Genomic DNA, 54,781 nt, shown 5'->3' with positions numbered 1-54,781 from the left:
GTCTGTGTGCGAATATTTTCAACTCATGGACGGTTGACTCCATGGATGAAGAATCTGTGGATACATAGGACTGGCTGTACTATAACCACTTGGAGATCCAATCACCCAAAGAAATATTGGCATATCCGAAGCAGCTGTCAATCTGGATCTACCATGAAATAATTTAAACTAAACATCTTTCAATTAAATTATTTTTAATTAAAGGAAATTTAAAAGATAAACACTTCCGCTTTGACAAGATTGACTATTCGGGTCCAAGTGTGGGGGGCAGTACTCATCTCTATTACTAAGCTGAGGAAGCCAGCTTTGTTGAAGACGACTTCCATGGTCAGGTGGCCAACATGATTGAACAGAACACTGTTACTTTCCCACTGAAGTGGTATCATCTACCTGCACTTTTACAGGCTTTGAAACTGCTAGGTTGGCAGAAGCTTGGGCTAGTGATGGGAGCTCAGCCCATCATGCAACGCTTGGGTCTCGAACTGCAGACCTGTTGGCACTGTCATAATCAGAGTCAGTGTTTTAACTGCTGAGCCACTGCATCTCCTTCAATTAAATTAGATTAATTCAAAGACCCTCTTCAATCCCTCTTATTCTTTCTAAGAGCAGCTTACCATTCTTTGTAGGAGGATCTATCTGCTTCCTGAAAGTTGTTGAATGACATTTTATTGAATGCGTAGGTCACAATGTTCCCAATGAGAATATCTTCTCTGGAGCCAAGGATATTGCACTGGAGCGAAGGACATTGCCAGTTGCACATGGAGCCCAAACTCTTGCTGAAGGTACCAGGCAAGATGAAAAGGAAGAATAGCCACATGTCTGCCAGTGGCTTTTTGTTTTGCATCCAGACGCATCTGGATCTGTGCATTTTCCCCAACACACTATTGCTGTGATTTCCTGCAGTATCGATCTCCAGAAAACCAAAGGCTCCAAATTAATCTCTGGCACTCAGTGATGAGGTATCCAAGTTAGACAGGGTGCCCTGCCACCTCAAGTAGATATCGTCTTAAAAAGAATCCTTATAGACAGCATGAAGCCCAAGAGAATTCAGTTAGAAAGCTGTGTTTGGTGAGCAGTTGCAATTCCACAGGTATTCCAGGTTAATCACTGCAATTGTGATAATTATGGGGCAAATAATTATCATTCAGAAAGTTCATGCACAACTGGAAAAATAACAAGTGCAATCCAAGGCCTAGTAAAATCCCATGACCGTAGAAAAGCATGGTATAGATTAAATGAATGAATGAATGAATGAATGAATAAATAATCATTCAGAAAGTTCATGGACAACTGGAAAAACAACAATTGCAATCGAAGGAGTAGTAAAGCCCCATGACAGTAGTTGCTCCATAACAGCAGAAAAGCATGGTATGAAATGAATAAATGAATGAATGAATGAATAAAGATCATGTGACACACACATAGGGGTCATAGTGAATCCTGGGTACTAGTGGCATGACTTTTGAAACAGGTGTCAATAAAAGTGTGTGGAAAAGGCTGCCCATTGGAAAATCCAGATTCAGTAGTGAATCACACTGTGAAGCAACACTATGAGATCATAAAGTCTTTAGCATGTCAACACTGCCAAAGACTCTTGAAGCCAAAGTAAGGAACCGCTGTACCATGGTATCTCCCATTTTCCCATGGCCTCTCACCTCCTCTATTTCTCCTCTTCCATCAATCAATGTAGCTTTCTGAAAGCCTCACAGCAGACTGGTGGGGCAATGGAGTGGTTGGGCGGATGAATGATCCTGAATATGGAAGCGATAATAATCTTTTCTCTGTGCAACACTCCTGCTACTTTTACAATGAGCTCCTCCTCCTTCTTGCCAATTCTCTCATTGATCGTAATGCATACCTCCCAACATTTCACAGATTTTTACACTGGGGCATAGATGACCAAGCAATATGAGAGTGTTGTCAGGATGACAAAAGTTATTGATGAGTACGAACACGTGAAGCTACAGGGAAGGTCAAGATTCTGTCTGTTCCTTCCTGTCCTCCCCTCCACTATGAGCTAATTGATGCAAATCTACTTTTCTATTGCTCCAACCATTTACCTAACTTCTAGGCACTTAGTTCATTGGGCTTCATCCAGACGTGTCGGTGTTAGCTGCCTCTTGCTGACACTTCAAACTCTCAGATTCCCAAAAGACCTCATCCAGTAGTTTCATCTTGATGTTAAATTACACAGCAGATAAAAATGGTAGTCAGTGCAATCTTAGACACCATTTCTAAGGAGCTCAACAAGAATCCAGAGCTACGCCTTCTAGAAATTGTCTCGTTATGCAGGATTGGAACTACTGGAACTACTGCCTGAGTGAATGCGAGTTAAGGAGGACAACATACCCTCTCGATCCTTGCCCATCATGGTTGACCGCCCAGGGAGGGGATGCTGTGAAAATATTACTATAATCTATAATCAATGCATCCTTCAGGGAGAGTAAATTGCATCAAAATTAGCAGTGGTAAAACCACTCTTTAAAAAGCTCTCCATGAACCCCCTGGTGAGAAACAATTACAGACCGGTCTCCCTTTTACCATTCTTGGGCAAAGTGATCGAGAGGGGCAGTTGCCTTCCAACTCCAGGCTTTCTTGGATGAAGCCGACTATCTGGACCCATTTCAAACCAGCTTCAGGATGGGATATGGAGTGGAGTTGGCCATGGTTGCCTTAGTCGATGATCTCTGTCTGGACATCGACAGGGGAAGTGTGACCCTGCTGGTGCTCTTGGACATCTCAGTGGCCTTTGATACCATAGACCAGGGGGCGGCAACCTCTGGCCCGCGGTCCGGATGCGGCCTGCGGAGGCCTTTCGGCCGGCCCCTGCACAGTCCTGCCGCCGATTGCCGCCCCACTTCCTCGCCGCTCCAGGCGCCATTTTGTTTTTCAAAATGGCGGCCAAAGTCTAGCGTGACCTTTCCTGTCGCGGGGCATGGCGGGAAAGGTCACATGAGACTTTGCTGCCATTTTGAAAAACAAAATGGCGGCGGGCCTCTAGGAGGCCCGGTGCGCTCGCCGGAGTCCTGTTGGAGGGCTCCGACAGCTGCATCGGGCCTCCAGGAGGGCCAGTGCACTCGCCGGAGCCCTGTTGGAGGGCTCCGACGGCTGCATTGGGCCTCCAAGTGGGCTTCGGTGGCCGCATCGGGCCTCCTGCTTTTCCCTCCCTTCCCACAGCTGTGACAGCCGCGGAGAGGAAGGGAAAGGGGTGGGGGTCCTCCTCCTCCTTCCCGCCCTACCCACGGCTGCCCTTCTCGCGGGGGAAGAGGAGGAGGAAGAGAAGGAGGAGGGAGAAAGGAAGGAGCAGGAGGAGGAGGGAGGAAGGAAGGAAGGGTGGAAGGAAGGAAGGAAGGAAGGAGGAGGAGGAAGAGGAGGAGGAAGGAGGAGGAGGAGGAGGGAGGGAGGGAGGAGCAGGAGGAAGAGGGAGGAAGGAAGGAGGAGGAAGGAGGAAGAGGAGGAGGAGGAAGAAGGAGGGGGAGGAGGGAGGAAGGAAGGAGCAGGAGGAGGAGGAGGAAGAGGAAGAAGAAGAAGACTCTTTCTGAAGGTGAGACAGTGTGACTTTCCAAAGTGCATTTCTGTGTATTTTTGGTGCTTTTAACCCTAAAAGGTCTGCTTTAACAATGATAGTGGTGATGATGATGATGATGATGATGATGATGATGATGATGATGATGATATCAGTCAGTTTCTGAGACATGCACTCACTCCTTCTGAAAGTGAGACAGTGTGACTTTCCAAAGTGCATTTCTGTGTATTTTCGGTGCTTTTAATGCTAAAAGGTCTGCTTTAACAATGATAGTGGTTTCGGCCAAAGGGAAGAGCCGAAGGGAATGGTCTGGGATGGGTGCCCAAGCCCTTCCCTTTGGCATCCCTCCCCTTGGAGCCTGTTCGGCCGAAGGAAGGGGCTGTCATGCCCAGCCTGGAAGATGGCTTGGAGGACTCAGAGGATGAGCTAGAGCCTCTGGGATCTGAACCTATAACGGAGGAGCCAGAGCCCCAGGGGCTTGAACCTGTAATGGAGGAGCCAGAGGCTGGCCCTAGTTATGCTGGAGCAGAGTCTGTGGCCCCTCCAGAGGTTCAGCAGTCAAGTTTGCCTGGTGCCGAGGCTGTGGACATGGAGGAGGATCTGGGCAGTGTGCCTACCTTCAATGAGCGTCGAGCAGAAAGAGAGGGCCTTCGAAGATCTCGGAGGCTTTATCAGAAGCGTCTTCGCAATCAGGCACAGCTGAAGGCCAGCTCCTTGCCTTTATAAACACCTGGAGCATGTGTGGTTCTTTGCCAGTGGATATCTGACTCTTTTAGAGGAAAGACTCTGTCTCTGGCTCCTTGGCTTCTTGTCTTGAATACCCGGAAACCTTGACCTTGGACTGCTTCATCGACCTGCCTATCTGTTGCCCTGAACCTCGGACTGTCTGACAATTCTCTTGGTAATCCCTTTTGGTAAAGCTACTGCATCTCTCTAGGACTGACTTTGCTGTGCTGGGAAAGAACCACACATGCTCCAGGTGTTTATAAAGGCAAGGAGCTGGCCTTCAGCTGTGCCTGATTGCGAAGACGCTTCTGATAAAGCCTCCGAGATCTTCGAAGGCCCTCTCTTTCTGCTCGACGCTCATTGAAGGTAGGCACACTGCCCAGATCCTCCTCCATGTCCACAACCTCGGCACCAGGCAAACTTGACTGCTGAACCTCTGGAGGGGCCACAGACTCTGCTCCAGCAGAACTAGGGCCAGCCTCTGGCTCCTCCATTACAGGTTCAAGCCCCTGGGGCTCTGGCTCCTCCGTTATAGGTTCAGATCCCAGAGGCTTTAGCTCATCCTCTGAGTCCTCCAAGCCATCTTCCAGGCTGGGCATGACAGGGGCTGAGGAGGAGAGGGCGGGTGCACGCCTCCTCCTCCTCCCCGCAGAGCTTCGGCAGACCTGAGGTGTCCTTCGGAGGACACCTCAGGCGTGGCAAAGTCCCGAGGAAAGGAGCAGGGGCCGCACGCCTGTTGCTCCTGCCCCTCACGGGCCCTTACTGGTCCCCAGCTGTCTCTGAGAGGCAGCTGGGGGCCAAGGAAGGGCAGGAGGAGCAGGTGTGGGCCTGTCACTCCCTCTCCCAATCCCTCCCCACTTCTAGCTGTCTCTCAGACAGCTGGAGGTCAGGAAAGGGAGCATAGAAAGCCTCGCCCCTGGAGGGTAGAAGCTCCGCCCCGGGAATGCGGCTCCGCCCCCGGAGGGTGGAAGCTCAACCCCCGGCACGCGGCCCCGCCCCCGGAGGGTAGAAGCTCCCCCCTGGCTTCGGCCCCCCAGTTGTCTGAGAGACAGCAACCCGGGCCCTGGCTCAAAAAGGTTGCCTACCCCTGCTATAGACCATGGTATCCTTCTGAGGGAGTTAGGAATTGGAGGCAATGTGCTCCGGTGGCTCCATTCCTACCTCTCGGGCAGATTCCAGATGGTGATGCTGGGGGACAGTTGCTCTTCTAAGAGAGAGCTGATATCTGGCGTTCCTTGGGGAATCATTCTGTCCCCCATGCTGTTTTACATTTACATGAAGTCGCTGGGAGGGATCATCCAGAGACATGGGCCATGGTGTTATCAGTTCACTGATGACACCCAAATATGTTTCTTTTTGCCTCTGACTGCTGCAGTGACTAAGGATGGCATCTCTCCTCTGAATGCCTGCCTTGAGTCGGTAATGGGCTGGATGAGGGGAAACAAACTCAAGTTGAATCCAAAGAAAACGGAGGTACTTGAGATAGGTACCCCAAGTCCAGGGACAGAATTTTTCAACCTGTCCTGGACAGGATCACACTTCCCCTAAAGGATGAAGTTCACAATTTGGAAGTACTCCTGGATCTGTCTCTCCAGTTGTCATCTCAAGTAGATACGGCTACTAGAAGAGCTTGGTACCAACTTCAGTTGATATGCCAACTGCGTCCCTACCTGGACTGAAAAGACCTTGAAGCAGTGGTACATGCTCTGGTAATCTCTCATCTTGATTTCCGTAATGCGCTCTACTTGTACCTAGTTCAGAAGCTTCAATTAGTTCAAAATATGGCAGCCAGGTTGGTCAACGGCTCTTCAAGGATTGACCATATAACACCAGTTTTAAAATAACTTCACTTGCTGCCAATTTGCTTCTGGGCACAATACAAGGTGTTGGTTATTACCTTTAAAGCCCTATATGGCATGGGCCCGAGTTCCTTGCGGGAACGCCTCTCCCTACATAATCCTCCGCACACTCTCAGAATATCGTGGAAGAACTTGCTGGAATTAAAAACAACTAGACTAGCCTCAATTTCCCAAAGAGCTTTCACCATAGTCGCTGCAAGACTGTGGAACAGTCTCCCGGAAGAGATCCGTCTTACTACCTCCTTGGAGACCTTTAAGAGGGCAGTTAAGACATATCTCTTCCAGTGAGCATACCCACTGATCTTGTATAAGATACATGGATCCTTCTCTTTGATCAGGATTGGAATATCTTTATCCCACTGTTGCTTTTTGATAGCTTGTTTTTAATTGTTAAGTGCTTATGTATTTTATTGCTTATGTATTTGATTGTTGTGCTTTGTATTTGTATATTTATGACAGGTTGCAATCCTGCCTGAATCCACCTGGGAGAGGTGGGAAAATATAAATAAAAATTATTATTATTATATAGCTACAAACAAACACTCTACCTACGATATTAAACTTATAAGAGGAAGACACTGGGAACCCCAACCCTTGTACATTTAGGGAAAATGTAAAAGGGTGCAAGCAGGACAGGTGTAATTGAGGAGGGGCCTTCTATAAGGGCGAGCTAAAAGGTAACCTCAATGCATATAAAGAGGGCCATGTCACAATGCCAACCAGGGAACTGGGTCCAGAATTCCTATATGTTCCAGAAGCCTTCTGGACAAAGCATACAATGACGACTCCAACACATGACTCTTCATCTCACCTCAGTCCTGCCACAATCATTTTGTTTAAATAAATAGAAACATACTAGACTTGGGTTTTCTTTCTTTCTGATCACACCTCTTTTCAATAGTGTGATGGGAGCCACTGACAGTTCCACACTTTGTGTTTCTCATTCCCTTTTAACACCACCTAGCTGCTCCATTCCCCAGCCAGCATGGTTTACTTTTATTTATTTACTTTTAAAAAATTTAACACATTTCTGGAGTAATGAGAACATGAAATAATTTTTTAAATACGAAAAAGGAGAAGAAAATAAAATAAAAGAAAGCGAGGAGCAATGAAAGAAAACAAGATGCTTAGAAATAGCAAACAGAAAGGTGAAAGTGGATAAGGAGGAGACTGACACTGTGTGACTCCCAAGTATCGGAACTGCCACAGAATGTCACTATTGTACTTGTAGAGTAATGGTGTGGCAGCGTGGTTGGCTTTTCATTGATGGATTTTCCCAGGAATGAAAAGATGCCCTTGGACAACACTTCAGAGTCACAGTAGCATCAGATTGGAGGCAAGGTTGTGCAACAGGTACTGGTAAATGTTCTTTTCTCTTGTTACAATTCCAGTTCAGAATTTGCATGATATAAAGTCCTCAACTAACATGTTGGGAGGCTGACAGATTGAAACTATAGACGCAGTTGATGGTTCAGGGAGATTTATGCAATCCATCCCATCCTTGCCCCCCAGACTGGCTTCATAAATACCCTAAATATCATGATGTACCATTTCTGTCCTTGCCCTCAAAGGGACACAAATGTGCACCAGACACTGCAGCAGCCACATAGCCATTCTCAGATTCCCTATCTAATTTGTTTAGAGCTATGCATATACAGCTGTTGGTCATCTGTGTTCTCAGTTGCTCTCCATTAACCCTGTAATGGTTATTAACCCTATAATGGCTCAAGTGTAGAGCTTGTTACTGTTCCAATAATATTGAAGTGGCAAAATGAATGAAATGGTGATTAAAAATTAGATGATGGTCATTCATTACATCTGCAGCCTTGAGCTATTTTTGAACACTTCTGTATCGGGTCCTCTTATTTAAAAAGAATCAGGAAAATTAAACAGGCCATGCATAAAATATAACAGAGAACTTTGCCGAATTGTCACTTCTTTTTCCTGATCAGCTGCTCTCTTGTGTTCAGCTCAGGTCTCCATAAAATAATGTAGCATTTAGGGAAGAACATGCAAGACAGTAAGCCAAAAGTTGAAACCAAGATAGAGAAGACTTCCACAGCCACCATATATTTCCCTTTAGTGCTCAGGTAACTTGGCACAAAGGAAATCCAAACACTGCAGAACACCAACATGCTGAAGGTGATCAGCTTGGCTTCATTGAAACTGTCAGGCAACTGCCTGGCAAAGAATGCAATAGTGAAGCTGGTGAAAGACAGAAGTCCCATGAAGCCCAGGACAAGGTAGAACATGAGGTCTGAGCCCTCATTGCATTGCAATATAATCTCTGCTGGCTGAGAGTGACTGTCAGCCTCTGGAAATGGTGGAGAAGTTGTCAGCCACACTGCACCAATGCCTATTTGAATGAGAGAGCAAAAAAGAATGACCAATATTGCCAGCTTCATCCCTACATATTGCCTAACTTTGTTCCCTGGCTTTGTAGCCATAAAGGCCAGCACAACAATGATGGTTTTGGCCAACATGCAAGAAACTGCAATAGTGAAAATGTTACCAAAGACTGTTTGCCGGAGTATGCAGGAGACTTTTGTAGGTTTACCAAGGAAAAGAAAGATGCACAGAAAACAGAGCAACAGTGAAGTGAGCAGAACACAGGTGACACACCAGTTGTTGGCTTTAACTATGGGAGTGATCCTGTGATAAATGAAAATCCCCATTATCACAATGATGATTGCGCAAAAGAAAAGAGCAAAGGAAGCCAAGGTTGCTCCTAGGGGTTCTGTGTAGGACAAGTAGGTAACCACTTTGGGGATGCATTGATTTCTTCTTTTATTTGGATATTGATCTTCTGGACATTTTTCACATTCGTTTGCATCTAAAATTCATATCAAAAGTCTCAGTATTAGCATTTGTTAAGAATCATCATTTTTTTATAATTAGACATTTAGAAAACAATCTGTTTCTCATCAAAGAGACTTATGGATGTGTTCACACATAGTCCCATCATTCCTGTTTCTTAGTCCATTTGATACTACCTATGTTTTTTTTATTTACTTAGATTAGTCTTCAAAATAGACTAGAATTGGCCTTCCTTATCCAAGCATTCTGCATCCATGGATGCAACGAGCCACAACCTGATTTTTTATCAAAAAAACAAATCCTTACATCGTATGTTGATTTTACCACATTATGTAAAGGACACTATTTTACTGAGAAAATGTATATAATGGGACTTGAGAATCTATGGATTTTGGTATCTACAAGGGCATCCTGGAACCAAACCCCAACAACATATCAAGGTCCTATTGTATTAGATTATGTTCTTTTCCTTACCAAAGTGGATGGAAATCCTTCCAGAAGCACAAGAAACACAGTCATAACAACACCTGTGGTTCCCCTGTTGAACAATCCTGTTGTATCCAGGATGGCATTCCTGAACACATCTGCCTTGGGGTAGCATCTAAATGGAAGCAAAAAAGATGGATTCTAAAGTCAATTATGTAGTAATATCTTTATTGTGATATACAGGATGGAAACACCCTCACTTTCCTCAGGGTTATTATGTCCAGCTTCAGTTGCTTTTACCCAAATTATCCGCTCTCTCACCATTGGGAACATAGTTTTCAATCTCAGAGAGAGTGACCCATGGGGGGGGGGTGGCAGGCATAGTGGGACAGGTGTGTAGGCAGCCACCCAGCATCACACTGGAGTGCCCAGGTAATGGGGGGAGATTTGGAGCAGCTTCCAGACTGGAATACTTTGGGATCAGCCCAGAGAATTCTGGCCTTTAGTGTTCCATGGAGAGTAATGGAATAATGTTATGTCATCTAATTTGGTCGGAAAACTCAAGTCTGAAAGGAAGATAATTTTTCCTTATCTTACAAAGATGCTCCAACATGTTTTGAGTGGCTGTTAAGTTTTTGGGGCCAAAGTTAATCTCTGCATCAAATATGATCCCTAGCTGGAATCAGACTTTGGATACTCAAGAATATCACATCCCTTATATTTTCCCTTTTTCTTTAAATATCCTCACCCCTTCAAATTTGTCATTCCACATAATATTGCTTCCATTGATGGTGAACCTTTTGCCCACGGGAGCCTGTGGATCCATACTTCCAACTTGGACTTTCTGGAAAGACTGATTAGGGAATGTGACCAAGTTGATAATGTCAAAAGCAGATGCCAGGTCTCCATTCTCATCAAAAAATATTTCTTCCCCAGCACTGTTATTAAAACGGATGTATCTCAAAAGTGTGCGAAGCTGAATGACAGAAGAAATGGTTGATAAATTGGGTTAGCTGGTGGGAAAGGGGATTTGACTAGCAACCTATCAGTCAGTTAATCAATCAATCAATGAATACTTTCTTGGTAGTGCAGGAACTACCAAAATGAAATACATCTCAAACAAATCAGACATAGCATTAAATAGCAGTTAAACAATGCAAACGTGTATCATATTAAAACTAAGCAGTGAATTAAAACAGTTGCAGAGTGCTTAAATGAGTTTCATACATTTTCCCACCAAATATAATGATGGAGGGACTGAGAGAAAGGTTTAATATCTCAAGCAATTGAAATTGGGAGATATGGCCATTGAGATAGTCTGGACTGAAGCTACAGAAGGCTCTGTATGTTATGACCAGGACTTTGAAATGTGATAATAAGCACATTTAACGAAGAGTTCCATGTTTTCAACTTTTTCTTTTTTTCCCAAATAGCAATTGTAAATATCTCAACATCTTAGCAAACAAGTAGTTGGTCCATCCAGGCTGTGAGTTAAGAGACCCAGCATGGCTCCTCTGGCTTTGCTTCACCCTGGAGCAGGGCAAAAAAGGACCCCACCATTCCTCTTTGAGTGCCAAACTACATGCCACACCCACCCACCACACCCAAGATCTCTCATTTCCCGCTTGTCTTAGTTAGTTAGAACAAGCCAGTTAGCCAAGGCAAAAAGAAAAGGAGGGGAATAGATGTGCACAATCTGTCTTCTTTCTCCCTTGCCTTGGCTAGCTAGCATGGGGGCGGGGGGGGGGGGGCTAGGGTTGTCACACAAGAAAAAAAGGGGGTGATGGGCTGAAAAAGTTTGGGGACTACTGCTTTCATGCATGACAATTGTCTTCCTGAAGGAGATGTATGTAAAAGCATGTCTTTTGTCACACTATTTGGCAGAAGCATACTTTTCTTATCATCTCCCTCTGAAAGGAAAACACGATAGCATGCAGAGTATCAAGGACAAAGCTACTTGTGTCTTCTTGCATGTTGGTTTTCTTTTGTCATGAGATAAAGCTGCCGGAGAAACTGACCAAGTAGATTGTGGCCCGGTACAAATGGGCTGGAAAGGGTCGACTGGAGCCACTTTCATTGCTGCACAGCAGCGCCACAGCAACTAAATTGTGTGGCATTTTTGTGCAGCAAAAAAGGAGTGCTAAAAAGCAGCTCCTTTTTGCACTGCCGCAAGCAGCCTGCGGCAGCATGACCACATCACTGCTGCATCACTCCATTTGGAATCAGTCCAGCAGCAACATCATCACTGCATGCACCTTCTATACGGCGCTGCACAGCGATGATGCCCTAGTCATATGCTAGGGTTGCAGGGCCTATGGGCACTCTGCCACGAGGCAACCGTAGCACATAATGAGGGTGTCATTCAGAGCCCGTTTGTACTGGACCAATATTAGGCTTCCCTCAGGCTTTATCTCAGCATTTAAACTTCAGGACATCTGTATAAAGAACGGAAAGTGAAATTGCAGCCCATGGCCCTCATGCAGCCTCCAAAGTCCTTATCGTATCCCTTAGGGAGCACCAGGGATCAATTATTTATTTATTGTTTGGTTTTTTTGACCATAAAAGCTTTGTAGTGGAAATGGGGAGGGGGGGCATGTAACATTTTAGTCCTATTCCCCAGGCCATTTTTCAGCACAGGCAAAGGCTTTCTAAAAGCAAGAAGTAAAGTCTTGTCCTAGAAGTTGCCTTGCATCCTGAGCTGGGAAAAAGGCCAGCTACTAAACAAATACACAAACTGAAAGTGATTTTTGAGTCACTTGTGTTTTTTACTTTGTTTTAAAGCCCTCTGAAGGGCATGATGTAGCCTCCCCCCCCCCCCCAAATGAAGTGAGAATAACCCTCAATTTTTGAAGCTTTTGGGTGCAAATTCATTTTAATTTTATTTTAAACATTGTGGGATGACTATGTACCCCTTCACGTTCTCATGGAAAGACAACATGGCTCCCACACCTTGACAATTGCACACCCCTGGCAGATATCCTGTGCAAATACACTAGAACCTTGGATTTTGTATATGAATAAAATTGCTTCAGTAAAGCAATGCATCACGCTTCCTAAGAAATATTAACTTGCCTGCCAGGGCTGAACATTCAGAAGGTTCCACTTCTTCTCAGTCACTGGTGCTTTCTGCTTCACATGGAATGAATATGCAGCATGAAGCGCATGAGCTACAGCATAGACAGCATTGTAGATATTGTAGCTCTGACCAGACATCCTCATTTCAAACAAATGTCCAGAGAGGGTGCTGAGTTTCTCTTCACCAGTGCAATTGCTTGCATTTGGGAAATTCAGGTTATATAGTGGAAATGAACAAGTAAACACACTACACCAGAACAGATGTATTTGATGAATCTCCAACCGAAATGGATTTATGTTCTGCAGAAACTCCTGGAATCCAGGCACCTCATTGGAGTGTAAGGCAAAGGCCAAGGTGCCATTGAAGGATGTTACTGCAAACCTTCCCCCACCAAAAACAGTTGTGACATCCCACTGAGCAGTTGTGATCCAAACCCTCTCCATGGACAACTTGTGATCATATTCCAAACCTTCAAGAATTGACCGTAAACCCTCCATAGAATGAGCATTCCCACTGACTAGGATCACATTAATCTTGTATGACCTGAGAACATTTAAAACAGTATTCATTTTTTTTTTAACACTTGGTATGTAATCTGTCACTGTAGGTATGGATTGGGTAAAAGAAATACAAATATCTCTCCCCTGGATGCTGGCACTGAAGGTTCGAAGAAATCTTTCACCGCTTGCATCTTCTGGAATGAGGAGGCCTATCCAATTCCACCCAAAATATTCAAGGAGCTGAATAATGCCAGAATTCTGAGAGGCTTCATCTGGAACCATCCGGAAGAAAGAGGGAAACTGGGTTTTATCACTTAGAGCAGGATCAAAAGATCCACTGCTGATCTGAAAAAAGGGCAAACCAAAATATTTTTAAAATTGAAAAACGGAATTCTTTGATATTGAATAAATATTTTCTTTTCCTAGATTTTAGTGTGTCATCTCAGAGAAACGTGTATCTTGAAAGCCAGAGTGGATTACTCATTTTATGTTGGAGGAAAGAGAACGGCTGGATATTTCTCTTTCTCCTTTTGTGTCATGTCTTTTTAAATTGTAAGCCTAAGTCACCAGTGGCTTTCATGACCAAGCAGGGAATTGAACTGTTGTCTCCAGAGTTGTGTCCAACACTGAAACCACTGCACCTGACTGTCTCCTTAAGAAGAAACCTACCTGTGGAATTTTGTAGCTATTTAAGATGTTGGCCATCTGGAGAGAATTCTGGGAGCTGAACCCAGTGATGAAGGCCTTGAGTCTCTTGTCCCAGACACACTTGTAATTGAGGAAATTCATTTGTCCCATGAACAAAAAGATCAGTGTGGACTCAATGGCTCTCCAGGAACTAAATCCATTGTTATTAATTTTGGATCCCAGTGTGATGTTGGGTAACAACTTATCATTCTCATTGATCTCGTGAATGGCAAAAACAAAGGCAAGAACAAGCTGATAGTTCTTAGGTAACACCCTGCATTGAGAATTGCGATACATCATACATAACTGAATCGCATTTACTTACTTTCTATAAATGAAATATAGACAGGATATAGCAGGAGAAAATGGATATGAACCTTTTGGTATGTTTTTTAGCTTGATCAATAGACAAACCTATAAAGATATACGCTCAAAACACATAACACATGTAGAGTGAAATATTTTGAGAACAGAGTTGTGGTTTGGTATCAGAAGTGATAACTGTCCATCTATTTCAAGAATATACTGCAGAGGGGAGGGAGTAATGTTGTTGTTGCTAGTAATTGAGAGTAAATATTCCTTGGCTATTTGCTCCAAATATATTGGTGAATTGTAATCTACCTTCTTCTTTCCTTAGTCTAAAACGTTCATAACATACAGTAAGAAAGATTTTAATATCAAAGGATTTCTTATCTGTTCCTTGGACACTTGAGAATTCTGCAGTGAAACTTTCTGGTCCTTGGAAATTAAATTGTCTTTCTGGTGGTGGTGGAATTTGTCAAAGCTAATGTTCACATTGCATGGGGTCTGAAAAATCAGTTTTGTCAAAGGCAAAGCCAGTTTGAATTTCTTGAAGAGCCTCCTACCATTTCTTTCATAGATTAAGCACTAAATGAAAGCCTGTTGCTTTATTATTTCCTCCACATCTATCACTGAGAACTTGGCAATAGAATGATTGACTTGGGAAGATATATTTTAATGACACTGGGAACAAGGATGTAGCGGTACTTACAGCCACTGCATAATCCATGGATGCCCAAGTTGCATTATAAAGAAAGACATAGTAAAATGGTGTCCTTTATATGAAATGGCAAAACCAAGGTTTGCTTTTTGGCGATTTGTTTGTGTCTCTGTGTGACTATTTTCAAGTAATGGACAATTGACTCCATGGATGAAGAATCTGTGGATACATAGGACTGGCTGTACTATAACCACTTGGAGCTCCAGTCATCCAAAGAAATATTGGCATATCTGAAGCAGCTGTCAGTCTGAATCTACCATGAAATAATTTAAACTAAACATCTTTCAATTAAATTATTTTTAATTAAAGGAAATTTAAAAGATAAACACTTCCCCTTTGACAAGATTGTCTAGTCGTGTCTGATTGTAGGGGGCAGTGCTGTTACTAAGCTGAGGAAGCCAGCTTTTTTGAAGACAACTTCCATGGTCAGGTGGCCAACATGACTGAACAGAACACTGTTACTTTCCCACTGAAGTGGTATCTACTTATCTACCTGCACTTTTACAGGCTTTCAAACTGCTAGGTTGGCAGAAGCTGGGACTAGTGATGGGAGCTCAGCCCATCCCGTGACTCTTGGGTTTCGAACTGCAGACCTGCTGACCTTGTGATCATCAGAGTCAGCATCTTAACTGCTGAGCCACTGCATCCTTTTCAATTTAATTAGACTAATTCAAAGACCCTCTTCAATCACTCTTATTCTTTTTAAGAGCAGCTTACCATTCTTTGTAGGAGGATCTATCTGCTTCCCGAAAGTTCTTTATTGACATTTTATTGAATGCATAGGTCACAATGTTCCCAATGAGAATATCTTCTCTGGAGTCAAGAATATTGCACTGGAGCCAAGGCCATTGCCAGTTGCACACAGAGCTCAAACTCTTGCTGAAGGTCCCAGGCAAGATTAAAAGGAAGAATAGCCAAATGTCTGCCAGTGGCTTTTTGTGTTGCATCCAGCCACATCTGGATCTGTACATTTTTCCCAACACACTATTGCTGTGATTTCCTGCAGTATCAATCTCCAGAAAACCAATGGCTCCAAATTAATCTCTGGCACTCAGTGATGAAGTATCCAAGTTAGACAGGGTGCCCTGCCACCTCAAGCAGATATTGTCTTGAAAGAGGTCCTTATAGACAGCATGAATCCCAAGAGAATTCAGTTAGAAAGCTGTCTTTGGTGAGCAGTTGCAATTCCACAGGTATTCCAGATTAATCACTGCAATTGTGATAATTATGGGGCAAATAATTATCATTCAGAAAGTTCATGCACAACTGGAAAAACAACAACAAGTGCAATCCAAGGAGTAGTAAAGTCCCATAACAGTAGTTCCTCCATAACAGCAGAAAAGCAGGGCATAAATTGAATGAATGAATGAATGAATGAATGAATGAATGAATGAATAAAGATCATGTGACACACACATAGGGGTCATGGTGAATCCTGGGTACTAGTGGCCTGACTTTTGAAATAGGTGTCAATAAAATTGTGTGGAAAAGCCTGCACATTGGACAATCCAGATTCAGTAGTGAGTCACACTGTGAAGCAACACAATGAGATCATAAAATCTTTAGCATGTCAACACTGCCAAAGACTCTTGAAGCCAAAGTAAGGAACCTCTATACCATGGTATCTCCCATTTTCCCATGGCTTCTCACCTCCTCTTTTTCCCCTCTCCGATCAATCAATGTAGCTTTCTAAAAGCCTCACAGCACAGCAGACTGATGGGACAATGGAGTTTTTGGGTGACTGAACGCTCCTGAATATGAAAGCGATAATAATCTTTTCTCTATGCAACACTGATGCTACCTTTAAAATGAGCTCCTCCTCCTTCTTGCCAATTCCTTCACTGATCGTAATGCATACCTCCCAACATTTCACAGATTTTCACACTGGGGCACAGGTGACCTAGCAATATCAGAGTGTTTTCAGGATGACAAAAATTATTGATGAGTAGCAACACATGAGCTGGGAGAAGCTATAGCAGTTTCCTTTTGCCTGAAGCTACAGGGAAGGTCAAGATTCTGCCCCTTCCTTCCTGTCCTCTCCTCCACCATGAGCTAATTGATTCAAATCTACTTTTCTATTGCTCCAACCATTTCCCTAACTTCTGAGCACTTAGTTCCTTGGGCTTCATCCAGACGTGTGGGTGTTAGCTGCCTCTTGCTGACACTTCAAACTCTCAGATTCCCAAATGACCTCATCCAGTAGTTTCATCTTGATGTTGAATGACATAGCAGATAAAAATGGTAGTCTGTGCAGTCTGAGACACCATTTCTAAGGAGCTCAACAAGAATCCAGAGCTACGCCTTCTAGAAATTGTCTCATTATGCAGGATTGGAACTACTGGAACTATTGGCTGAGTGAATGCTAGGTAAGGAGGACAACCTGCCCTCTCGATCCTTGCCCATCATGGTTGACCACCCAGGGAGGGGATGCTGTTAAAATATTACTACAATCTATAATCAATGCATCCTTCAGGGAGGATAAATTTCCATCAAAATTAAAATTAGCAGTGGTTAATCCTGTGGGTAACACTGCTGGTGCTCTTGGACATCTCAGTGGCCTTCAATACCATAGACCATGGTATCCTTCTGAGGGAGTTTGGAATTGGAGGTACTGCGCTCCGTTCCTACCTGTGGGGCAGATTCCAGATGGTGATGCTGGGGAACAGTTACTCTTCTAAGGTAGAGCTGACATCTGGCATCCCTCAGGGTGCCATTCTGTCCTCCATGGTGTTTTACATTTATATGAAGCTGCCGGGAGAGAACATCCAGAGACATGGGGCACAGTGTTATCAGTTAACTAATGACACCCAAATATGTTTCTCTTTCCCTCTGACTGCTGCAGTGACTAAGGATGGCATCTCTCCTCTGAATGCCTGCCTTGAGTCGGTAATGGGCTGGATGAGGGGAAACAAACCCAAGTTGAATCCAGAGAAAATAGAGGTACTTGCGATAGGAACCTCAGGTCTGGGGAAGGAAATTTGAGAGCCATTAGGGCTGAAGGGCGGGATATAAATACCTAAATAAATAAATAAATTTGTCAACCTGTCCTTGACAGGATCAAACTTCCCCTAAAGGATGAAGTTTGCAATTTGGGAGTACTCCTGGATCTGTCTCTACAGTTGTCATCTCAAGTAGATGTGACGGCCAGGAGTGCTTCATACCAACTTCGATTGATATGCCAACTGCATCGCTACCTGGACTGAAAGGACCTTGAAGCAGTGGGAGGGATCATCCAGAGACATGGGGCATGCTGTTATCAGTATGCTGATGACACCTTTAAAGCCCTATATGGCTTGGGCCCAAGTTACTTGTGGGAACTCTTCTCCCAATATAATCCTCTGCACAGAATATTGGGGAAGGGCTTGCTGGAATTAAAAACGACTAGACTAATCTCAACTTCCCAAAGAACTTTCACCATAGTGACTCCAAGACTGTGGAACAGTCTCTCAGAAGAGATCCATCTAACTACCTCCTTGGAGACCTTTAAGCCCCAATGTCCTGGTTGGGGCCGTCCTCTGCCCTGATTGGTGGGCTGGGCGGAAGGGCCCGCCCCTTCCACGCGTGCCGCTCTATAGGGGCGGAGGAAGCCTCTATGGTGAGGCCAACCAATGAGCTGCCCTGGAAGAGGAGCCTCACCATGGGGTGAGGAGGCGGGGCCTTGCCCTATATATATAGGCCTTGGGGCCAGGCCCCGCAGCCATTTGCTGCTCAGCTCTCCCACCTACCCTCCTCTAGGGTGCTGGGTTTTCTGTCACAATTTGGGGCGGCAACATAGGCCAGGATCTGGTTGGTTTGGTTACCAGGGCTATGGAGAACTGGTTTGGGAGTCAATAGGGGGCGAGCTGGGCATGCGTTGTGGCCATTGCGGGGGCCACAACATGGTTAAGCCACCTGGTGAAAAGGGGCTATGAGAACAAGAGAGTGCCTGGTGTGATGGCAGCTAGTTGGCGTTCCTTAGCCCCTAGATCATCCCAACGGTATGCTGCTTATCGATTAACCGTGGGGTTATTCGATGCTTCACTACCTGACCTTATGCTTTGTGCCAACCCTTCTGTTCTGGTTTGCTGTTGCTAATAAAGTTGTGGCCTTTCATCCAATTTAGTTTCATGTGGTTTTTTTGCGCGGGCCTCCCAGACAATGGTGATTAAAAATTAGAAGATGGTCATTCGTTACATATGCAGCTTTGAGCTATTTTTGAACACTTCTGTATCAGGTCTTCTTGTTTAAAAGAATCAGGAATATTAAACAGGCCATGGATAAAATATAACAGAGAACTTTGATAAAGTGTCACTTCTTCTTCCTGATCAGCTGCGCTCTTGTGTTCAGCTCCGGTCTCCATAAAATCATGTAGCATTTAGGGAAGAACATGCAAGCCAGTAAGCCAAAAGTTGAAACCAAGATAGAGAAGACTTCCACAGCCACCATATATTTCCCTTTAGTGCTCAGGTAACTTGGCACAAAGGAAATCCAAACACTGCAGAACACCAACATGCTGAAGGTGATCAGCTTGGCTTCATTGAAACTGTCAGGCAACTGCCTGGCAAAGAATGCAATAGTGAAGCTGGTGAAAGACAGAAGTCCCATGAAGCCCAGGACAAGGTAGAACATGAGGTCTGAGCCCTCATTGCATTGCAATATAATCTCTGCTGGCTGGGAATGCAGGTCAGCCTCTGGAAATGGTGGAGAAGTTGTCAGCCACACTGCACTGATGCTAATTTGAATGAGAGAGCAGAAAAGAATGATCAATATTGCCAGCTTCATCCCTACATATTTCCTCATTGTGTTTCCTGGCTTTGTAGCCACAAAGGCCAGCAAAACAATGATGGTTTTGGCCAACATGCAAGAAATGGCAATGGTGAAAATGTTACCAAAGACTGTTTGCCGGAGTATGCAGGATCCTTTTGTAGGTTTACCAAGAAAAAGAAATGCGCACAGAAAACAGAGCAACAGTGAAGTGAGCAGAACACAGGTGACACACCAGTTGTTGGCTTTAACTATGGGAGTGATCCTGTGATAAATGAAAATCCCCATTATCATAATGATGATTGCGCAAAAGAAAAGAGCAGAGGAAGCCAAGGTTGCTCCTAGGGGTTCTGTGTAGGACAAGTAGGTAACCACTTTTGGGATGCATTGATTTCTTCTTTTATTTGGATATTGATCTTCGGGACACTTTTCACATTCGTTTGCATCTGAAATTCATAACAAAAGTCTCAGTATTAGCAAAATGTGCATTTGTTCAGAATCATCATTTTTTATGATTAGGCATTTAGAAAACAGTCTCTTTCTCATCAAAGAGACTTATGGATGTGTTCACACATAGTCCCTTCATTCCTGTTTCTCAATCCATCTGATACTACATGTGTTTATTTTAATTACTCTCAAAATGCACATTTTAATGCATTTTTGAGTTGAGAGATGGAGAGGATGTGACATCCTTAGCTAGGCCCCAGATCCAATATAAAATCACTCAGGATTTCCCCACTAATCCAGAAGCAAGAAAGTCCCAAATTAGTAAACCATCTCATGTAGAAATTAATCTACCAGGGAAAGAAATTTTGGATTGGTTATTGGACTTGAATGTTTTTTGAATTCCATCTCTCCCCATTGATGACTGGGGTAACAGGTTAGTCACCCCTGGAAAAACTGTGATTTTTGTTGGATGATTGTAACAAAGATAAAACTTTTAGAATATTGGGCTTGTCCTTATGCTTGCATGCAAAGACCTGATGTTTGCAAGCAAATCTGATCTTTGTAATTGTTACAATAAAATTGTTTGTTAGTTATAATAAAATTATGACTGATTGCTTAGGAATTTTTTTTACAGGACACATTTTGGAATTTCAGCAAGTGATCATCCCTGGGATTGATTCTTAAGGTATAAAAGGTAAAGGTAAAGGTTTCCCCTTGACATGAATGTTGAGCCGTAACCAAATGTGCTCATCTCTGTTACTAAGCCGAAGAGCCAGCGTTGTCCAAAGATGACTCCAGTGGTCATGTGGCCAGAATAACTGTATGGAATGCTGTTACCTTCCCACTAAAGTGGTACCTAATCATTTATCTGCATTTGCAGGTTTTTGAACTACTAGGTTGGCCGAAACTGGGACTAGTGATGGGAGCTCACTCAGTCACACGGAGCTTAGGCCTCAAACTGCCAACCTTCTGACCTTATAATCACCAGAACTGGCATCTTAACCACTAAACCATCATCTCCCTTCAACTTTAATTTCCATCTATATTTCACATGATCTCATGTCCAAGCTGAAAGAGAAGCCCTTTCAAAAATATATATACTTGTTTTGTTTGATAAACAGAAAATAGGTAGACTAGTCCTCAGAATAAAAAATAAAATAAAAAGTATGCTTCTTACCCAAGGATTTTGCATCCATGGATTCAACAAACCACAACTTTTTTTTTTTTTTGGGGGGGGGGTTTGAAAAAAATCCCCAAAGCTAATGTTGATTTTACCATCTTATATAAAGGACACTATTTTACTGAGACACTGTATATAATGGGTCTTGAGGATCTATTGATTTTGGTAACTATAGGTATGTCCGGGAACCAAACCCAAACAATACACCAAGGTCCTAATGTATTATACTGTATTACGTTATGTTCTTTTTCTTACCATAGTGGGTGGAAATCCTTCCAGAAGCACAAGAAACACAGTCGTAACAACATTTGTGGTTCCCTTGTTGAACAATCTTGTTGTATCCAAGATGGCATTCCTCAACACATCTGGCCTTGGGTAGCATCTAAATGGAAGCAAAAAGATGGATTCTAAAGTCCATTATGTAGTAATAGCTTTATTGTTATATTCAGGATGGAAACAAAGTCACTGTCTTCAGGGTTATTATGTTCAGCTTCAGTTGCTTTAACCCAAGTGATCCGTGCTACCACCACTGACACCTGTCACTTTCTCTGAGGTCACAAGGCATGTGATTGACATTGGGAGCCTAGTTTTCAACCTCAGAGAGAGTGACCCATGGGAGCGATGGTGGCAGGCATAGTAGGACAGGTGTGTAGGCAGCCACCCAGCATCACACTGGAGTGCCCAGGTAATGGGGGGAGATTTGGGGCAGCTTCCAGACATGAATACTTTGTTATCATCCCAGAGTACTCTGGCCCATGTAGGTCCACCCTTAGTGTTCCATGGAAAGTAATGGAGTAATGTTATGTCAGCTGGCTTGGTAGGAAAACTCAAGTCTGAAGGGCAGATAATTTTTCCATAACTTACAAAGATGCACCAATATGTTTTGAGTGGCTGTTAATTTTTCGGGACCAAAGTTAATCTCTGCATCAAATGTGATCTCTAGATTGTATCTGACTTTGGATACTCAAGAACCTGGAAATATCCCACCCTTTTAAGTTTTGTTTTTATAAAAAACATCTTCACCCCTTCAAATTTGTGATTCCACGCAATATTGCTTCCATTGATGGTGAACCTTTTGCCTACGGGAGCCTGTGGGTCCATTCTTCCAACTTGAACTTTCTGGAAAGATTGATTAGGGAAAGTGACCAAGTTGATAATGTCTAAAGCAGATGCCAGGTCTCCATTCTCATCAAAATAAATTTCTTCCCCAGCACTGTTATTAAAACGGATGTATTTCAAAAGTGTGCGAAGCTGAATTAGTGAACAAATGGTTGATAAATTTGGTTAGCTGGTGGGAAAAGGGATTTGACTACCAACCTATTAGTCATTCAATCAATCAGTCACTCAATCAATATCTTTCAAGTAGTGCAGGGACCTACTAAAATGAAATACACCTCAAACAGATCACACATACCATCAAATAGCAATTAAAACATGCAAACATGTATTATATTAATACAGTTGCTGAGTACTTAAAAGTTTCATATATTTCTCCACCAAATGTAATGGTGGAGGGACTGAGTGAAAGGTTTCATACCTGAAGCAGTTGAAATGGGGAGATATGGCCATTTAAATAGTCTGGACTAATGCCACAGAGGGCTCTTTAGTTTATGACCAGCACTTTGAAATGTGATAATAAACCCATTTAACAAAGACTTTCTGTTCTATTTCCTGTCAATGGTTTGCTTTTATAGTACTGCCTTTCTGTGACAAACTCCCCTTTTTTTCAAAATTTTCCATTTATCTATCTAAACATCTTAGTAAAGTACTAATCTCAGAATTCCATAGCAGTGAGCCATGTCAGTTAAAGCAGTGTCCAATTGCAGTGCAGATACAGCCTGGATTTCAGTAATCTCTATTAAAAAATCTGTGACTTCCTGTGTTAAAAGTTAATGTTCATCTGAATTGATATCTCATGGTTTTGAGGGGAGGGGGGGTTCGGGCTATGTGGCCATGTTTTTGAAGAGTTTATTCCTCGTATTTTGACAGCATCTGTGGCTGGTATATTCAGAGAAACCAACATTCTCAGAACATGCCAGCTACAGCTGCTGGTGAAACGCCAGAAATAAACTCTTCTAGAACATGGCCACATCACCCAAAAAACCTTTGACTACACACTGATATCTGATGGTTTGTCCCTTCAGTCTGTTTTTTATAGCTTACAATTCTCTCTCTATTGTTTTAAAATAATAAACATCTATATCATGTGAAAAGTACAGTAATTACCCAAAGCTTTAGTGCAGTGATTCCCAAAGTGGGCAGTAGCACCCCAATGGGGGCATTGGAAAACTCCAAGGGAGGCTGGGAGAACAAACACAGCGGAGGGGGGGGGTGAGGAAGAAGGAAGACTTCAGGGAATTGTGGGGTGAGGGTTGTATGAAACTTCTTTTGTGCACCCTTCTGGGACAGGACAGAGGGAGGCCTAATGGAGATCTGCTCAGGCAACACTCTGTCTGTCCATCCAAGCTGCAAGACAAGAGACCCACCATTTCTCCTCCAGCTTTGCTTCATGCTAGAGCAGAGAAAAAAGGGGAACCCCATCATTCCTCTTTCCTCCCCTCTTTGGGAGGCAAGGTACTTGCATGCCCACCTTTCTGCACAAACTTCTCAGGTCCTCCAAGCTGAGAGCCCATGGAGGAAAGACACTTCAAGTAATACATAAAAAGGAAGGGGTGCAGGCACATGCGTGATCTCCCCCTTGCCTTGGCTACGTAGCTCAAGCCAGCTGTCCATGGCAAAAAGGAGCTCAAGGGGCTGGTAGGCTAAAAAAGTTTGAGGACTATTGCTTTAATGCATGGCAAAAGAAAGTCAACATGCAGCAAGAGAGAAGATGCTTTCTCAGTACCTCTCCACATGCCATTGATGCACTTCTGTTCTCTTCTCAACCGAAAGCAGAGAAGCAAGGACAAAGTCACTTGTCTCTTCCTGCATGTTGACTTTGTTTTGTCATGTGATAAAGCTACCGGATAAACTGGGCAGCTAGATTATATTGGGCTTCCATAAGACTTTATCTCAGCATTTAAACTTCAGGACATCTGCATAAGCCATGGAAAGGGACATTGCAGCCCATTGGCTTCGTGCATCCAGCCCCTAAAAATTAAGTGAGAATAGCCCTCCATCTTCCTGCTCCTAAAAAGGGTGTTTGGAAGCAAATTTATTTTAATTTTATATGAAAGGTTGTGGGTGATGATGTACCCCTTCATGTTCTCAAGGAAACCCAACATGGCTCCCAGACTTTGGCAACTGCACACCCCTGGCAGATACCCTGTGGAAATACACCGGCACCTTGAATCTTGTATATGAATAAAATTGCTTCAGTAAAGCAATGCATCACACTTCCTAAGAAATATTAACTTGCCTGCCAGGGCTGAACATTCAGAAGGTTCCACTTCTTCCCAGTCACTCGTGTTTTCTGCTTGGCCTGCAATGAATATGCGGCATGAAGAGCATGAGCTACAGCATAGACAGCATTGTAGATATTGTAGCTCTGGCCACACATCCTCATTTCAAAGAGAAGTCCAGAGAGGGTGCTGAGCTTCTCTTTACCAGTGCAATTGCTTACATTTGGGTAATTCAGATTATATAGTGGAAATGAACAAGTAAATGCACTACACCAGAACTGGTGTATTTCATGAATCCCTGACCGAAATGGATTTATGTTCTGCTGAAACTCCTGGAATCCAGGCACCACCTTGGAGTGTAAGGCAAAGGCCAAGGTGCCATTGAAGGATTTTACTGCAAACCTTCTCCCATCAAAAACAGTTGTGACATCCCACTGAGCGGTTGTGATCCAAACCTTCTCCATGGACAACTTGTCATAATATTCCAAACCTTCAAGAATTGACTGTAAACCCTCCATAGATTGAACATTCCCACTGACTAGGATCACATTAATTTTGTATGACCACAGAACATGGAAAACTGTATTCAGTTTTTTTTCAACAATTGGTATGTAATCTGTCACTGTAGGTATGGATTGGGTAAAAGAAATACAAATATCTCTCCCCTGGATGGTGGCACTGAAGGTCCGAAGAAATCTTTCACCGCTTGCATCTTCTGGAATGAGGAGGCCTATCCAATTCCACCCAAAATATTCAAGGAGCTGAATAATGCCAGAATACTGAGAGGTTTCATCTGGAACCATCCGGAAGAAAGAGGGAAACTGGGTTTTATCACTTAGAGCAGGATCAAAAGATCCACTGCTGAGCTGAAAAAGGAAAACCAAACAAAATGTGTTTAAAAACTGAGAAATTCTTTGATTTTGAATAAACGTTCTCTTTTCCTAGATGGTAGTGTGTCATCTCAGGTAAACTTGTCCTCTAGAGAGCCAGAATGGTTTATTGGTTTTAGTGTTGAATTTTAGTGTTGATGTTAGGGTTGGATTGGGTGTTGGTGACCCTTGGTAAGTAACACTCTCTCAGCCTCAGAAGAAGGCAAAGGTAAACCCCCTCTGAACATATCTTGCTATGAAAACCTAGTCTTTTGTGTCGTGTCTTTTTAGATTGTAAGCCTTAGGGCAGGGAACCATCCAATTAAAAAGATTGTATGTACAGTGCTGTGTAAATTTACAGCTCTTTATAAATAAAGGTTAATAATAATAATAATAATAATAATAATAATAATAATAATAATATGTCAAAAATGACTTGAAAATGTATAATGTCTCCTCATACATTTCTCATTGACTGAGGCTCCTAATTCTGACCTGCAAAATGTTTGCAGAATACCTGGACGTTTAATTGCAGAGATATATATCTGTATGTATAATATGAAAGAACCAGCATGGCATAGCAAAACTATGAAACTCACAGGGTGGACCTGGGCAAACCACATTCTCGCAGCCTCAGTGGGAGACAAAGACAAACACGCTCGGAGCAAATCTGGCCAAGAAAACTGTGTTCTAGGTTTGCCTTAGAGTTGCAGTATGCTGAAAATGACCTGAAGGCACACAACAAAAAATATGAACACACAATTTCTACCCCCACTCATATCCCAATCTAGTAGCCCCTTCTTGATCACATTTGTCTTTGAAACTACTTTTTGCTAATGCAGGTTGTCTCAGTAGGGAGGCCAGAAAACAGCTGGATATTTCCCTTTCTTTTGTGTTATGTCTTTTTAGATTGTAAGCCTGAGGACAAGGGACTGTCCAATTAAAAATGGTAAGCCACTCTGAAAGCCTTTGTATCTGAAGAGTAGGTTTGTGATTTTCATTCTCTGAGGCTGAGAGAGTGTGACTTCCACAAGGTCAACACTTTTTTCTATCTCATATTTCATTGCAGAGAGTATCATCACCCTTGAAATGAAACCTACATAATTATTGCTCCTACGCTACACCCCACAGTTGCAGGTCCCTAGAAGGTAACAAGGATGGATACACAGTTTTATCATCCATCACCTTCTTGCCTCTTTACTATTCTCATTTAGCAGGAGTTTTCAGCTAGACAAAAAAACCACATCGCAGCACAAACCAGAAAGGATGGGTGGATGTGTAAAACCTGAGATCACCAATATTGTCCAATTGGTATTTCAAGCTTTTACCAGCTTTATTCTTGATCCAGCTACAAACTCTATTTCTCCCCTGCATGGAATTTCCTATGTATGTCTGTTCACATATGTCTAAATGCATGCATGTTCAACAGTTTTAGAACTATACATTTTTTTAAATGATCTTAAGCGTATTTGGGCACATTTTAAAACTATGAGGCTTTCACCATCCACTACATAGAATACTAATCATTTCTGAAGGCTTTGTTTTATTGTCCAAATCAGTTTCTATGATTGGAAAAGTAGGCAAGGCAGACTGTGATTTTTGTTCAGGTCTGTGTTAGGGTCTGGAAAGCATGACTTGCATGAACTGTTGTATAAAAATGCAATGGAACATCGTTCCTACTGATCCTCAATGCCCACCAAAAGCATTCTTGTGAATTATGTAACTTGAGGTATTTCTCTGATTGTTCATTTTTCTGGAGGTCCTATCTTTTTTCAGAAAAAAGGAAAACATAAAATGTGTTGGGCTTTGGCTTGGCCAACCAGAAGTACCATTTAATATTTTGGCTCAGACATACTCCCTGTCATTTCCCACAGTACAGTTTGGACTATATATGTTCATTATATATTCTTTTAAAACTAATAAAATTTCTATAAAAAGTATTTCTTGGTTCCTACAATCTATACTAAGGCATAATGCATAAACACACCTGTTGTTGTTCTTCTTCTTCTTGTTGTGTGCCTTTAGGTCATTTCTGACTTATGGCAATCCTAAAGTGAGGTTTTCATGGGGTTTTCTTGGCAAGAGAAGGATTGCCATTCTCTTCATGTAAGGCTGAGAACATGTGACTTGCCCAAAGTCTCCAGTGACTTTCATATCCAGGAGAATTGAACCATGGTCTCTAGCGTAATATTCCAACACTGAAACCACTACATCACACTGGCTCTCTATGAAGAAACCTACCTGTGGAATTTTGTAGATATTTAAGATGTTGGCCATCTGGAGAGAATTCTGGGAGCTGAACCCAGTGATGAAGGCCTTGAGTCTCTTGTCCCAGACACACTTGTAATTCGGGAAATTCATTTGCTCCATGAACAGAAGGATCAGCGTGGATTCAATGGCTCTCCAGGAACTAAATCCATTGTTAGCGATTTTTGATCCCAATGTGATGTTGGGTAACAACTTGTGATTCTCGTTGATCTCATGAATGGCAAAATTAAAGGCAAGAACAAGCTGGTAGTTCTTAGGTAACATCCTGGATTGAGAATTATAAAACATCTTACATGGTTGAATCAGATGCATTTTACAAACAATTGTGAATGAAACATAGACAGGGTATAGCAGGAGAAGGTGATTATCAACTCAAATTTCTTTCATGGATCAAGCATGGGCAGGGAGGAATCTGCAAATCAAGTGGTCTCATTGTAAAAGCTGCCTTATGTGATACTTAGAAACATATGAAAAGGCATGATTTGGCTGGAGTCATTTTTGTTTTCATTAAGGACCACTCACCATTTTTTTCATGGATCAAGCACTAAATGAAAGCCTGTGGCTTTATTATTTCCATTGCTTATATCACTGAGAACTTGGCAATATAATGATTAATGCTGGAAAATATATATTAATTACACTGGAAACGATGATGTAGCAATATTTAAAGCTACTGCAGGAAATGGAATGAATGTTTTCATCCTGCTTTCTCTGAGCTCTGGTATGGAACCATATACATAGCACAAGACTGATATATCTGGATGTTCCCCCCCCCCCCATGATATAGAATTTTGGTGTGTGCCATTCCCTTAGAATGATAGTCTTGCTTCCAAATACAGAACATTGCCTCAGTGGAAGCTGGAGTAACACCATTTTGACATGCCATTATCTGTCTACTGGGCTGAGCTAACTCTGGCTGTTTGATTAAGGAAGGTGATTTGATCTGGTAGAATCAAGCCACTGATCCAGTTCACATGAGTTCTCATACATCACCTGAGTTCACCTGCATACCACAAGTCAGTAATAGGATAACAGAACTGTTGAGTTGGGTGATACCATGTCCCTTGTGTAGAAATACACAATTAAATCACTTCTGAAATCATCCGGAGACATGGTATGCTGATGACACCCAAATATGCTTCTCTATGCCTCCAACTGCTACACTGACTAAAGATGGAGACTCTGAATGCTTGCCTAGAGTTGCTAATGGGCTGGATGAGGGACAACAAACTCAAATTGATTCCAGAGAAAACAGAGGTACTCACAATAGGTACCCTAGATCCGGGGAAGGAAATTTGTCAACCTGTCCTGGACTGGGTCACACTTCCCATAAAGGACAAAGTTCACAGTTTGGGAGTACACCTGGACCCATCAGTACAATTGTCATCTCAAGTGGATACGAAAGCCAGGAGTGCTTGGTACCAACTTCGGTTGTTATGCCAACTGTGCTCTTACCTGGACTGAAAGGACCTTGAAGCAGTGGTACATTCTCTGGTAATCTCTCATCTTGATTTCTGTAGTGCACCCTACATGGGGCTACCCTTGTACCAAGTTCAGAAGCTTCACTTAATTCAAAATATGGAAGCCAGACTGGTCAACAGTTCTTTAAGGTTTGACCATATAACACCAGTCCTGAAAGATCTTCATTGACTACTGATTAGCTTCCGGGTGCAATACAAGGTGTTTGTTATTACCTATTAAGGCCTACTTTGCTTGGCCCCGAGTTAATTGCAGGAATGCCTCTCCCTACATAATCCGCTCTGCATTCTCAGGATATCTGGGGAAAATCTGCTTGAATTACACTCAACAAGACTAGTCTCAATGTCTCAAAGAGCTTTTACAACAGTGGCTCCTAAATTGTGGAACAGCCTCCCAGAAGAGATCTTTCTTATTACCTCCTTGGAGGCTTTTAAGAAGGCAGTTAAGACAGATCTCTTCCGGTGAGCCTACCCATCCAATCTACTATAAGAAATACTGTTCCATTCCTCTGTTCAGGATTATAACACTCTATCCCACAGTCGCTTTGACTGTATTGTTTTAACTGTTTTAACTGTCAAATGCTATATACCTTACTGTTTTACTTTTTATTGTATATATACTCTCTGTGTGTGTGTGGTTGTAATCCCGCCTTGATCCACCTGGAAGAGGTAGGAAAATATAAATAATTTTTTTTAATTTTTTATAGTAAAATGATATCCTTCATATAAAATGTCCAAATCAAGATTTGCTTTTTGTATTTGTGTGTGTGTGTTTATGTGAAGTTTTCTAAGGCATAGATAACTGACTCCATGGATTCAGAATCTGTGGATAGAGAGAGCTGACTTTCCTATAACCAGCTAGAAGCTCTAGTCACTCAAAGAAAGAATAGCATATCTGAAGCAGCTGTCAATCTGAGTATAACGGTCAACAGTAAAAAGAAAATTTACTTGAATTAAATTCAAATTAGACAAATCATGCTAAGAGCGGCTTACCACATTGTGTAGGTGGAACTATCTGCTTCCTGAAAGTTGTTTAATGATATTTTATTGAATGTAAAGGACACAATTTCCCCAATGAGAATATCTTCTCTAAAGGCAAGGGCATTGCATTGGATTTGTGGCTGCCAGTTGCAAATGGAGCCCAAACTATTGCTGAAGGTATCGGGCAAGAAGAAAAGGAGGGAGAGCCAAACGTCTGCCAGTGGCTTTGCATGTTGCATCCAGCCCCATCTGGGTCCATGCATTTTCACCAACACACAATTACTGTGATTCATGCAGTATCCAGCTCCAGAAAACCAAAGGCTCCAAATTAATCTCTGGCACTCAGTGATGAGGCATCTAAGTTAAAAGGGGTGCCCTACCATCTAAATTAAAGAGGGTGCCCTACCGTCTGAAGGAGACGTTGTCTTAAAAGGAACCCTTATAGACAGCATGAAGCCTAAGAGAATTCATGCAGGAAGCTGTCTTTTGTGTTGCAAAAGAATTATTGTAGCAAACTGTCTTTGGTGAGCCGTTGCAATTCCACAGACATTCTAGGTCAAGCACAACAATTGTGATAATTATGGGGCAAATAATTATCATTCAGAAAGTTCATGCACAACTGGAAAAAACAACAAGTGTGATCCCAGGAGTAGTAAAGTCCCATGAAAGTAGTTCCTACATGACAGCAGAAAAGCAAGATATATTATATTGAATGAACAAAGAAAGGACACAGAGGTCACAGTGAATCCTGGGTACTAGTGGCCTGACATTTGAAACAGGTGCAAAGAAAATTGTTAGGAAAAGGCTGCCCATTGGACAATCCAGACTTACTTTTTATGTGTATTATTTTATTTTCCTATGTTATATCTTATATTGATGCTGGTCTTTGACCGTAATAAAGAATTTCATTCATATCACTATGGAGTCACATTCTAAAGCAACACAATGAGACCATAAAATCTTTGGCATGGCAATGCTGCATATGACTCTTAAAGCCACAGTAAAGAACTTCTGTGCGATGATCCCTTCCATTTCCCTGCAGCCTCTCATCTCCTCTATTTCTCATTAATCACTTCACTTTTCTGAAATCCTCACTACCAGACTGGTGGGGCAATGGGTTACCTGGGTGAATGAACACTCCTGAATAAGGAAGAGCTCATAATCTTTTCCTGTGCAGAGTCGAAGGCTTTCATGGCCGGCATCTATAGTTTTTTGTGGGGTTTCAGGCTATGTGGCCATGTTCTAGAAGGGTTTCTTCCTGTGCATTTCCCTGTGATTTGCTCTCCTACCTTTAAAATTAGCTACTCATTTTTGCCATTCCCTTCATTGATCCTAATGCATACCCTCCAACATTTCACAGAATAAAAACTGAGACACATGTGGCCAAGCAACATAATGATGAAGTGACAGACCTAGTGTGTGTGTGTGTGTGTGAAAGGGTGAGAGATGGTGAGAGTGGATGATGTGAACAAGGGAATATGTCTCCAGCTGCATCTACACTGCAGAATTAATGCAGTTTGACATTACAGTCATCCCTTCCCTTACGCAGGGGATCTGTTCCGGACCCCAGCCCGCCCACCCCCGCGTAAGGGAAAAAACGCGAATGCACAAGGCCCATTGTTTCCTTCCGGAGCACGCCTCCCTTACTTCCGGCACAGCTTCCAGCATATGCTGGAAGATGTGTAAAATGTGCCCACGTATAATGCAGGCGCACTGTACTTTAACTGTGATGACTCCCTGCAATGGAATTCTGAGATTTGCAGTTTTATGAGCTACAGTAGGCCCTTGGTAACTGCTGGGCTTGGTCATGTGGATATCAGTATCCATGGTCCCATTAATTACACTGGCTTAGTAAAGTGGTATGCCATATATATATATATATGGCAAAATCAATCTTTGCTTTTTGACATTTATATTTTTTTGGAATATTTACAAGATGTGCATGGTTGAATCTATTGATAAAGAAACTGTGGATATGGAGGGCTGATTGTATTTGGCCTTCTCAGTCAGAGAGCTCTAGGCCCCACCAAACAACAATCCCAAGATTTGATAAGATGGAAGGCATGGCAATTAAAGTGGTATAAAACTGCATTAATTCTGCAGGCAGTATCCTGGGAGAAGGGGAAGTGTGTGAACCTACCTCTGAAGTAACAGGGTGGTTTTCTTTGTGGGTAGGATATACTTTGCATTGTTAAAGCCTAACGTGAAGCAAGAAAAAGAGAATATCAGAGGGGGTGCACGTAGGGACCCAGACAAATAGGTACAAAGTGAGATAAAATGGAAGGAAGGAGACATGCTTTGGAAGTTTTCCCTTACCTTTGTCTACATTATCCCCTATGACCATTGCCTCTTGAGGGGCTTCCTGTGATATTGTCATGCACCGCTACCATTTTGTTATTAGTATGGGGATGTGCATGTACACACACACACACACACACAGAGAAAGAAAGCAAGAAAGAGAAGTGATCTGCAAGTGGCTCTGCATGGCAAAATATTGTTACTTCTGTTGTTGGTGTAGTTGTTGTTACTATTGCTGCTATTACCATGTAACTGACTTAAAACAATGTTGCTTTCTCTGGATGAAAATGAATGGTCTTGATAGGGTGGACTGTCAACAAAGGGGCAAGATCCCTGGGATCTGAATCCAGACTGTTTCTCTGCATTATGTAACTGGCCAGCAATATTTCATGGGGTGATTTTAACAACCTGGAAGAGAATCATAGCCCCTACCATCATTGGACCATACAGAACTTGTCTCTCCAGCCTAGGAAATCACTCTCCCCCAAATGTGTGCTCACTTGGGCTGATTATCCCTTGGCATCTCCTGCACTGCCTCTTCAAGGGTGGCCCATTTAAGGGAAGCACCCAGTCCAAATGTCTTCAATGCCTTACAAGCCACAACTGCAATGTATATGTTGGAGGGGTATATTAAGCCCCCTTTCAATAAGTATGCATGTGACAGACTTGGGTTCCTGAGAGACAATCACGATTTCTTTGGCTATCAGGAAACTGCAGGGGAAGGAGTAGATATAAAAGGCAAGAGTGGGTGATTGTGAGAGGATTTTTAGAGGAATTTTCAGAGAGAATTGAAGGGAGCTGAGGGAAGGTTTGAGTTCAAGGGAGGTTCTTGAATGAGAGCCCTATAGAGAGGGTCAGATAAGGAATCTGAATAGGCCTAGAGAAAGTCAGACAGGTATTCTGAGAAGCCAGTAGAGAAACTGGAGAAAGAGACAAAGGGTCTCAATATAGTCAGATAAAGATACTGACTGGGAGAGAAAGAGTATTGGAGATTTTAAAAAGGAAACTTTGAAACACCTGCAACTGTTATATTAATGGAACTGTACCACGTGTGAACTATTCTATCTATGCTCCTTTTTTACGAACTATTATTAAATAAAGTTACAATTTATTTGTTGTAAAAGAAGCCTCTGCCTGAGTGAATTCTAGACCATATAGCCACAGACAAACACATTACCTAGGACATTGAATTTATAAGAGGAAGACACTGGAGACCCTAGCCCTTATACATTTAGGGAACGTGTATAAAGGGTGGAAGCAGGGCAGGTGTCATTGAGGGGGAACCTTCTATAAGGGGGAGCTAAAAGGTAACCCAGTGCATATAAAGAGGGCCATGTCACGATGACAACCAGGGAACTGGGTCCAAAATTCTTATGTGTTCCAGAAACCTTCCAGCCAAAGCATGGACTTTATCACACAAGTCTTGGTCCAATCTCAGTCCTGCCAGAATAGTTTTATTTAAATAAAAATAAACATACTAGAGTTCGGTTTTCTTTCTGATCACATCTCCTTCAATAGTGTGATCGGAGCCCTTGACAGTCCCACAGATTGTGTTTGTCATTCCCACTTAACACCACCTTGCTGCTCCATGCATGGCTTACTTTTGTTTATTTACTTTTAAAATTTTAACACAATTATGGAGTAATGAGAACATGATTTAGTTTTTTTAAAAAATAAAAAGAAGGAGAAGAAAAGAAAATAAAAGAAAAAAAGTGAGGAGCAAAAAAAGAAAACAAGATACTTAGAAATAGCAAGCGGAAAGGGGAAAGCAGTAAGGAGGAGACTGACACTGTGTGACTCTCCAATGTCAGGACTGCCACAGAATGTAACTATTGTACTTGTGGAGTAATGAGGCAGTGTGACTGGCTTTTTATTGATGGATTTTCGCATAGATGCCATTGGACAAAACTTCAGAATCACAGTAGCAACAGATTGGAGGCAAGGTTGTGTGATAGGTACTGCTGAATGTTCTGTTCTCTTCATACAATTACATGAGAGACTTCTTTTTTCTTGTTAACATCACCTTCTACTTCTCCTCCATGTAAATCAGGTTTACATCCTCACCTATCCCATGGCTTCTATTGGTTTTTTTACCTTAATATGTGTATTTTATGTAATGACTGTGTTTTAACTATATTGTAACTCACCTCAAGCCGTGAGGAGAGGCGGGTAAGAAATAAAATTATTATTATTATTATTATTATTATTATTATTATTATTATTTTAAAAAACCCAAAGAAGCGGTTGATGATTCAGGGAGATTTATGCAATCCACCCCATCCTTGTCTCCCACATTGGCTTCATAAAAACCCTAAGTATCAAGATGCCCTGTTTCTGTCCTTACCCTCAAAGTAACACAAATATGCACTAGTACCCTGCAGCAGCCACATAGCTATTCCCCATTTGCCTAAACTATCTGTATTTTAACCCAATTATAATATTTAAGTGGAGAAATGAAAGAAATTGTGATTTTAAAAAATATATGAAGATGGTCATTCATTACATCTGCAATCTTGAGCTACTCCTGAACACTTCCCTGTCAGGTCCTCTTATTTAAAAAGAATCAGGAATATTAAAGAGGCCATGCATAAAGTATAAAACAGAAGTTTGCCAGATTTTCATGTCTTCTTCCTAATAAGCTGCTCTCTTGTGTTCAGCTCAGGTCTCCATAAAATAATGTAGCATTTAGGGAAGAACATGCAAGCCAGTAAGCCAAAAGTTGAGACCAAGATAGAGAAGACTTCCACAGCCACCATATATTTCCCTTTAGTGCTCAGGTAACTTGGGACAAAGGAAATCCAAACACTGCAGAACACCAACATGCTGAAGGTGATCAGCTTGGCTTCATTGAAACTGTCAGGCAACTGCCTGGCAAAGAATGCAATAGTGAAGCTGGTGAAGGACAGAAGTCCCATGTAGCCCAGGACAAGGTAGAACATGAGGTCTGAGCCCTCATTGCATTGCAGTATAATCTCTGTTGGCTGGGAATGCAGGTCAGCCTCTGGAAATGGTGGAGAGGTTGTCAGCCACACTGCACTGATGCTAATTTGAATGAGAGAGCAGAAAATAATGACAAATATTGCCAGCTTCATCCCTACATATTTCCTCATTTTGTTTCCTGGCTTTGTAGCCATGAATGCCAGCACCACAGTGATGGTTTTGGCCAACATACAAGAAATGGCAATGGTGAAAATGTTACCGAATACTGTTTGCCGGAGTATTTGTCGGAGTATGCAGGAGACTTTTGTAGGTTTTCCAAGGAAAAGAAAGGTGCACAGAAAACAGAGCAACAGTGAAATGAGCAGAACACAGGTGACACACCAGTTGTTGGCTTTAACTATGGGAGTGATCCTGTGATAAATGAAAATCCCCATTATCACAATGATGATTGCGCAAAAGAAAAGAGCAGAGGAAGCCAAGGTTGCTCCTAGGGGTTCTGTGTAGGACAAGTAGGTAACCACTTTTGGGATGCATTGATTTCTTCTTTTATTTGGATATTGATCTTCTGGACATTTTTCACATTCGTTTGCATCTGAAATTCATAACAAAAGTCTCAGTATTAGCAAAATGTGCATTTGTTCAGAATCATCATCTTTTTATAATTAGCCATTAGAAAACAGTTTTTTTTCTCATCAAAGAGACTTATGGGTGTGTTCACACATAGTCCCTCCTTTCCTGTTTCTCAGTCCATCTGATACTACTTACTGTATGTTTTTCTTTTTAATTACTCTCAAACTGCACATTTTAATGCAGGAGTTCCCAACCTGGGGGTCACAACCCCTTTGGGGGTCGCTCGACCCTTTTTTGGAGGTCACCAGGTTGGGATTCCCCCCTGCCTCCCACCTCCTTTTTTCTCCGCGGGTGCCGGCACTAGCGCCGGCAACCGCGAGGAGAAGGGGAAAGGGCCGGGGCCTCCTCCTCCTCTTCCCTTCTCCCCACGGGTGCCAATGAAGGGGACAATGATGGGGCTGCAAGTCCCAGCGGCCTTTGTGGCTGGAGGTCCTGCCCCTTCTTCACTGGTGACCTCCCTGATTGGTTGGGAGGCCAGGTAGTGACAGGACCTCCGGCCGCAAAGGCCATTGGGGCTTGTAGGCGATCGAAAGTCCCACCCCCATCTGGCCTCCCAACCAATCAGGGAGGTCTCAGGCAGGAATTTTGCCCACAATGGGGGTTGCGGCCCAACAAAGTTTGGGAACCGCTGTTTTAATGCATTTTGAGTTGAGAGATGGAGAGGATGTGAGGTCCCTGATCCAGTCTAAAATCACTCAAGATTTCCCCCACATTAATCCAGAAACAAGAAAGTCACAAATTAGAAACTAATCTACCCGGGTAAGAAATTATGGATTGGTTATTGGCCTTGAATGCTTGTTGAATTCCTTATCTCCCTACTGATGACTGGGGTAACAGGTTAGTTATCCCTGGAAAAACTGTGCTTTTTACTGACTGACTGTAACAAAGATATAACTTTTAGAACTGATAAATTCTTGGCTTTTCCCTTATGCTTGCATGCAAAGACCATTTTCTTGCACGCAAACGTGATGTTTGTAATACATTAGCATAATAGTTGTTTGTTGTTTACAATAAAATTGTGACTGGCTCCTTAGGATTGAGCCCAGGAACACAGCAAAATTTTACAGCACATGTTTTGGAATATCAGCAAGTAATCATCCATAGGATTATCTTTAAGAAGTCAAGGTAAAGGTAAAGGTTTCCCCTTGACAAGAATTTTGAGTCATAACCAACTGTAGAGGGTGATGCCCATCTCTGTTACTAACCCGAAGAGCCAGCGTTGTCCAAAGATGATTCCGGTGGTCATGTGGCCAAAATAACTGCATGAAATGCTGCTATCTTTCCAAGAAAGTGGTGCCTGTTTATCTACCTGCATTTACATGCTTTTGAACTATTAGGTTGGAAGACGCTGGGACTAGTGGTAGGAGCTCACTCCATCACACGGTGCTTGGGCCTCAAATTGCCATCCTTCTGACCTTATGATCACCAGAACTGGCATCTTAACCATTAAGCCACCATCTCCCTTAAGCTTTAAACTACATCTATATTGCACATGTTCTCACATGTCCAAGTTGAAAGAGAAGCCTTTTGGTAAATATATGTGATTTTTTAAAATTAGACTAGCTATCAAAATAAAAAAGAAAAAGTATAGTTGTCCCTCCTTATCCAAGGATTCTATATCCATGGATTCAGTAACCACAACTTGAAAAAAGAGTGGGTTTTTGGTTTTTTTAAAATCCTGAAAGCAAATGTTTCTTTTACCATCTTATATATTTTTGACACTATTTACTGAGCCACTGTATATAATGGGACTTGAGCATCTATGGATTTTGGTATCTACAGGAGCATCCTGGAACCAAACCCCAACAATACACCAAGGTCCTAATGTATTATACTATATTACATTATGTTCTTTTTCTTACCATAGTGGATGGAAATCCTTCCAGAAGCACAATAAACACATTCGTAACAACATATGTGGTTCTCCTCTTGAACAATTTTGTTGTATCGAGGATGGCATTCCTCAACACATCTGCCATTGGGTAGCATCTAAATGGAAGCAAAAAGAAGGATTCTAAAGTCCATTATGTAGTAATATCTTTATCGTGATATTCAGGATGGAAACAAACTCACTTTCTTCAGGGTTATTATGTCCAGCTTCAGTTGCTTTAACCCAAGTGATCCGTGCTCCCACCACTGACACCTGTCACTTTCTCTGAGGTCACAAGGCATGTGATTGACATTGGGAGCCTAGTTTTCAACCTCAGAGAGAGTGACCCATGGGAGCGATGGTGGCAGGCATAGTAGGACAGGTGTGTAGGCAGCCACCCAGCATCACACTGGAGTGCCCAGGTAATGGGGGGAGATTTGGGGCAGCTTCCAGACATGAATACTTTGAGATCAGCCCAGAGAATGCTGGACCATGTAGGTCCACTCTAAGTGTTCCATGGAGAGTAATGGAGTAATGTTATGTCATCTAATTTGGTAGGAAAACTCAAGTCTGAAAGGAAGATAATTTTTCCATATCTTACAAAGAGGCTCCAAAATGTTTTGAGTGGCTGCTAATTTTTCGGGGCCAAAGTTAATCTCTGCATCAAATGTGATCTCTAGATGGTATCTGACTTTGAATACTCAAGAACCACGAAAATATCCCATCCTTTTAAGTTTTATCTTTATAAAGTATCCTCACCCCTTCAAATTTGTGATTCCACACAATATTGCTTCCATTGATGGTGAACCTTTTGCCTACGGGAGCCTGTGAGTCCATTCTTCCAACTTGAACTTTCTGGAAAGATTGATTAGGGAATGTGACCAAGTTGATAATGTCAAAAGCAGATGCCAGGTCTCCATTCTCATCAAAATAAATTTCTTCCCCAGCACTGTTATAAATAATAAATAATAATAAATGGTTTATTTATATACCGCCCTTCCAAAGATCAGGGCGGTTCACAATAGTTAAAATTACATAAAATTCCATTATACAATATTAAAATACAAACAGTACAAAAGCAAAAAAACAACAACAGATGCCCCCGGGTTAGCAAACCATTGCCTGTGCGGCCTTATGGCGGGGGGGTCTATGAGGACTAATCGGGGAATGCGATATTAAACAGGTGGGTCTTCAACTCCCGTTTAAATTGGGCCAGGGAGGTGACTGAGCGGAGCTCTATGGGCAGCGTGTTCCAAAGGGCCGGGGCGGCGATGGAGAAAGACCTCCTAGAAGTGGAGGATAACCTCGCCCCGGGAACCCTAAGGAGTTGCTGCCCAGATGTTCTGAGGGTGCGAGGCGGAATGTATGGGGAGAGGCGGTCCTTCAGGTAACCTGGGCCCAAGCCATTTAGGACTTTATAGGTCATTACCAGCACCTTGTATTGCGCCCGGAAGCAAATGGGCAGCCAATGGAGGTTTTTTAAAACCGGTGTTATATGGCTGGCCCTGGACGTGCCAGTGACCAGCCTTGCAGCCATGTTCTGCACCAATTGAAGCTTCCGGGTTAGGTACAAGGGCTGTCCCATGTAGAGTCCGTTGCAGAAATCCAATCTCGAGGTTACCAGGGCATGTACCACAGTTTCAAGGTCCCTCTGGGCCAGGTATTAAAACGGATGTATCTCAGAAGTAAGTGAAGCTGAATTAGACAAAAATGGTTGATAAATTTGGTTAGCTGGTGGGAAAAGGGATTTGACTACCAACCTATCAGTCAGTCTGTCAATCAATCAGTCAATCAATCAATATCTTTAAAGTAGTGCAGGAACCTAGTAAAATGAAATACACCTCAAACAGATCAGACATAGCATCAAATAGCAGTTAAACCATGCAAACGTGTATCATATTAAAGCTAAGCAGTGAGTTAAAACAGTTGCGGAGTGCTTAAAAGAGCTTCATACATTTTCCACCAAATGTAATGGTGGAGGTTTCATGTCTCTGTATGTCATGGCCAGCACTTTGAAATGTGACAATAAGCACATTCAACAAAGCATTTCTCTTCTATTTCCTGTCAGTGGTTTGCTTTTATAGTTCTACCTTTCCATGGTAAACTCCATTTTTCAACTTTTTCTATATTTCCCAAATAGCAGTCGTAAATATATTAAGATCTAAGCAAAGTACTAATTCCAGAATTCTATAGCACTGAGCCATGTCAGTTGGAATTGTGTCCAAATGCAGTGCAGATGAAGCCTAGATTTCAGTGATATCTATTAAATAGTGACTTCCTGTGTTAAGAGTTCATGTTCATCTGAGCTAAGATCTAATGGATTGTTCCTTCACTCCTTTTCTTATAGGTTACAATTCTCTCTCTCTGTGTGTGTGTGTTTAAAAAAAAATAGGCATCCGTAACATGTGCAAAGTACCGTAATGCAGTGATTCCCAAAGTGGGCAGTAGCACTGCCATCAGGGCATTGGGCACTGGAAAATCCAGGGGAGGCTTGGGGGGGAAAGGGCTGCAGAGGGGAAGCGAGGAACAAGGGAGACATCATGGAATTGTGGGGTTGAGAGTTGTATGAAACTTCTTTTGTGCACCATTCTGGGACAGGACAGAAGGAGGCCTAATGGAGAGCTGGTCAGGCAACAAGCTGTCCGTCCATCCAGGCTGCAAGACAAGAGACCCACCATGGCTCCTCCAGCTTTGCTTCACCCTGGAGCAGAGAAAAAGGGTACCCCATCATTCCTCTTTCCTCCCCTCTTTGGGTGCCAAACTACTTGCCACACCCACCTTTTTGCAGAAACTGCTCAACTCCTCCATGCCAGGAGCCCATGGAGGAAAGCCTCTTGAAGTAAGAAATAGAAGGGAAGGGGGGGGGGCAGGCATATGCGTGCTCTCCCTGTTTCCCCCTTACCTTTGCTACTTAGAGCAAGCCATCTAGCCAAAGCAAATGGGAAGGGGGAGGGCAGGTGCACACAAGCTCTCTCCTTTCCCCCCTTTCCTTGGCTACCTAGCTCAAGCCAGCTGTCCATGGCAAAAGGGAGCTCAAGCCAGCTAGCCAAGGCAAAAGGGAAAGGAGAGGGGCAGACACTCACAGTCTTCTTTCTCCCTTGCCTTGGCTAGCTAGCATGGGGGTGGGGGTGGGAGATAGGGTTGTCACCCAAGAGTAAAAGGGGAGGGTAGACTGAAAAAGTTTGGGGACCACTGCTTTAATGCATGGCAAAAGAAAGTCGACATGCAGCAAGAGAGAAGAGGCTTTCCCAGTACCTCTCCACATGCCATTGAAGTACTTCTGTGGTCTTCCCAAGAGATATGGTTGTAAAAGCATGTCTTTTGTCACACTGGAAAAATCTGTTTGGCAAAAGCATGCTGTTTATGACCATCTACCTCTGGAAGAATAACACAATAGCATGAAGAGAAGCAAGGACAAAGCTATTTTTCTCTTTCTGCATATTGGCTTTCTGATGGAAAAACTGAGCAGGTAGATTATATTAGGTTTCCTTAAGGCTTTATCTCAGCATTTAAACTTCAGGAAATCTATATAAACCACAGAAAGGGAAATTGTAGCCCATGGTCCTCATGCAGACCACAAAACCCTTAGCGTATTCCTTAGGGGCCACCAGTGATCAATTCTTTAACAAACATACATAAAAAGACACATACAAACAGAAAAAAAATTGGTCAATTTCTATTTTTGCTTTAAAGGCTTCTCAAGGGCATAATATAGCATGCCCCCACCCTTAAAAATGAAGTGAGAATAACCGTCAAACATCCCGCTCCTAAAAGGAGTGTTTAGAAGCTTTTGTGTGGAAATTTCTTTTAGTTTATTTCAAAGAATGTGGGATGAGGATGTGCCTCTGCATATTCTCATGGAATCAAACATGGATACCAGACCTTGGCAGTTGCCCACCCCTGGAGGAAACCCTGTGGGAATACACTGGCACCTTGATTTTATAGATATTTGTTTCAATAAAGCAATGCATCATGCTTCCTAAGAAATATTAATAATAAAAAATATTCTCTTGCCTGCCAGGGCTGAACATTCAGAAGGTTCCACTTCTTCTCAGTCACTGGTGCTTTCTGCTTGGCCTGCAATGAATATGCGGCATGCAGAGCATGAGCTACAGCATAGACAGCATTGTAGATATTGTAGCTCTGGCCACACATCCTCATTTCAAACACAGGTCCAGAGAGGGTGCTGAGCTTCTCTTCACCAGTGCAATTGCTTGCATTTGGGAAATTCAGGTTATATAGTGGGAATGAACAAGTAAATGCATTCCACCAGAACAGATGTATTTGATGAATCTCCAATTGAAATGGATTTATGTTCTGCAGAAACTCCTGGAATCCAGGCACCACCTTGGAGTGTAAGGAAAAGGCCAAGGTGCCATTGAAGGATTTTACTGCAAACCTTCTCCCACCGAAAACAGTTGTGACATCCCATTGAGCGGTTGTGATCCAAACCCTCTCCATGGACACCTTGTGATCATATTCCAAACCTTCAAGAATTGACCATAAACCCTCCATAGATTGAACATTTCCACTGACTAGGATCACATTAATTTTGTATGACCTGAGAACATTTAAAAGAGTATTCAATTTTTTTTTAACACTTGGTATGTAATCTGTCACTGTAGGTATGGATTGGGTAAAAGAAATACAAATATCTCTCCCCTGGATGCTGGCACTGAAGGTTCGAAGAAATCTTTCACCGCTTGCATCTTCTGGAATGAGGAGGCCTATCCAATTCCACCCAAAATATTCAAGGAGCTGAATAATGCCAGAATTCTGAGAGGCTTCATCTGGAACCATCCGGAAGAAAGAGGGAAACTGGGTTTTATCACTTAGAGCAGGATCAAAAGATCCACTGCTGAGCTGAAAAAGGAAAACAAAACAAAGCCAAAATTAGTATAAAAACTGAGAAATTCTTTGATGTTGAATAAACATTTTCTTTTCTTAGATGAAAGTGTGTCATCTTAGAGAAACTTGTACTCTAGAGAGCCAGGGTGGTTTATTAATTTCAGTGCTGGACTTTGACTGTAGATAGAAGGATTTGAGAGCCTTTGTATCTGAAGAGTGGGGTATAAATTTTCTAAATAAATATATTTGTGAGAAGAAAAATAAATTTCAGAGAGAAGAGGAGCTAGAAGAAGGAAGAGAGAAACTGAAGTGCAGAATTAGACCCTAGGACAAGTTGAACACATTTTTGGTGTTTGTTGTTGTGTGCCTTCATGTCATTTCTGGCTTATGGCAACTTAAGACAAACCTATTAGAAGATTTTTCTTGTCAAGTATCTTTAGAGTGGGGTTGTGATTGTCATTCTCTGAGGCTGAGAGAGTGTGACTTTCATAAGGTCAATACTTTTTTCGGTCTCATATTTCCTTGCAGAGAATAGCATCACCCTAGCAAATTAAATCTACATTATTACTACTCTTACTCGACACCTTAAGGTTGTAGGCCACTAGAATGGGACTTGGATAGATACACACAGTTTTATCATCCATTGTCTTCTTGCCTCTTTACTATTCTCACTTCGCAGCAGTTTCCACCGAAATACCACATTGCAGCACTAACCAGAAAGGATAAGCGAATGTGTAAAATCTGAGATCACCAACATTGTCCAATTTGTATTTTAAGCTTTCCCCAGCTTTAATCTGGATTCAGCTACAAATTCTTTTTCTTCCCACAGCACAGTTTGGACCCTGGCCCCAAAGTTTCCTCTATGAGAGGTTCTGAATAAAACATATAGTTTGATATGAATGTAAAATCCTTCTGCTAAGAATCTTACTAGGAATTGGTTTTATACTGGGGTGGAGAGAAAGTTCTTATCTTTAAACTACTATCTCATGATTTATTTTATTTATTTTTAATTAATTAATTAATTAATTAATTTCTATGCCACCTTTCTCCCAGAGAGGGACCTAAGGTGGCTCACACATAAAAATTCTTTAAAAACCTAGTACAATAAAATAATTGAAACATCATATAAAAATATAAAATTGGAAATTTTAAAGCCACAATAAAACCACTATACACACACCCCATATTGCAAACACACCATTTAAAAATGATGCCAGGTCAAAGCAGAAAGTAAGCCAATGAGGGTACACAGTGGTGCTTTCAGAAAGACCAGTTCACAGCCATGGTGAAGTCAAAAAAAGTTCACAGCCATGGTGAAGATAACAGTTAAGTGAGCAGTCACAGAGCATTTCAAATTTGCTTAATTGTGATGTGGATAGAGAGAGAAAGGAGATGGAGAACCTCAATATTTCTTGTTTCCTGAAATCTATAATAAGGCATAATGCACAAATACACCAGATCATTTCTGACTTATGGAAATCCTAAAGTGAACTTTTCATTGGGTTTACTTGGCAAGAGAAGGCTGAAAGCATGTGACATGTCCAAAGTTACCAGTGGCTTTCATGTCCACATGGGGAATTCTGGTCTCCAGAGTAATAGTCCAACACTGAAACCATTAAGCCATGCTGGCTCTCTATGAAGAAACCTACCTGTGGAATTTTGTAGATATTTAAGATGTTGGCCATCTGGAGAGAATTCTGGGAGCTGAACCCAGTGATGAAGGCCTTGAGTCTCTTGTCCCAGACACACTTGTAATTTGGGAAATTCATTTGATCCATGAACAGAAGGATCAGCGTGGATTCAATGGCTCTCCAGGAACTAAATCCATTGTTAGCGATTTTTGATCCCAATGTAATGTTGGGTAACAACTTGTGATTCTTGTTGATCTCATGAATGGCAAAAACAAAGGCAAGAACAAACTTTTAGTTCTTAGGTAACATCCTGCATTGAGAATTATGGTACATCTTACATGGTTGAATCAAATTCAGTTTATTTACTAGCTGTGAATGAAACATAGACACAATATAGCAGCAGAAGATGGATATCAAGCTTTTGGTATTGTTTTAACCAGATCGATAAACAAACCTACTAAGATACTGTATACACTCAAAATACAAGGCACAAGTCGAATTAAATCTTTTGAGAACAGGGTTGTGGTTTGGTATCAGAAGTGATAACAGTCCATCTATGTCAAGAATATAAAGCAAAGGAGGGTGATTTTGTCATTGCCACTCATTGAGAGTAATTAATCCTTGGCTATATGCTACAAATATCCTGGTGAATCGTAATCTACTTTCTTCTAGCCCTTTGAATAAAACGTTCATTACTAAGTAGCATTTTAATATGGAAGGATTTCTAACTCCTTCCCAGGGAAGTTGAAAATTCAATAGTGAAGCTTTCTGGTCCATCAAAAATTATTTTTTTTAAAAAAAGGGGGGGTAGTGGGATTCTGCAAAGCAAGTCCTCATTGTATGAGGTCTTCTCCTTTTTCTTTTCTTTCTTTCTTTTTCTTTTTTTGCAAAAGCTGCCTTACGTAATATTTTAGACACAAACAAAGAGTCATGATTTTGCTGAAATTTGGAAGGGCAGAGAGGAGTCATATTTGATTTCATGATTTTCACCCACCATTTCTTTCATGGATCAAGCACTAAATGGAATTCTGTTGCTTTATTATTTCCATCACTTGTATCACTGAGAACTTGACAATATAATGATTGACTTGGGAAGGTATATATTAATGACTCTGGGAACGATGATTCAGCAATATTTGAAACTACTGCATGAAATGGAATAAATGCTCTCATCCTACTTTCCCTGAGCTCTGGTACAGGACCATATACATGGCACAAGTATGATACATCGGTCCAGATCCTGGATGTTTTGTTCCCCTGTGGTGTAGAATGGTGTGTGGTGTGTGTGATTCCTCTTAGAATGATAGTCTTGCTTCTAATCACAGCACGTTGCTTCAGTGGAAGCTTAAACGTCACTATTTTGACATGCTGCTAGCTGTCAAATGAGCTGAGCTAACTTAGGGTGTTTAATTAGGAAAAGTGACCTGATCTGGGAGAATCAAACCATTGATTTAGGATCACATGAGGGCTCATACATCACTTGATTTCTCCTTCATGGCACAGATCTGATGACTGGTATCTGAATCTGGTACCTGATCTCTATGCATTGGAAAGCTTTGTGTCTGACAGGGTGTGAAAACCCTAACTCTAGTTCTTCAATATGCAATTCGAATATACAGTAGGCCTTTGGTATCCACTGGGGTTTGGATCCAGGACCTCACATGGAAACCAAACTCCAGGGATGTTCAAGTCCCATTATAAAGAATGACATAGTAAAACAATGTCTCTGATATAGAATGGCAAAATCAAAGTTTGCATTTTGGATGTGTGTGTGTGTGTGTGTGTGAGAGAGAGAGAGAGAGAGAGAGAGAGAGAGAGAATATTTTCAAGCTATGGATGGTACAATCCATGGATGCAGAATCTGCATAAAACAAAATTTGCTTAAATTAAATTATAATAATTCAAAGACCCTCTTCCCTCCCTCCCATTCTTTCTAAGATCTGCTTACCATGCTATGTAGGATGATGTATCTGCTTCCCGAAAGTTTTCTAATGACATTTTATTGAATGCAAAAGACACAATTTCCCCAATGAGGATATCTTCTCTGGAGTCAAGGACATTGCATTGGATTTGCGGCTGCCGGTTGCAAATGGAGCCCAAGCTCTTTCTGAAGGTACCAGGCAAGAAGAAAAGGAGGGATAGCCAAACCTTTGCCACTGGCCTTGCATGTTGCATCCAGTCCCATGTAGGTTCCTGCATTTTCACCAACACAACTATTTCTGTGACTTCATGCAGTATCCATCTCTAGAAAATCAAACTCATCCAAGGACCATTAGACGGTGTGCCCTACCACTTCAAGGAGACATTGTCTTAAAAGAAACCCTTATAGACAACATGAAGCCTAAGAGAATTTATGCAGCAATCTGTCTTTGGTGAGCTGTTGCAATTCCACAGGCATCCAAGGTCAATCACTGCAATTGTGAAAACTATAGGGCAAATAATTATCATTCAGAAAGTTCATGCACAACTGGGAAAACAACAGGAGTAGTAAAGTCCCATGAGAGTAGTTCCTCCATAACAGCAGAAAAGCAGGGAATAACATACATACATACATACATACATACATACATACATACATAACCAAAAGCCATGTAAGACATATGGGGGTCATAGTAAGCACTGGGTACTAGTAGCCTGACCTTTGAAACCATACTTTAAAATTAGCTGCTTCTCATTTTTGTCTTTCCCTTCATTGATTCTAATGCAGATTAAAAACTGGGACACATGTGGCCATGCAGCATCAGAGTGTGATCACCATGGCCAGAGTTATTAATGAGGATAAACGCACGAACTAGGGGAGGCTGCAGCAGTTTGCTTTTGCCTGAGCCAACTAGAATAAGGCCCTCCCTCCAGTCCATTTGCCATAGTCCAGGCCTCACAAGGAGAGAAGAACCACTGGACTTGATCCTCTTCCCCATTGCTGCTCCCTTCTCCTTTTGTGCCATGTCTCTTTTAGATTGTAAATCTGAGGGCAGGGAACTGTCTAATTAACAATTTGTAAACCACTCTGAGAGCCTTTGTGGCTCAAGAATGGGGTATAAATACTCTAAATAAATAAATAAATAAGATTCTGCCTCCTCCTTCCTCTCCTCTCCTCCACTCTGAGTTAGTTGAATGCAAATTTATTTTTGTATTCCTCCAACCATTTCCCTGGCTTCTGTGAATTTAGTTCCTTAGGCTTCATCCACAACGGTGGTATTATCTTCCTGCTGTGACCCTTCAGATTCCTAGATCACCTCATCCAGTGGTTTCATCTTGATGTTAAATGACACATCAACTAATGTGCGAGTCTGTGCAGTCTGACACACCATTTCCAAGGAGCTTTGCAGAACTCAGAGCAACACTTTCTGGAAATTGTCAAACTATGCAACATTGGAACTTTTGCAGCTAATGGAGTGAGATTTAGGATATATGTATTGGTGAAGTAGCAGGTGACTGTGTGCCTATATGAAAGAGACATGGGTGTGTATCTACACTGCAGAATTAATGCAAGTTGACATTGCTTGTACTGTGATGGCTCAGTGCTATGAAATTGTGGGATTTGTAGTTTTGTCCTTGGTATCCACTGAGAATTGATTCCAGGACCTCCTGTGAATATCAGTATGCATGGTCCCACTAAAGACACACTGGGACACTAAACTGGCATTCCATATGTAAAATGGCAAAATCAAGCTCTGCTTTTTGGAATAGATAGATAGATAGATAGATAGATAGATAGATAGATAGATAGATAGATAGATATAGATATAAATTCAAGCTGTGGATGTCTGTGTGCATGGATTAAATAAAAACTGTGGATAGGGAGGACTGACTGTATTTAGCCTTTCCTGTCAGGCAGCTCTGGTGCCCCAACAAATCCCAGGTTTCCATAGGGTGGAGCCATGACAGTTAAAATGATATCAAACTGTATCAATTCTGCAGTGTAACACAGCCTGAGAATCAAGGAGAGGTAGTGAACGTTCCTCTGAATTAGCAAGGTGGAGTTTTTGTGAGAAGGGTATACTTTGCTTGAGTATGTAAAGACAAAGGAGAGAGAGAAACATGTGCCAGGCATTGTTACCTGTAATTCCCTGAGCATGAGTATTTGTATTGTTTCAGGGCTAGCTGGAGAGTGAGATGCCCCAGTTGAATGGAAAAGTAAAACACAAACCAGCTTTTCAAGAGGGTAATTTTCCCATTGAATATTTCCTGTTGAGATAATAATAATAATAATAATAATAATAATAATAATAATAATAATAATAGGATTTATTTATATGCTGCCCAATCACTGGGAATCCGGGCGGCTTACAACTGAGGGGATAATAGACAGTTCCCTGCCCTCAGGCTTACAATCTATAAAGACACGACACAAAAGGAGAAGGGAATGGTGGGGAGGGAGGGGATCAGGTCCAGCATTCTTCTCTCCCTCTGAGGCTTGGACCAAGGCAGATGGACTGGAGGGAGGGCTCTTCTTCTTCAATTTGAGTTGTAAATTTCATTCTCCTGTAAATAACTGTGTACTCACCCATGCCGTTCCTATAAACTAGTTTACCTTTTCTAAAACAACATTGTGAAGTAACTGTCTCCTGTGGCACTAAATGCAGGGAGGAAGTCCAACACTACTAATGTCATCTTCAATAACAAAATTGTCATTTTCTTTGAAAATGTTTAAAGGAAACGAGGTCCCACAGGCTGTGATGGCCCACAAACTTTACTATCTTAAAAAGCCCAACGTCTTCCAGCCTTGCCACAAATTGGCCTTCTTCATGGGCTATTATAAATAATTTTTTTTTAGTAATTAATTTATTTCAGCCAACAAGCCATCAACATCAATATATATATAAAAAATATAAAACATATAAAACATTTGAAATATTTAAAACATTAAAAACATTAAAATATGTGGACTTTTTAAAATAAAATCATGGAATATATATTCATAACCTGCGCAAAGGATAGAAATTTATATTTATACAGAAAAGCTCTCCAAAAAAAATTGTATAATATGAGGCCTTAGGCACAAAGCCTAGATAAATATTTATTTGGATATACCAAGTGCAAGTTGCAAAAGGCCAAGCTGTTCAATTATGTTGACTCATAGTCTTGCGTGTTTTAACAGCCGAACAAAGAAACTTAGCCACTGTTTCCGTTTTGCTTTTCTTGGCATCGTTCAGCAGGTATTCCATATACCAACTGTTCGATCTGCCCGGAAACTTGAGCAGGAGGGGAGAAATTAATCTTGACCTCTCATCTCTATAAAAGGTATAAAAGAATAAAACATGTTCTAACGACTCAATAGAACCATCACCACAGGGACAAATCCCGTTCATGGTGAGAGGTTCCCTTGAACCGACCCTCTAGAAGTGCTGAAGGAATTACATTAAATCTGGCTTTGGAGAACACAGCTCGGTACTTTGGAATAGTCAAGTTTTGCAAATAAAATGCCTCCCTCTCTAAATTAAACTGTAGCCCTAGGAGAGCAGGTGGTACAAGCAGAAGATAAAGAATATTGAGTAGCAATATCTTTTATGCGGCGTATCATAATCTGCTGGGCTCTCGAAAGGTCTTGTGACATTAAAAAATTACTTGAGAAACCCATTCTCAACAGTTTCTCCTGGATATTTTTAGACCATAGGGTGGTATAATTGTCTTTCCGTACAAGATGCCAGAGACCTGAGTCAGGGCCCGCATAAAAGAGTTTCAACCAGTACTTTAAAGTCCACGTCCAAGCAGAGCATTCCAGAGAGTGACAGCCCGCTTCAAGTCGTAAAGCAGCTGAAGGGATGCAATTAGGTACTCCAAATAATTTGCGAAGGGGTTGTTCCCACTTAAGATTTGAAACGATTTAAAATACAACGTTTTTAATAAAATCGATTCAAAATAACACTGTTCTTATCCCGCTATCCGAATCGCTTTGTTCATCGTTCCCATCTGGTTATTTAAATCGAAGTTTTTACCTGCAAGCGTTCTTACTTGGCATGAAATCGGTGTTTAAATAAAGCGATTCTTCTCCTCCATACCTTATTTGGAGCTGTCAATCAATAGTACGTCAGAATGACGTAACGTTAATCCGGAATATTTGGAAGCGATTTATCTTTTGGCATCTTTTCCATTTCATTGACTGTTTGTGAATTTAGCGAATTTAGGAAAGCGAATTTAGGAAACCCAAGCTCTTTCCAGAGGAACTATGAGATAGGTTTTGCATGACAGCATCCCCTCTTCATGTCTCCCAAAAGACAGCCAGGGAGAATCCCTTCAGAGAGCACAGAGATCAATGGGAGAGGCTTCTGGCAAAGCGAAGCTCTTTCCAGAGGAACTATGGGATAGGTTTTGGAGGGCAGCATCCTGTCTCCCAAGACAGCCAGGGAGAATCCCTTCAGAGAGCACAGAGATCAATGGGAGAGGCTTCTGGCAAAGCGAAGCTCTTTCCAGAGGAACTATGGGATAGGTTTTGGAGGGCAGCATCCTGTCTCCCAAGACAGCCAGGGAGAATCCCTTCAGAGAGCCCAGAGATCAATGAAGGAGGCTGCTGGAAAAGCAGGGAGGGAGCACTCTTCCCAAAGATTCTCTTTCCAGGGTTGGAGGAGAAGGCAGATTCCATTTGAGAAATGGAGGGAGAAAGGCTCTATCCCCCCCCCCCCATTGATCAGAGCCCTTCCTTGCCTGGGCGAGATCAGATGCCTCCTCGCGAGGAGCCTTCCCTTCCCTGTCTGGGCGAGATCAGATGCCTCCTCGCGAGGAGCCTTCCCTTCCCTGCCTGGGCGAGATCAGATGCCTCCTCGCGAGGAGCCTTCCCTTCCCTGCCTGGGCAAGATCAGATGCCTCCTCGCGAGGAGCCTTCCCTTCCCTGCCTGGGCGAGATCAGATGCCTCCTCGCGAGGAGCCTTCCCTTCCCTGCCTGGGCGAGATCAGATGCCTCCTCGCGAGGAGCCTTCCCTTCCCTGCCTGGGCGAGATCAGATGCCTCCTCGCGAGGAGCCTTCCCTTCCCTGCCTGGGCGAGATCAGATGCCTCCTCGCGAGGAGCCTTCCCTTCCCTGCCTGGGCGAGATCAGATGCCTCCTCGCGAGGAGCCTTCCCTTCCCTGCCTGGGCGAGATCAGATGCCTCCTCGCGAGGAGCCTTCCCTTCCCTGCCTGGGCGAGATCAGATGCCTCCTCGCGAGGAGCCTTCCCTTCCCTGCCTGGGCGAGATCAGATGCCTCCTCGCGAGGAGCCTTCCCTTCCCTGCCTGGGCGAGATCAGTGCCCAAGCGGGCAGGGAATGCCTCTTTGAGAGGAGCCTTCCCTTCCTGCCTCTCCTCCGTTAGAAATGGGCTCTCCCCACACAGAGGGGAGGTTGCAATCCACCGGGGGAAGCCTTGTAGTCCTTTGGCAGATGCAGGCGCTTGAGCAGCCGGGACTTCAGGCGCTTAAAGCGCTGAAGAGATTAAGCACCTGTAAACCATTAAAATAAAAAATAAAAATAATCCTTATCTCTTATTGAAAGACCACAGCGGACAAAGGGGTGAGGGAAGCAAAAATGGCGACAGCCAGACGGATGGGGACAGAAAGGGCAACTCCCCCAAGGACAGCCCCATCGCACTCCGCTCCTCCCATTCATCTAACGCAATTTCAAAGGCTGTCGTTCCTATTTAAATGCTCCGGTTCCTAAATCGAATCAATGGAAAAACGTAGGTCAGACCCTAGTGTTTTTTTAACACGCGTTAAATGAGGAAAACTCGAATCAAAATTTTATTCCGCTCTACAATTCGATTTGTAGTGGAGACAATTGCGGGTTGCTCTAGAACCGTTCTAGGTTTAAATCGGATCCTAATAGGAACGCCACTCCTTGGATTCGATTCAGAACGCGGGGTTTCACCTAGTGAGAACAACCCCGAAGATAAGCGGAAAGGACCTGTTCTAATTTTACAGAAAAACCTTGGATCCAGATGGGTATTATAAATAAATAAAAGTACATTCGTTATAGTTGTGCTACTGGGATAACACATAAATCATCTCTAAAAACATAATTTCTTAACAATCAAACAGCATCTATTATCCATTTTATCATAAACATACCTATTACCAGAAATTTCTGGAGTTGTAGTCTGTGCTCACAATACAGTCTGGGTATTAGAAGGAAGGGACTAGGACTACCAATCGGTTCATATTTATGGATTTTTGAAGAACCATCATCGAAGAGAACCAAAATAAGATGGAGTTTTGTGAAAGTATCAATTTGTTTTCCTTAGTTTCTGATCTCTTGCATTCGGCTCGGGTTGTAACAGAATAATGTAGCACTTGAGGAAGAAGATACAAGTTAGTCATGTATTTCTCCTTGGTTCTTAGGTAACTTGGGATAATGGAAACCCAAACACTGCAAAAGACCAGCATGCTGAAGGTGATAAGCTTGGCTGCATTGAAGCTGTCTGGCAGCTTCCTGGCATAGAAAGCAACAGTGAAACCGATGGTGGCAAAAAGCCACGGGTAACTCAGGACAAGGTGGAACATGGAGTCTGTTACAAATAGTTACAAAATAAAAAAACTAAAATATACAAGTATGTAATCACATACATTGAATTGTCAGAGAAGCAATGTTTATGAGTCATAAAGCTAACAGGGATTACAGCTGTAAGTATTGCATATATCTATACATGTGTGTATGTATTTCTTGGAAGCTCTGCCAGCTACTGCTCTCCTGCCAGAAGAGAGAGAGGCACGGATCAGCACATCCAATACCAAAAATGCACAATATTGGCTGATATACCTAAATATTGCAGTGATTTGATTCACTGACTTAGAATATTGAGTTGCAAGTCACCACTGAATTAGGAAAATTATTTAGACTAGTTGTTCCATTACTCATTCTGATGTACTTCAATGATTTGTTTTGAAAATAAAATAAGAAGGAGATACATGTATATGCACTGAGTAAAGCTAGGATGTAATTGTAATTAATAAATATACGTATAAGTTCCTCTTTGCACTAATTTGAAGAAAAAGAATGAAAGAACAAAAGAGACCCAGCCCTAGGCCCTCTCAAAGGGGATTATCACATTGCCTTTTCTACCGAGACGCAGGATGGAAACTTCAACAGTCAGATTTTATCACACACACTTGTGCCCAGGCAGTAGGCACACTTTACCCAATTTGGGTATCCTGTACCCATTCTGGGCTTCTCCTGTACCTTGCAAAGAAAAACCCATTCTGTGCAAAGGATGGTGTAATAATCTCCATTGTTTGCTCAGGTGCAAGAAGGGCCTGACTTTGCCAGCCTTGGCATGTAGTGGAGATCAAGAAGGAGAAATACAGCATGGCAGAGTGACACCATGACATCAAAGTTTGGAGGCAGAGATAGAGGGCTTTTAAGCATCAGCTAGTCCCAAGACTAACTAGGCCCTCCCACCATCTTCTAGTGCAGTCTACACTTCTCTTGGTCACATTCAGGAAGGAAGGAAGGAAGGAAGGAAGGAAGGAAGGAAGGAAGGAAGATAGACAGGTAGGCTATAAAATTTATTTCCTCGACTCTGCTGTTTCAATTTTTCATGTTATGACATCCTCAAGGTTTTCAGAGTAAAGAATTTCAAATATTAAGAATATCATCAAACTACTTATTCAGTGAAATAAACTAAAGCACAAGTTATAGCAAAAAAGGATCCAACATTAAAGTGTCTCCTATAACTATTGGCTCTCTCAAACCTAAATTACTTGGGGAATTTGGCAAAATAATTTTTCTCAACTTCAGGGTAAAAGGGAAAGAACAGTAGTCTTAAAACATGGGAGACAGCCATTGTTCTTCAGCCAGCAGACTTGATCCATCTGAGGAAGTAGACTCAAGTCTATGAAAACTCATTTTACCAACTTCTTTTTTTCAGTTAGTCTCAGAAGTGCTACAACTTATAATATCTCTTTGCATCCTGATTTTCCAGATAAACAAGACTAGGAGGTTTCTCACACAGAGATATTTAGAGCTTTTGCAGCTCATTTCCGACATGAGTGCGGGTCCAATGATATGAATTCACGTCATAACGCGAATGTGTTTTCAGGCGCGATTCCTTTCTATGGGAGCTCCCTCCATGGGGCTTCCGCAGTGAATCCAAAGTGACTCCTCATTTTGATGAATTCCAGAAAAAAGGGAACTCACAGAATTCGAATTCAAGCTCACTTTGATTTCACTTTAAATTGGTCTGGTGTGGAAGATCACTCCGATGTCGCCCCCCTTGGCCCGGTGAATCCTGCTCCTCCATCCTCCTCTCCTCCTTCATGCCATCTCCTCCCCCCTGCCACCCATCCCATCATCCCCTTTCTTCTCCTACACCCCAATCTGCTCCCCTCCTTCACCTTGCTGCCTATCTCATCATCTCCTGCCTTCTCCTACACCCCAATCTGCTCCCCTTCTTCACTCTGCCGCCTATCCCATCATCCCCTGCCTTTTCCTAGACCCCAATCTGCTCCACTCCCTCAACCTGCCACCTATCCCATCATCTCCTGCCTTTTCCTAGACCCCCATCTACTCCCCTCCTCCACCCTACTGCCTATCCAATATTATCCAATATTATCCAATATTATCCAATATTATCCAATATTATTATTATTTATATCCTGCCTTTTCTGATTGAGGATTGAGGTGGGTAACAACAAAGAAAATACAATATACAAC

The 54,781-nt window shown here is 42.3% G+C and overlaps 4 protein-coding genes across 4 annotated transcripts; all 4 read right to left on the bottom strand.

Annotated features, from left to right (window-relative positions):
* Positions 1-8,042: 8,042 nt before the first annotated feature.
* LOC149303906 (vomeronasal type-2 receptor 26-like) lies at positions 8,043-13,635 on the bottom strand. Its single transcript, XM_089480864.1, has 4 exons — positions 13,600-13,635; positions 10,103-10,330; positions 9,403-9,529; positions 8,043-8,944 (listed from the first exon to the last, which is right to left on the bottom strand). The coding sequence occupies exons 1-4, from the start codon at positions 13,633-13,635 to the stop codon at positions 8,043-8,045; spliced, it is 1,293 nt and encodes a 430-aa protein (XP_089336990.1).
* A 5,290-nt stretch (positions 13,636-18,925) lies between these two features.
* On the bottom strand, positions 18,926-29,065 carry LOC149303905 (vomeronasal type-2 receptor 26-like). The gene is made up of 6 exons (XM_089480863.1): positions 28,942-29,065; positions 27,460-27,751; positions 24,367-25,215; positions 22,032-22,259; positions 21,264-21,390; positions 18,926-19,827 (listed from the first exon to the last, which is right to left on the bottom strand). Exons 2-6 carry the CDS (start codon positions 27,748-27,750, stop codon positions 18,926-18,928), a joined length of 2,397 nt encoding a protein of 798 aa, XP_089336989.1. The 5' UTR covers position 27,751; positions 28,942-29,065.
* Positions 29,066-34,861: 5,796 nt separating this feature from the next.
* LOC149303904 (vomeronasal type-2 receptor 26-like) lies at positions 34,862-38,520 on the bottom strand. Its single transcript, XM_089481243.1, has 3 exons — positions 38,443-38,520; positions 37,676-37,802; positions 34,862-35,775 (listed from the first exon to the last, which is right to left on the bottom strand). The coding sequence occupies exons 1-3, from the start codon at positions 38,518-38,520 to the stop codon at positions 34,862-34,864; spliced, it is 1,119 nt and encodes a 372-aa protein (XP_089337369.1).
* Positions 38,521-41,297: 2,777 nt separating this feature from the next.
* LOC149303903 (vomeronasal type-2 receptor 26-like) lies at positions 41,298-44,300 on the bottom strand. Its single transcript, XM_089480862.1, has 3 exons — positions 44,181-44,300; positions 41,698-42,546; positions 41,298-41,303 (listed from the first exon to the last, which is right to left on the bottom strand). The coding sequence occupies exons 1-3, from the start codon at positions 44,298-44,300 to the stop codon at positions 41,298-41,300; spliced, it is 975 nt and encodes a 324-aa protein (XP_089336988.1).
* Between the last annotated feature and the right edge of the window lie 10,481 nt (positions 44,301-54,781).

The sequence above is a fragment of the Sceloporus occidentalis genome, unplaced genomic scaffold (assembly GCF_023333645.1).
Source record: "Sceloporus occidentalis isolate IW3139 unplaced genomic scaffold, rSceOcc1.0.p SCAF_14, whole genome shotgun sequence".
In the NCBI taxonomy this organism is placed as follows: Eukaryota; Metazoa; Chordata; class Lepidosauria; order Squamata; family Phrynosomatidae; genus Sceloporus; species Sceloporus occidentalis.
Note: the sequence above shows the minus strand (reverse complement) of the source record. Positions and strands in the feature narration are given on the sequence as shown.

Excerpts from the sequence above, each read along its gene's own strand:
- LOC149303906 (XM_089480864.1), bottom strand. The coding sequence starts at position 13,635 with ATGGCCAACATCTTAAATAGCTACAAAATTCCACAG. Across the intron at positions 10,331-13,599 it reads ATAGCTACAAAATTCCACAG|CTTCGCACACTTTTGAGATA; the intron begins GTAGGTTTCTTC and ends TCTGTCATTCAG. Across the intron at positions 8,945-9,402 it reads AAGGATTTCCATCCACTTTG|ATGCAAACGAATGTGAAAAA; the intron begins GTAAGGAAAAGA and ends TATGAATTTTAG.
- LOC149303903 (XM_089480862.1), bottom strand. The coding sequence starts at position 44,300 with ATGAATTTCCCAAATTACAAGTGTGTCTGGGACAAGAGACTCAAGGCC. Across the intron at positions 42,547-44,180 it reads ATATCTACAAAATTCCACAG|CTCAGCAGTGGATCTTTTGA; the intron begins GTAGGTTTCTTC and ends TTCCTTTTTCAG.
- LOC149303904 (XM_089481243.1), bottom strand. The coding sequence starts at position 38,520 with ATGGACTCACAGGCTCCCGTAGGCAAAAGGTTCACCATCAATGGAAGC. Across the intron at positions 37,803-38,442 it reads GGAATCACAAATTTGAAGGG|ATGCTACCCAATGGCAGATG; the intron begins GTGAGGATACTT and ends GCTTCCATTTAG. Across the intron at positions 35,776-37,675 it reads AAGGATTTCCATCCACTATG|ATGCAAACGAATGTGAAAAA; the intron begins GTAAGAAAAAGA and ends TATGAATTTCAG.
- LOC149303905 (XM_089480863.1), bottom strand. The coding sequence starts at position 27,750 with ATGTTACCTAAGAACTACCAGCTTGTTCTTGCCTTTAATTTTGCCATT. Across the intron at positions 22,260-24,366 it reads TGAATGTTCAGCCCTGGCAG|CTTCGCACACTTTTGAAATA; the intron begins GCAAGTTAATAT and ends TCACTAATTCAG. Across the intron at positions 21,391-22,031 it reads GGAATCACAAATTTGAAGGG|ATGCTACCCAAGGCCAGATG; the intron begins GTGAAGATGTTT and ends GCTTCCATTTAG.